General features: G+C 33.2%; 9 protein-coding genes, 1 non-coding gene and 1 pseudogene across 14 annotated transcripts in view; 4 read left to right on the top strand and 7 right to left on the bottom strand.

The window, feature by feature from the left end:
* Positions 1 to 2,316: 2,316 nt before the first annotated feature.
* On the bottom strand, positions 2,317 to 4,641 carry LOC18589858 (uncharacterized). Its single transcript, XM_007015018.3, has 2 exons — positions 3,862 to 4,641; positions 2,317 to 2,757 (listed from the first exon to the last, which is right to left on the bottom strand). The coding sequence occupies exons 1-2, from the start codon at positions 4,510 to 4,512 to the stop codon at positions 2,599 to 2,601; spliced, it is 810 nt and encodes a 269-aa protein (XP_007015080.2). The 5' UTR covers positions 4,513 to 4,641; the 3' UTR covers positions 2,317 to 2,598.
* A 6,459-nt stretch (positions 4,642 to 11,100) lies between these two features.
* Positions 11,101 to 13,376, top strand: LOC18589856 (small ribosomal subunit protein uS5x-like). Its single transcript, XM_007015015.3, has 2 exons — positions 11,101 to 11,884; positions 13,005 to 13,376. The coding sequence occupies exons 1-2, from the start codon at positions 11,237 to 11,239 to the stop codon at positions 13,161 to 13,163; spliced, it is 807 nt and encodes a 268-aa protein (XP_007015077.1). The 5' UTR covers positions 11,101 to 11,236; the 3' UTR covers positions 13,164 to 13,376.
* A 734-nt stretch (positions 13,377 to 14,110) lies between these two features.
* LOC18589855 (Photosystem II 5 kD protein) lies at positions 14,111 to 14,705 on the top strand. The gene has a single exon (XM_018127337.2). The coding sequence runs from the start codon at positions 14,206 to 14,208 to the stop codon at positions 14,527 to 14,529; it is 324 nt and encodes a 107-aa protein (XP_017982826.2). The 5' UTR covers positions 14,111 to 14,205; the 3' UTR covers positions 14,530 to 14,705.
* A 727-nt stretch (positions 14,706 to 15,432) lies between these two features.
* SIR (sulfite reductase) lies at positions 15,433 to 20,337 on the bottom strand. The gene is made up of 8 exons (XM_018127336.2): positions 20,015 to 20,337; positions 18,742 to 19,527; positions 18,348 to 18,644; positions 17,941 to 18,138; positions 16,723 to 16,857; positions 16,303 to 16,419; positions 16,059 to 16,217; positions 15,433 to 15,891 (listed from the first exon to the last, which is right to left on the bottom strand). Exons 1-8 carry the CDS (start codon positions 20,183 to 20,185, stop codon positions 15,685 to 15,687), a joined length of 2,070 nt encoding a protein of 689 aa, XP_017982825.2. The 5' UTR covers positions 20,186 to 20,337; the 3' UTR covers positions 15,433 to 15,684.
* Positions 20,338 to 29,041: 8,704 nt separating this feature from the next.
* On the bottom strand, positions 29,042 to 35,216 carry LOC18589853 (uncharacterized). Of its 3 annotated transcripts, XR_016028222.1 has the most exons (4): positions 34,589 to 35,216; positions 30,234 to 32,279; positions 29,724 to 29,759; positions 29,042 to 29,624 (listed from the first exon to the last, which is right to left on the bottom strand). XR_016028222.1 is itself a non-coding variant. In XM_018126528.2 (3 exons), exon 2 carries the CDS (start codon positions 32,255 to 32,257, stop codon positions 30,266 to 30,268), a length of 1,992 nt encoding a protein of 663 aa, XP_017982017.2. In that variant the 5' UTR covers positions 32,258 to 32,286; positions 34,589 to 35,216; the 3' UTR covers positions 29,042 to 29,624; positions 30,234 to 30,265. The 3 variants fall into 3 exon arrangements, 2 of the variants coding, with proteins under 2 accessions (XP_017982017.2, XP_017982016.2); XM_018126528.2 differs by lacking the exon at positions 29,724 to 29,759 and having other exon boundaries at positions 30,234 to 32,286; XM_018126527.2 differs by lacking the exon at positions 29,724 to 29,759.
* Positions 34,825 to 40,047, top strand: LOC18589851 (uncharacterized; annotated as a pseudogene). Its single transcript, XR_016028333.1, has 3 exons — positions 34,825 to 34,838; positions 36,726 to 38,281; positions 38,369 to 40,047. The product of XR_016028333.1 is annotated as an uncharacterized LOC18589851 (transcript).
* A 3,765-nt stretch (positions 40,048 to 43,812) lies between these two features.
* LOC18589850 (calcium-dependent protein kinase 8) lies at positions 43,813 to 49,008 on the bottom strand. Of its 2 annotated transcripts, none has more exons than XM_088810062.1 (9): positions 48,553 to 49,008; positions 47,615 to 48,180; positions 46,804 to 46,927; positions 46,505 to 46,648; positions 46,126 to 46,278; positions 45,921 to 46,036; positions 45,597 to 45,764; positions 44,936 to 45,166; positions 43,813 to 44,291 (listed from the first exon to the last, which is right to left on the bottom strand). In XM_088810062.1, exons 2-9 carry the CDS (start codon positions 48,128 to 48,130, stop codon positions 44,145 to 44,147), a joined length of 1,599 nt encoding a protein of 532 aa, XP_088666188.1. In that variant the 5' UTR covers positions 48,131 to 48,180; positions 48,553 to 49,008; the 3' UTR covers positions 43,813 to 44,144. The 2 variants fall into 2 exon arrangements, with proteins under 2 accessions (XP_088666188.1, XP_017982809.2); XM_018127320.2 differs by having other exon boundaries at positions 48,557 to 49,008.
* Positions 49,009 to 53,409: 4,401 nt separating this feature from the next.
* On the bottom strand, positions 53,410 to 54,735 carry LOC148760973 (uncharacterized). Its single transcript, XM_007015004.3, is given in 3 exon segments — positions 53,410 to 53,620; positions 53,622 to 53,803; positions 54,394 to 54,735. Coding segments are annotated over 3 exon segments (516 nt in total). The 5' UTR covers positions 54,689 to 54,735; the 3' UTR covers positions 53,410 to 53,581.
* Positions 54,736 to 59,143: 4,408 nt separating this feature from the next.
* LOC18589849 (uncharacterized) lies at positions 59,144 to 60,709 on the bottom strand. Its single transcript, XR_001929436.2, has 3 exons — positions 60,348 to 60,709; positions 60,063 to 60,137; positions 59,144 to 59,368 (listed from the first exon to the last, which is right to left on the bottom strand). It is a non-coding gene; the product is annotated as an uncharacterized LOC18589849 (transcript).
* Positions 60,710 to 62,220: 1,511 nt separating this feature from the next.
* LOC18589848 (translocation protein-like protein) lies at positions 62,221 to 67,244 on the top strand. Its single transcript, XM_007015003.3, has 5 exons — positions 62,221 to 62,489; positions 63,520 to 63,834; positions 64,779 to 64,980; positions 66,277 to 66,505; positions 66,839 to 67,244. The coding sequence occupies exons 1-5, from the start codon at positions 62,391 to 62,393 to the stop codon at positions 67,035 to 67,037; spliced, it is 1,044 nt and encodes a 347-aa protein (XP_007015065.1). The 5' UTR covers positions 62,221 to 62,390; the 3' UTR covers positions 67,038 to 67,244.
* A 38-nt stretch (positions 67,245 to 67,282) lies between these two features.
* The window catches only part of LOC18589847 (nuclear transcription factor Y subunit A-1), a 7,057-nt gene continuing 3,996 nt past the window's right edge, over positions 67,283 to 70,343 (bottom strand). The window contains exons 5-6 of the mRNA XM_007015002.3: positions 68,339 to 68,503; positions 67,283 to 68,065 (exon numbers count right to left, since the gene is read on the bottom strand). Of these exons, the coding sequence (XP_007015064.1) occupies positions 67,739 to 68,065; positions 68,339 to 68,503 (492 nt within the window). The 3' untranslated portion in view covers positions 67,283 to 67,738. The remainder of the gene's footprint in view (positions 68,066 to 68,338; positions 68,504 to 70,343) is intronic.

Genomic DNA, 70,343 nt, shown 5'->3' with positions numbered 1-70,343 from the left:
TATTAGAGGCTGTCGTTGTGGTAATTGAGCCTTCATGATGCTAGGTGAATAATCGTTGTAAATAGTTGTAGTATTCCCATATGATGCTTGCTGTTATCCGCGCACCACCAATTTAGAGGTGTTGTGCTGTTGATGTAATATTCTAATGTTGTGTTTGGTGCATCACCAAACTTGGTGTATGCTAATTTTCTTACACATCAATGAAACTCTTATGCTATTCAAAAGCAAACAAAAAAAAAACCCTTTTAACTATCTATCTATAAAACAGTAATTACTATAACTGTTTTATTTTGTTAAATTAATATAATTTCGCCAAACAATAAAAAAATAGATATAACATTCATCAAACAATAAAAAATTTGACATATCATAATTCCATCACACTAATAAAAAATATAAATTTATATAAATATAATGACATGACAAATCGTATTTTGATTGGTTTGATTTATAACTAAGGTGGTGAAAAGAGTCTATATAATAATTAATCGATTTATAAGATTTCCTGACAAATTACCAAGTTAATAATCTTTATAAAAGTCAATAGTTTCAGTTTTAGTATTTTATAAATAAATATATATAGTAGAATCTTATTAATAAATTGTTGGCATTGAAAAATCAAGTCAATAATTTGAACATTAGATGTTATAAAGTAGATGATAGGAAGGAGAAATATTGTTTCTTCCCTGGATTTCATCTCCTAATGCTAGCTAGCAGGGAGGATTGTCAAACCACTTCTCCTGTCTCCTCCCTAACCCAATCCTTGGAATCTTTCGGGATCACATCTAAAGATGGGGCTTGTGAACTGACTTGGAAACAGACCAGGAAAACAAGAAAGTGGTGATGTGGAGATTGCTGAGAGTCACGTGGATTCTGAGGTATGCAAGAGTCGCAAACTCCAAGGCGCAGAGCTCCAATTGAGGTCACGTATGTAATGGAGTTGCTGTTAAATAAGTTACAAAGCATTATTATTATTGTTATTATTATTATTATTATTGAATTAAAAAAATTAAAATTTTATTTTTTTAATAAAAGTTATATATTAATTAATAAATTAAATATTCGAATGTATTATTATTATAATTTAGAGTGAACTGTGAATTTTACCATGTCCTCTCTTCTCTAGTTAGGCATTCAATGTTGTTGGATTATTCTCATGGGCATGGGGCATGGGTCAGTCTTCCTTTTGCCTTTACTTGTAGCCATTTTTTCTGAACAATCATACCAAGGTACAATCAAACCATGTGAATATTATTCAATCAATTTTAGCCATTTTGATAGTACGTACGTGCTCATATAGTACAGTAATGTGAGCACGATTTTAGAGAGCATATCCAAATTTGAATTTGATTTTTTTTTACTTCAGCGGTTTCAACCTCTCTTATCTCAATTTTAATATTATAACTCTTATATAATCGATAATTGTATTAAAATTTTATTATTAAATTTAATTACGTGACTTTTTTATTGATGACGTAACATATCAATTTGAATTATTTTAATCACTTAGTACACATTATGTAAAAAAAATGTCTAATAAAATATACTAAAAATTATTTTTTTAAAATCTAAAAATTCTTAATTATTATTTAATTAAAATAAAAATATAATTTCTTAAAGTGATTGATATGCTCCACATGGCCATGTTAAATATTGTAAAACTTGAGCACCGTTTTCAATGGTCTTAAATCTAGTTTTAATGAACGTGTAGGACTAATTAGAATAAAAAGATTAAATTGGCATAGTTGAAAGACTAAAATCAAACTACCATTATAAGACTAATTGTGACTAATTACAAAATCAATATACTGACACATAATAAGAGTTAATAAAATATATAATATCAAATTCAAAACATGTAGTAGTAATAGTATGTATGGCTGTCATATAAACTCATGGAATCATAATTAGTGATGTACTTACTTTATTTTTGTGAATTTGAAAAGAAAAATATTAAAGCCTGAATCACCCAAGAATGCCCAATATTGGTGTTGTGAAAAGGAATACCACGACACCCTAACATCTCAAGGCCCACGTTGGCTTTCTTCGTATGGGCCTAATACGGAAATCATATTAACAACATTTTAATGACTGTCTCTGTCTGTAAGTATCATCCTTGCATTGTTCCCTAACATTTCATCATCTTAACTTCGTAATCTTTGATTATTTCATTTCAATCTTTCCCTTACATTATTTTATTCATTCATGTTACATAAATGTACATCAAAAACATTCCCTCTATTTTAACAAAAAACCAAACCAAAATAAAATACAATTTTAAAACGACAAAATCCAAATAAAACAATTAGACCAGAATGAAATCGAAATAGCATAGGTGAAATTATCCCACCATTTAATCATAAATCCAATCCAGCACGCTAGCATAATGCATGAATGCATGAATTCACGAGCTGCACATAAAAGTAAAAGACTTCGAAGAAACTCATGAAACCACAATCTTATAAAGAAAAACAAAACTTCAGAACAAGTACTGAAAAAAGGTGAAGATACCGTCCTCTTACCAACATAAAAAGAACCTCATTTACGACACCCTAAGCATTAAAGTGTCCTCTTAATGATCTCTCTTTCATCTCTCCATCATACATCCACCCTCTCCACATCTTCAAGTACAAGGGGCTTCACTGGCTTTCCCAAAAGATCAGTGTACTCCTGGAATGGAGACCTTGTGAAGCGAGTCTCTTTCCAGAAATCAGGAGTCAAGAATCCGTATGTTTTCAGAAGACACTCAAAGGTAGCCTGCATTTACATTTGCAATAATAAAACAATAATTAGATATCAACACTAACTGAATAACCATCTCTAAAATATCATACAAGCAAATAAACATCTATCAAGTATGAAAGCACGCTAATCTACCAATAATCGATAACAAATATTTTCCGGCATTGGTACGCAACAATATGCAATAATATCATAGGAATAGCACAAAAAAACAATCCACAAATTCAACACCAACTACATAGTTGCCCTGTCACCCAAAGAGTAGAAAATCTATAAGCATATGTTTAGGGGAGTTCTTAACAAACACATAACACAGTTTTCATCAAGCCTAAACACTAAGCAAACATAATAAAAGCATAAATCACAAAACCGTAAAGCATCCCAAGTTTATTAGTGTGGTTGGAAATATTAGCCTAGCATTGTTGTCAAGGATGGAATAATGGCTAAAAAAGAAAAAACCAAAACCATCATCACAGAACATCAATTCTGTCCATGTGGACAAGTAGTGTTATCCACATCCAAACCATACCTTCCCTTGGCGATAATTCATAAACTATATTATTTTTAAACTAAAAATATAAGAATGATATACCACTTAAAGAATTAAAATCATACTAATAACATCTTACCTGCTAACTTAATTTACTACCCTCCAAAATAACCTTTGATAAAACCCAAGAAAAAAGAATCATACAGGATCAATGAGAGGTAAATTGAAGCCAAGAGTAGCACAGTGAAACAATATTTATATGCTTTCATCAAACCAGCACAAAACCAATATCTTGATACTAAAATGTATACATAAAATCAAGAATAAGTAAAATCCAAAACATGAGAAGAACCACAATACATCAGTAACCACCTAATCTAAATCACAATTTCTATCCACTTGATTCCACTTCATACATGTTAATTGCTCAGATCAATAATATATTTCAAACAAATCAACTATGCTACAATAAATCACATCAAACAAGCAAATAGCAAACAATTCTAAAGTTCGGAAACTAAAATATTAACATACTTATTTAACAACCACTTTCCAAATCGATCTAAGCAAATCCGCAACCAATCTTAAATAACAAAACCCAACAAATAATTATAACGAACAGTCAATACCTTGACAAAGTTACCAAGAGTCTTAGTAGAACCCCTAGAGGAAGTAAAAACATCTTCGATACCAGCAAACTGAAGCACCTTCTTGGGCACCCTAGCAGCCACAATGCCCGCACCTCTAGGAGCCGGGACCATCCTAACAGTAACGGACCCACATTTCCCAGTAACCTTACACGGCACCGTATGCGGTTTCCCGATCTTATTCCCCCAATACCCTCTCCTCACAGGAATCACCGACAACTTCGCCAAAATTATTGCCCCTCTTATAGCCGTAGCCACTTCTTTGCTACACTTCACTCCCAATCCCACGTGTCCATTTCCATCGCCAACGACGACGAAGGCCTTGAAGCGCGTGCGCTGGCCGGCCCTTGTTTGTTTCTGGACAGGAGTGATCTTCATGACCTCGTCTTTCAGCGAGGGGCCAACGAGCTGGTCGATGATTTGGTATTCTTTGATGGGGAGAGAGTGGAGGTATATTTGTTCGAGAGATGTAATTTTTCCGGCTTTGACTAAACGACCGAGCTTTGTAACGGGTACCCATTTCTCTTCTTCGTCTTTGCGGCCGCGGCGTCTGCCTCTCGGGCCACGGTCCGATCTGCCGCCGCCGAATCCACGCCTGAAAGCGCCGCGCTCTCCTCCGCCTCTTTCTGCCATATTTTTGGGCGTAAAAGAGAAAGGGGTTTTGGGTTAGAGATGAGAGGAGAAAATGAGAGCGGCGAGGGCTAGGGGTTTTTATGTTTAGGGGGAAGTTTAGGGTTTCTTTTGTGAGGAAGGGTAAAGGATTGGATGTCTCCAGGGCTTTTTAAGTTAAACTCATTGTCTCTTAGTGCCAATTTAACTTGATTTATTTTTAATTTATTTATTATTTAAAAATAGAAATTGAGTCAAATAAGATTTTGTAAAAAATTCTTAAAAAATAACTTTTTTAAAAAAATAAAATCTTAAAAAAATAATTTAAAAAAAAAACTCCAATTAGAGCTTTCTCTTTAAAAAAAAAAAAAACACACCAACTTATTAAGAGAGTTATTTTTTCTCAAAAAAATTCTCTCTCAAAAAATACTCTCTCCCTCTCTTCTTATTGTTCTCTCCCTTTCTGCAAATTAGAGTTTTTTTTATTCTTACAAAAATTAAGAAGAATGAAAACCAAAATATCACAATCGCATTAAAGTATTATTTCTTTTTTGTCTTGTTTATCATTCTTTTTTTTTTTGAAAACTCTCTTTATTATTTGATATTTCTCAATTTATTGTTTGATATGATAATTATGTGATATTTATTTATTTTTAACTTTTTTGTGTATATAATATTTATTGATTATGATTAAAATAAATCAAATAGATCAACAGTTGTTGAAATAAATTAGATGAAAATTGACTTCCAAACCATGGATGATATATTTTTTTCATTCTTTTATGTCACGAAGTTGATATTGTTAGACTTGATTATATAGCTTAATCCAAATTTCTAATCTCTTTCAAATTATTTTATGTTTATTTTTTTTATTTCAGTTTTAAGTTAGGTTTTAGTATTCCATAAAAAATTGCTATAGAATCAATATCCAGGAGATAAATTATTATGATTAAATTGTTTTCAATTATTTTCCATAGTAAAAGATATAAAAAGATGAATTTTAGTATATCAATGATTTAGGTTGAATGTAATTAATATAAAGTTATTTATTAAATATTCTTTATGGTTTATATAAATTGTTTTACCAAATAGCTTATCTACAAAAAAGAGTTTATAAAAAGTAAATTTACCAAACAATTTTAACTTAATTTTAAAAGTTATTATTTTTTATAAAAACTTTATAATAATTTTTAAATTAAAAAAAATTAAACCAAACATGCTCTTAATAATAACCTTACTACTATCATAGGGCTCTTTGCATGAGAACCCAAATTGACTTTGGACCTCATATCACTTCCATTTACCAATTACCAGGGGATCCAAACTAAAACCCAAAACCCTTAAAAATGGACGTTAGTTGCCTTCTTTTACTTTGGCTTCATGGGCCAAGCTGCCCATGACTTAGCTTCTCAAAAAAATATTTCTTTTAAATCAAAAGGTTTCTAAGAAAATATAAAATAATAAAAGGAGCAAAACATTTTATTGTGAAACTCCTCGCTTCTTTTTTTTTTTTTAATTTGTTGTATTCATTATCTTTTTTTTTCTCAAGAACATTATTGACTATTTTCTTTGGTATACTAAAAATCATAAAAGTAAATTAGATAATAATGTAAAGTATTATCTTCTATTGTATAATAAAAAAATTATATGTATAAAAAAAATTTAAAATAAGTAATTATATGAAATTATGACAAAAATATCATTTACACATATATTTTTTTTATTTATTTATATTAAATTAATACATTTGTGGGATATTTAAAATTTTAAATTTAACACTGGAGTATTTGATTTAATAAATTACTATGAATTTGCTGCAAAGACTTACTAGCTTAGACATAAATCCCTTTAATTGCTCAATCTAGGAGTTTTAAGTGGGTGGCAAATATAATACAAAAAACATTTTTTTATAATTTTTTTGTTATTATATTAAAAACGAATGTTAATAAAATTAATTTATTTTGATAGTTATAAAATTGGAAAAAAAACTCATTGTAACTGGAAATTGAATTGTGAAAATCAAGAAAGAAAAAAAAAATTTGTGTTAACAAGAAGGACTTATTTATTTAGTGTAACTACCTTTTATATCTTTTATACTAATTTGTGCTTCAAATATATGTCATTATCTCTTTTCATGCATAAATAATAAGTGTTTACAAATAACAAGTGTACACCAAATATGAATAACAAATGTCTGTTATATAATAAGAAACAAATAAAATGAATTAGACAGCAATGCACTAAGGAGTTTATACGTTTAGAATGAAAGGGGTTTTGGGTTAGAGATGAGAGGAGAAAATGAGAGCGGCGAGGGCTAGGGGTTTATACGTTTACGGGGAAGTTTAGGTTTTCTTTTGTGAGGGAAGGGTCAAGGATTGGATGTCTCCAAATGGGCTTTTTCTGCACGTTTGTGCTATTCCCCTCAATTATCAGTCAATCTCTAAATCTTTGTTTGGTTTAATAGTGAGACGAGGAATAAGAATTTTTCGATAATTTATATTTTTTAAAATGAGAGGGAAGTTTGCTTTAAGTATTTTTTATTTTTTTTATTTTATCTATTTTGTGAATTATAAAATAGCTTTGAAATATTTAATGATTAAAATATTTTTATTAAATTTACAAAATTACAACTTGATCCATATAAAAGAATTTTTTTTCTCTCTCATCCTTCTTTCCCTCTTCTCTCAGTCGCTCTTCCCCTCTTTCTCTTCCCCGCTCTTCCCCTCTCTCTCCGTCGCTCGTCCTTTCTCTCAACTGCTCTTCCCCTCTTTCTCTCAACCGCTCTTCCCCTCTTTCTCTCCGCTGCTCTACCATTCATCTTCGGAGTGAGATATTAAGAGTGTTCTAGTTTCTGTTCTTTTATCGTGAGTGTGGTGGACAGGTTCAGTTTTGTTAACTCAGCTTTCAATCTGATTATGGGTCATGGGTGTTATTGAGTCCTGATTCTCTTGTTTGCGTTTTTTCGTTGATAGATAAATTAATAATTTTTCACATATAAATAGATAGATAAATTAATAGTTATCAACATTAACTTCCACGTTGAACAAATTATTGTAAAATTGAGCATTAACATGTACTCTTGAATTTTGTTCAACTTACTCCATGTACTTCTCAATTATATTCAATATAGTCCCTTTCCTATACAATTTTGTTTAATTTAATCATTATGATAAGGCACAAAAATAAACATCTATACACAAAATTTAATTGCTTATGATAGATAAAATATAATATAATTATATTATATTTTAAAATAATTATTTATTGATAAAAATATGTGAGTAAATTATAATTATTTTTAGCAATTGGGATAAAATATAATTATGATGGATAATTGTCTTTTAGGATAAATATGTATTTAAATTATAATAAGGATAATTAGATTTTTTATGAAAATAAATGTTAATATGGTCAAGGTTATTTTAGCCTTTTTATCACTTATTCTTTTCTTATTCCAATCTTATTTTACTAACCAAACACTGCAATAAGTCATAATAGCAATTTCTGCTCTATTCCATTAACAATACTAATAATAATTATTCTATTATATTCCTACTTTATTCTATTCTCATAGAATAACTATTCTATTTTATTCTTATCTATTTCGCGAACCAAACGTGTCCTTTAAGTTAAACCCATTGCCTCTTAGTATCCGTTTGATCTAGTTTATTTTTAACTTATCTACTATTTAAACATATTTTATATTATTTTATACTTTTGCTTAGCATAATATTTTATATTTTTTCTTTATTTATTAGTATCAATGTTATACTCTTGCTTAGCATATTTTATAAGTCATATTTTTGCTTAGCATATTTTATAAGTCTTGCTTTATTTATTGCCATAGAAACTTCACTATGTAATAAGTCTCTGACATATTTTATATATATATATATATATATATATTTTTTTTTTTTTGTTTTTTACCCTCAAACATTTCCTTTTGCTTTATTTTTTTATGCATTGCTTTATTTTTGTATTGGTATCAATGTAAATTTGCTTTATTTTTCTAAGCATTAGTGTCAATATGAATTTGCCAAGTCCAATCTCATCCTTCAGCATCTGCCTTCAGAAACTTCACTATGTAATAAGTCTCAATTTTTGCCTGGTTGATTATAAAGGACAATTAGCAACAAAAGCAGGCCTATGTGACGGCTTTGATCAAAAGAAAACACCGTCGGAAACTAAGGGCTCCTCCTTTTATAAGTTTGGCAGTATTTGGGTTGGTTTGGCCGCTCCAATTCAATATCCAAGTTATCCCAACTCATATTCCATGCAGTGGAAATGCTTGTCCATTAACATTTTAAGCATAGCCAGTTTGCTGGAGCTCTTGTCTTCTATTCTGGATTAGCCTCTTATGATCATCCACCATATTGTTTGCAATGAATAAGTTTGTTCAAGGGTTTTGAAGGATACATACTCAAGGCTAATTATGGTATGATAATTGGAAACTGTTAAAAAATTGTTTTACTTAAATACATATAAAATTTATACATTTATATATTATATAAAATATATATTTCCAGTTTATTCAAAAAATTATAAAATGAGTATTCTAGAATATTTTTTTAAACTCCTTAGTGCATTGCTGTCTAATTCATTTTATTTGTTTCTTATTATATAACAGACATTTGTTATTCATATTTGGTGTACACTTGTTATTTGTAAACACTTATTATTTATGCATGAAAAGAGATAATGACATATATTTGAAGCACAAATTAGTATAAAAGATATAAAGTTACACTAAATAAATAAGTCCTTCTTGTTAACACAATTATTTTTTTTCTTTCTTAATTTTCACAATTCAATTTCCAGCTACAATGAGTTTTTTTTCCAATTTTATAACTATCAAAATAAATTAATTTTATTAACATTCGTATTTAATATAATAACAAAAAAATTATAAAAAAATGTTTTTTGTATTATATTTGCCACCCACTTAAAACTCCTAGATTGAGCAATTAAAGGGATTTATGTCTAAGCTAGTAAGTCTTTGCAGCAAATTCATAGTAATTTATTAAATCAAATACTCCAGTGTTAAATTTAAAATTTTAAATATCCCACAAATGTATTAATTTAATATAAATAAATAAAAAAATATATGAGTAAATGATATTTTTGTCATAATTTCATATAATTACTTATTTTAAATTTTTTTTATACATATAATTTTTTTATTATACAATAGAAGATAATACTTTACATTATTATCTAATTTACTTTTATGATTTTTAGTATACCAAAGAAAATAGTCAATAATGTTCTTGAGAAAAAAAAAGATAATGAATAAAACAAATTAAAAAAAAAAAAAGAAGCGAGGAGTTTAACAATAAAATGTTTTGCTCCTTTTATTATTTTATATTTTCTTATAAACCTTTTGATTTAAAAAGAATATTATTTTGAGAAACTAAGTCATGGGCAGCTTGGCCCATGAAGCCGAAGTAAAAGAAGGCAGCTAACGTCTTTGGGCTCCCATGCAAAGAGCCTCTATGATAATAGTAAGGTTATTGTTAAGAACATATTTAGCTTGACTTTTTTTTAGTTTAAAAAGTATTATAAAATTTTTATAAAAAATAATAATTTTTAAAATTAAGTTAAAATTATTTAGTAAATTTACTTTTTATAAGCTCTTTTTTATAGATAAACTGTTTGATAAAATAATTTATATAAATTCTAATTTTGATTAAAATTACCATAAAATGTATTTAATAAATAACTTTATATTAATTACATTCAACCTAAATCATTGATATACTAAAATTCATCCTTTTTATATCTTTATGGAAAATAATTGAAAATAATTTAATCATAATAATCTGTCTCCTGGATATTGATTCTGTAGCAATTTTTTATGAAATACTAAAACCTAACTTAAAACTGAAATAAAAAAGAATAAACATAAAATAATTTGAGAGAGATTAGAGATTTGGATTAAGCTATATGATCATGTCTAACAATATCAACTTCGTGACAAAAAAGAATGAAAAAAATATATCATCCAGGGTTTGAAAGTCAATTTTCATCTAATTTATTTCAACAACTCTTGACCTGTTTAACTTATTTCAATCATAATCAATAAATATTATATACACTAAAAAAAGTAAAAAATAAATAAATATCACATAATTATCATATCAAATAATAAATTAAAAAAATCAAATAATAAAGAGAGTTTCCAAAACTAAAAAAAAATGATAAAAAATGAAAAACAAGACAAAAAAAAAAGAAATAATACTTTAATGCGGTTATGATATTTTGGTTTTCATTCCTCTTAATTTTTGTAAGAACACAAAAAACTCTAATTTGCAAAAAGGGAGAGAACAATAGGAAGAGAGGGAGAGAGTATTTTTTGAAAGAGGATTTTTTTGAGAAAAAATAACTCTCCTAATAAGCTAATGTGTTTTTTTTTTAAAAAAAAACATCTAATTGAAGCTTTTTTATTTAAACTTTTTTTTAAGATTTTATTTTTTAAAAAAAATTATTTTTTTAAAATTGTTTTTACAAAATCTTATTTGACTCAATTTCTATTTTTAAATAATAAATAAATTAAAAATAAATTAGGTCAAATCAGTACTAAAAGGTAATGGGTTTAACTTAAAAAGCCCATTCGGAGACATCCTTGACCCTTCCCCACAAAAGAAACCCTAAACTTCCCCGTGAACATATAAACCCCTAGCCGTCGCCGCTATCATTTTCTGCTCTCATCTCTAACCCAAAACCCCATTCTCTTTAACGCCCAAAAAATATGGCAGAAAGAGGCGGAGAACGCGGCGCTTTCAGGCGTGGATTCGGCGGTGGCAGATCCGACCGTGGCCCGAGAGGCAGACGCCGCGGCCGCAAAGACGAAGAAGAGAAATGGGTACCCGTTACAAAGCTCGGCCGTTTAGTCAAAGCCGGAAAAATTACATCTCTCGAACAAATATACCTGCACTCTCTCCCCATCAAAGAGTACCAAATCATCGACCAGCTCGTTGGCCCCTCGCTGAAAGACGAGGTCATGAAGATCACTCCTGTCCAGAAACAAACAAGGGCCGGCCAGCGCACGCGCTTCAAGGCCTTCGTCGTCGTTGGCGATGGAAATGGACACGTGGGATTGGGAGTGAAGTGTAGCAAAGAAGTGGCTACGGCTATAAGAGGGGCAATAATTTTGGCGAAGTTGTCGGTGATTCCTGTGAGGAGAGGGTATTGGGGGAATAAGATCGGGAAACCTCATACAGTGCCGTGTAAGGTTACTGGGAAATGTGGGTCCGTTACTGTTAGGATGGTCCCGGCTCCTAGAGGTGCGGGCATTGTGGCTGCTAGGGTGCCCAAGAAGGTGCTTCAGTTTGCTGGTATTGAAGATGTTTTTACTTCCTCGAGGGGTTCTACTAAGACTCTTGGTAACTTTGTCAAGGTATTGACTGTTCGTTATAATTATTTGTTGGGTTTTGTTATTTACGATTGGTTGCGGATTTGCTTAGATCGATTTGGAAAGTGGTTGTTAAATAAGTATGTTAATATTTTAGTTTCCGAACTTTAGAATTGTTTGCTATTTGCTTGTTTGATGTGATTTATTGTAGCATAGTTGATTTGTTTGAAATATATTATTGATCTGAGCTATTAACATGTATGAAGTGGAATCAAGTGGATAGAAATTATGATTTAGATTAGGTGGTTACTGATGTATTGTGGTTCTTCTCATGTTTTGGATTTTACTTATTCTTGATTTTATGTATACATTTTATTATCAAGATATTGGTTTTGTGCTGGTTTGATGAAAGCATATAAATATTGTTTCACTGTGCTACTCTTGGCTTCAATTTACCTCTCATTGATCCTGTTGGAGTAATTGAACTTATGATTCTTTTTTCTTGGGTTTTATCAAAGGTTATTTTGGAGGGTAGTAAATTAAATTAGTAGGTAAGATGTTATTAGTATGATTTTAATTCTTTAAGTGGTATATCATTCTTGTATTTTTAGTTTAAAAATAATATAGTTTATGAATTATCGCCAGTGGAAGGTATGGTTTGGATGCGGATAACACTACTTGTCCACATGGACAGAATTAATGTTCTGTGATGATGGTTTTGGTTTTTTCTTTTTTAGCCATTATTCCATCCTTGACAACAATGCTAGGCTAATATTTCCAACCACACTAATAAACTTGGGATGCGTTATGGTTTTGTGATTTATGCTTTTATTATGTTTGCTTAGTGTTTAGGCTTGATGAAAACTGTGTTATGTGTTTGTTAAGAACTCCCCTACACATATGCTTATAGATTTTCTACTCTTTGGGTGACAGGGCAACTATGTAGTTGGTGTTGAATTTGTGGATTGTTTTTTTGTGCTATTCCTATGATATTATTGCATATTGTTGCGTACCAATGCCGGAAAATATTTGTTATCGATTATTGGTAGATTAGCGTGCTTTCATACTTGATAGATGTTTATTTGCTTGTATGATATTTTAGAGATGGTTATTCAGTTAGTGTTGATATCTAATTATTGTTTTATTATTGCAAATGTAAATGCAGGCTACCTTTGAGTGTCTTCTGAAAACATATGGATTCTTGACTCCTGATTTCTGGAAAGAGACTCGCTTCACAAGGTCTCCTTTCCAGGAGTACACAGATCTGTTGGGAAAGCCTGTGAAGCCTCTTGTACTTGAAGATGCAGAGAGGGTGGATGTATGATGGTGATATGAGTTATTGATAAGTTATGGCTTTAGTGCCTAGGATAGTAATATGAAGTTCTTTTTGTCCAATATGACAATGGCTTTGATTACTTTTTTGCTTATTTGGTTGTCATCAGAAATTCAGTACTTGTTCAGCAACTTAAGTTTTGTTTTTCTCAATCTGGATTCTGTATAAGCTTATGGTTACATGAGTTTAAAGTTTTTATTCTTATGTGTTGGCTTGTACATTCATGCATTATACTAGCCAGGAATTTGTCATGAGCTTAATTAATCAAGAAATAGAGAAGATTGCTGATCTTAAAGATTAGAACAAAATTGAAAGAAAAGAAGCCCAATCTTGTGGGGCATGCAGATGTTAGACCTGTAGTTGCCTATCTGCATGCCAGTTGCTTATGGTGCTTATGTTCATTGATGCGGGGTTGAGATGTTTAGTAGCTCCCTAAGGAAATTTTGACTTAACAGGGTATCTAAAGAATAAAAGAAATTGACCTATGGGTTTGGTTTAGTTTGATGTCTAAGAGGCTTACCTTGGGTGGAAGACTTTGCTGCTCAATCACCATCTATTTCGCCTGTCACCCTAGTTTGATCCAAGTTTTAGGGTGTCATTTTTAAGTAAATGGCTTATATTCTTGGGTGTATGCGTATTTTGTTTTGTTTAAAGCTACAATTTAACGTTCTTCTCAAAATTTGCTATGAAACCTGTAGAGGGCCTGGAACATTCAATCAAACTCTTACGAGCTTCACAAATTTGTCACTGAGGGCAAGTCAAAATCAACAAAAGTAATAGAGGCTTTGACATCCACTACTATGCAAGAGTTGGCTTAACCACAGCCTTCGGCCAAGATAAACCCACACGTGGCAACGACCCATTTGTCCCAGCATTTCTTCGGATAAGGAAATGGATGATGGGTTACTAACAACAGGCCCTTCTCATGCCATTTCCACGTCTAACTAATAATAATAATAATCAATTCCAGCTTTCTGAATCAGTAGAGAAACAGAAACTTGCAGAAAATAGCAGAGTCCCCCTGACTGCAGACATGGCTTCAATGAGCATGACAGCTTCTCTCCTACCGAGCACCAGCTCAACTTGGACCAGACTTCCTTCGACAACTGCCCGCAGAGGGGTGATTGTGGCCCAGGCCTCGGAAGCTGCTGAAGGAGAGAAGGGGAGCATGGAACTGAAGCAAGGGAGCAACAATGGGAGGAGGGAGCTGGTTTTTGCAGCCGCAGCTGCTGCTGCTTGCTCCATTGCAAACGTTGCCATGGGTGCGGAAGAGCCAAAGGCTGGGACACCAGAAGCTAAGAAAAAGTATACTCCTATTTGTGTGACGATGCCTACAGCTCGTGTGTGTCACAAGTGAGCATCTGATGTTTTTCTAAGATTTAATGTTGATTTTAATTGAGATTCAAGTAAAAGTTTGCGTCTTTTTATTGGAGAATCCTTGTTATGTTTCTCCTCTTCTCCTTGTACCTACGTTCACTAGTTAGTCATGAGTCTAATCTATATAATATATAATATTTCTAGCTTAAACTTCAACTACATTGGGTTGGAATTAATACGTGGAAGGTGGTGAAGAACCATCAATCCAAACCCATGCTTAGAGATTGGGAAGAAACTCTAGTTCCAGGTTAGATTTAATTAGCACTAATTTGCAAAGTCAATGATGTGGAATTCGGAAATGTGGTCAATCACTGCCAAACGAAAATAGAGGCAGCCATACATGTAGGATTGGGACATTTGTTTATGTTATTTGGATTTAGGATAACCTTCATGACTACTCTTAAATCTTAATCACTGCTGTGGACACTCCAATCCAAATATGAGCAACCTACTTCCTCAAAACTACTGTCTGCTTCTTTGTAGGGTTTCTTACTTGAAACAGACTTTAGTTTTGGTAATAACTTACTTTTTTTTTTTTTTATTTATTTATGATGATAATAAGGAGTGAGTTTGTTGGTAAATTTATGAACATGTTATGATGCTTTCACCCCTCGAGTAGGCTATTGTGGTAACCATCACCGTTCAGTCTAACGACGTGACCAACATTGGTCTTTGAATGTAAATTATAAGCAAATCTCGAGGACTTATGTGTAAATTTCAGTCAAATAATTATTAATATTTACAATTCAAGAGACCGACTTCGAAGGCATCTCAATTCTCCAAAAGCAATTGATACAGGTTGCCCAGACAACTCTGATGAATTTGCTATCCATTGGCGAGGTTTAGACCATCAAGTCTACATGACAAATATGAATAACTAGAATACAGGGAATTATAATTTTTATTAAAGAAAATTGGATGAACATTCCCTAACAACTCAACAAAATAGGAGAGAATAGAGAACCCAGATCCTGTATAAAGCTAAGACAATTGCAAAACTTGAAAACAAAATGATTTCAAAAAACCCAAACTCTATCCATGCCATATGTTACCGACTAGTAATAACTCCAAAAGAGACATCTACAATTTGGTCAGTAGGCAATGCAGCAGCAGCAGCAGTATTATCTCAAATGACTCATTCACTTTTCCCATTTTGCTGGGCAGCAACAAAATTGCGAATGACTTCTATTGCCAGCTGATGAGCACTCTTGCTCTGCACCTTTGCAAGCTCGTCCATGGCTTCATATGTCTCTTTATCAGCAAAAAGCTTTAGGTTATACCTTGCTGGTGCTTGCTCTGGACCTTCCCATTTGTCCACCAGCTCTTTAAGTTTCTCAAATCCCTAAAGACAAATCAACATCCTCATCAGTTGCTGGGCCATGAGTTCAATTCATCATAAAAGATTTTTTCAGAGGAATGCAGATAAAAATTTAGATAGTACTAGATTATTTCCCCACTACTGCCCAAAGAGAATAAGAATGGAAACATGCTAGTTGTTCGAGTACTTACCTTGCGGGTTGTAAAGTCGCCAAATGATTCTTTGGGTTGTCTTTTTCGTTTCCAGTAGTAGAACAAAGGTTCAAAAACTTTTTCAAGGTCCTGAACCTTGACTTTATTCATAAAACTTCTTGCTAATTGGGTTTGATTGGGTGTTCCTCCCAGCCAAATCTAATTTTAACACGAAAGCAGAATCACCAGGTTATCCTACTAAATCATTAAGATAAAAAGGCATCAAAGCAAATGACTGAACTACCTGATAGCTGTTGGGACCATCACCAACCAGTCCAAGCTCAGCCATGTATGGTCTAGCACAACCATTGGGGCAGCCAGTTATTCTTACGACCACAGATTCATTGTACTTGAGACCAACCTGAAATTAGGCAGTCCTTATCTGCTTATTAGAGTTCCAAACCCTATTTAAAATGAATTCAGATAATAGATATGTAGGAGAATTTGCACAATTGTCCAGACTACAAAAATTCACACACGTAAGTGACAGTAAAAATTTGAAAATAAAATGAAAGCCGTGCACAGTACATCATCAAAATGATCATGAACAAGTTAAATTTCAACTTGTAAAGGAGGTGAGAATTTTGCTGACTGTCATGCTAATGTAGGTGTTAGGCCAGTCTTGTTGTTGGTGGATAAGAGGTCATATATTTGGTAAACATACCTTCTCAAAGACAGCTCGGACCCGCTTGAGGATGTCAGGTATGCCACGTTCAGCTTCAGTTATTGCCAGTGGGCAAAGTGGGAAAGCTGGGCATGCCATAGCAGTTAAGTTCAGGGGATCCACATATCTAGGATGCTGTTCACAGTAAGAACTAGTCAGCTGTTCATCTAATTTAAAGTAAAATATAACAAAATAAAAGAGAGTTAGGTAAGCAAATTCTGGGATGAAGATTGAGAAGCAAAGGAAACACTTCTTAACTAACCATATAAAATTATTGCAACCCAAGGAAAATATAAAAATAAAAAAGAAAAAACAACCTAAATATTAATTCCAAAGCGCAAACTACATCAATAGCAAGTTCCTGAAAAAGTTATTTACAGACTACAAAGCCATCACTCCATGGTTTAACTGGGTGAATCCCATGTTTTACACAAAAATGAGAATTTCTTGAGCAATTGATATAATTAGGCAACCTGAACAGACATCTTAACTATTAGGATTTTGTGTAATAAATCCAGTCCTGCATTATGGTTTTGTAACTAAAGACTAGAGATAATAATGATTAATGTCTTTTTAGCTTTACTTTTGAGGGTTAAAGTGATCTTACTCTTACATGCACCTATTTGTTTAGCAATGATTTAGCGATAAGCTACTGATCATACAAGAACGTTATCTTTGGGTCAAACAAATATGTTCAACACATTATAACTAACTGATAGCAGGCACTCACAATATGCTTTAATTCCCATATTTACTCAGAAATTTAAGCTGTCAACACACTCTTACCACGGCTATGACTTCTACTCAGCCAGCACCCTACTTGATCCACCTTTTAAGTTTCTTAACTTGAAAGGGAAAAAGAAATTGAAAAATATATAAACTGCAGATTCATAATTTCTGTCCAATCTTTTTGGTGGTATTCTATACAATCCAGTCGCATAACTGGTTCTTGTGATTCCATACAATCCGACCAACTTGTCTAGCTACTAACATGCCACAAAATAATGTAATTTTCAACTACACTACCCATGCCAGTAACTAATTCTTAAAATAATCTGAATTATATGTCATATTGGCAACTACCCTTAACAAAAATAGGTTGAGTAGATATTCTTAACCATTTGATTAAGATGCTCAACTCTAAAACTTTTGCAGACATAGTAGACATCAGATTCAGAAAATCAGATACATAATTACAGCAAGACACAAACATCTTACCAGCAGGCCAGCCTGAGCAAGAACTGTGGTAATTGGACGCCTCCATGCACGACGAATGTCACACAAAATAATGTTTTGGTTTGGGGTTATTCGGACATTTAAATTATACTTCTCTATTACATCCCTCAATGTCTTCTTCATTTTACCTCCAATACGACCATTATCTACATGGAGCCCGCAAAATAAAGCACCATCACCCTGCCAAAATTCTTAACCAGTCAGAAAAGTGACCAAGAAGGTCGAACTGGATTATGAGCTAAGGATCATGTCTGAGTTGAAAACAATCTGATCCAAGCATAAAATCCAAAGATTACAAGAAAATGAGTAATTAGACAATTTGAAAGTTAACAACCATGGGCTCAAACCAAAGACATCATGTATGATATCTCCAAATTAAAAACACAAACCTGCTCATGCCATCCCAAGTGACTCTTAAATTCCCACTCAGGCAACTCAAGGAAAGGCTCAAATTTCTTTCCATAATATTGCTCAACAACACTTCTAAACTTTTCAATCCCCCAGGAGCTGATCAAATATTTCATTCTACTATATTTACGGTCATCTCTTCTGCCATGATCTCGTTGTGTAGCAACAATGGCTTTAATAGCATACAAAATGTCCTCTTTTGGCACATAACCCAGTGGTTCCGCCAATCGTGGGAAAGTGGCCTCCAGCCTATGTGTTCTTCCCATGCCACCACCAACCTGCAACAGCAATTACAATAAATAGATGCTTTTAAGTATAAAAATATGTAAGAAAAAAAGCAAAAGATATATTTCTTCAGTCATGTGGTAGTCTTACATATATGTTGAAACCCTGAGGCTCCCCATTTACATCGGAAACTACCACAACACCAATATCATTTGTGAGAATATCCACCGAGTTATCAGTTGGCACAGTTACAGCGATCTTAAACTTCCTTGGCAAGAACTGAGTTCCATATATTGGCTCAGGTGAATCAGGGAAATTCGTTCCATGAGAATTATCATTCCTGGCCTTCACTACTTCTGGAGGTTCAGATGTCAAGAATCTCTCCCCATCAACCCACACATCATAATAAAAGCCCGACTGAGGAGTTAACAGCGCAGCAATGTTGTCAGCAGTTTCCTGTGCATACAGGTACTCTTTGGTCATGAGAGGGGCAGCAGGAGCAAGCACGTTCCTATTGAGATCCCCACACGCACCAAGAGTCGAACCCATGTTTTTAATAATCGTGCTCATTACGGTCTTGAGGTTCTTCTTCAAAACACCATGGAGCTGAAACGTTTGTCTCGTTGTCAAACGAAGTGTTCCGATACCAAACTGGTCAGCAAGATCATCCATGGTCAAGTAGAGTTGGTTTGGGACTTTCCCACCAGGGTTTTTAGTTCGAAGCATGAACGAATAAGACCTTGTACCGCGCTCATCTCTGTTATACTGTTGATAGCTTCCATGGAACTTAATTAATTGTGTTGCAGCCTCGTTGATATTGGGTGTGTCCGTCAATATCTCCTCATTAAGAGGGTATCTAATGAAATTGCTTTGTTCTTTGAATATTTCAACTTTACTTCGCTTTGGCTCTGTCGTAGTAGTCTCAGGCTTCACTGGCTGCAAAGAGTTTCAACAAGTTAATTAAAAGAAACAATTTAATCTAAAATTTTGGCATTTTAGGTTTGAAAAGACAAAAAATACTAAAATTATTCCAGCATAAATATATACATTAACCGAATCTCATTTCACTGAGGAAAATATGCATAATTTTTTTTCTTTTTTCTTTAAGATGGAAAATAAGATACGCATTCAGATAATTAAAATTTAAAGAGAAAGAAAAAGGAAAAAAAAAAGTCTCAATTGATCATTTGATGCTAGAATCAGGAGAGAGAAAAAAGCAATAAACAATGGAATGTAATTTTTTTTTTTAGATAAAAAGGAATCTTTTTTACTAAGAATAAGCTGAGAGAAAAGAAAGTGAAAATGCGTCCAAGTCACACAAAGTTTAAAAATTTCTGAGACTTTCTTAGCTCCCAAACAACAATAAACATTCAAAATGAAATTGAAAAACTTCCTGAAAAGAGAAGGGAAAAATAAAACTGACCGTGGAGACAGCTCTAATAAGAGAAGGGCTGGAGAATTGAACCGGAAACACGCGAAGATTCCTCGTCAAAGCGAGTGAATGCGGAGACTTCAACCCCGTAAAGCTCTGCACTCGAATCTTCGGATCGTTCGATATCACGGTACTCGTCGCAGTTCCAAACGGCGTCGTCATCGCTTCAAAGGAAAGCCAAAGCCTAACCACTCTTTTTTTCAACTAGGGTTTTTCAACCTCCTCGTCGATCGAAGGACAAAAAGACAGCAGGGGTGGAGCAACAGCGAAGAAGAAAGCAGAGCGTTTGATGGAGAAATGGATTTTATTTGTGTGAAGTGTGATAAACAGCAGAAAATTAAAAAAAGAGAGAAGAGAGTGTGTGCTAACCGGCGCTATGTTGGCTAAGGTGCGCCATCACGTGCCTGACACGGGACCTTTTTTTTTTTCGGGAACCTGGACTTTAATAACAGGCCCACGCGCAATTTTCCACGGGACATGATGTTGAGGATACTTGGCATTGGTTAAATTAAGTTAAAATTAAAATTAAAATTTTTAATATTTCTAAATAATATATAAATTAAAAAATGCTACAAACCATTACTACTATCTTAACCATGAATTAAATATTAACATGATCTTTTTATTAAAAATTTTATTTGGATTTTATAAGAAAATTCAAGTTTAAATCAAACAAATTCTATGTTTTAATTTGAATTAATATTAAAGAGTTGATTTTGACTAGTTGAGTTATATTTTTTTATCCAAATTTGAGTATACGAAATATAGTCTCAATCTTAATGTTGGAGTAGATTAGATTTGATTCGCATGCAAGAAATAGCGCGTAACGGAAATGGCATAGAAAAGCGCGTGAAGAGTAGTGGCCAAAGATACGAAAGTAAATTTGGATTGTTGTTGTACATTGAACTTGGACGGAATACGTTGCACCCATTTCGAAGCAGGTAACAGGGAAGGGCTGCGGAGGGGATTTAACAAAAGGGTAATAAAAGTTGGAGTTCAATGTTGGGGAAAGTAAAGTTGCTTTTATTATGCCAATTGTTTATTGGGTAGCAGAAAGAAAGACAAATACAAAAATTTGCGTTGACTGACCTGACCGCATAAAAACAGCCCACCTCTGACCGTTAAGGGTAAGCAAGGTCATGCCCGGAACTCCCTCGGTCAACCGATTTAGACCCATTTTAGGATGCTCCCGTTCTGCTATAATTCATGCTCTAATTGTTTTAGATTGATATTTTAGGATGGTTTCTACGTCATGGATCACGTCATAAAGAAACAATTTACGTAGGGTTTTTGCATAGAAGTTTTTCTTCGTCTTATTCACATTTTTTTAAATTAAACATATAGGTTCATGACAAATTATATTAGAATCTAACTTAGCTCTTTATTGAAATGCGATTTTTTATACAAAATATCAAGATTGAGATAATTCGATTAAGGTGGGTCCTTCTTATTTACGAGTGAAAGAGCAAATATAATAAAAACGTTTTATCATTGAGTGGAGAAGAATATTATAAATTTTAAATAAAAAAAATGAGATGTGTCTTAAATTTATAAATAAAACTCTTTTTTTACTTATTAAATATATTTTTTTAATTGAAAATATGGGATTTTGACGTGTAATCCTAACCACTTATCCATTTACTTGCATCAAATAATTAAATTGATCAAGTTTTGGATTGATTATAAATTGATGATAATTTGAAAATTATAGAATTGAAACTCATAAAAAGTATTTTTTTTTTAAATGTAAACATTAAGCTAAAGAGCTAGCTTTAAAAAAAAATACAGTCCGTTACTTAAATAGTTTATATCTAATACAAATAATACATCAATAAATAAAGTATCAACGGTACTAAAACAAAATTTTACTTAAAAATAATAAAACATAACAATAATTGAACAAATTAATGATAATAAATTGTAATCAGAAGTGGACACATATGTTATATGTAAAAGTATTGGATTCATGAGCTAAGCTTAAGCTCAACCCCGACCTGCTTATTGAAATTAAATTTATTGCATAGGACATGATAAAATAAATAAGTTTAAAGAGTACAAAATAAATATACTAAATAAATGTAGAAAGAGTTTATACAATACAAAGATTCCTGGCTAATAATCTATGGCCTCCGTTTCATTAAAAATATAAGAAGAATCTGATACTATAAATACTATATGAATATTAAATCTTAATCAATTTTTTAAAGAGATTTCAATATTAAAATAATTAAGTTTATTTGTAATATAATTAACAGCGTCGTAATCTAGAATGATAACAATTTTGTAATATCTGATAAACAAATAAAAAAATAATAAAACAAGTGAAACTAGAAAAAAATCTAAAATGTGATTTTACTGTCTTTAAAAATAATTTTGATTCTTTCGGAATATAAAACTCGATGTAAAAAAACTACAACTGTTATCCTCCAAGATTTAATAGATTCTTCTTAATTAGTTTGCACAAAATAGCAAGGATACTAGGAATAGTAGAAAAATTAATAATAAAAAAGAACCTATCAAATTAAGGAAGTAAAGGAAGTAGAGAAGAGGATGGCAGAAAAGCTAAGAAGAGAAGATGTGAGAATTGAGGTGTGCTGAGAATGAATGTGGAAATTGGTATTTATAGAGAGAAGCAACTGAGAGAATCAAGATAAAATATTTTGTAACATTATAAAAATAAGGTTATAAAATATTTTGGAAGACTAGGTAAAATGAACATTACAAAATATTCTGAAAAACCAGATAAAAGGATTGAGTTTGATTCAATCAAAGACTAATTCTTTCTTGACCACGATAAAAGGATTGTGTGTAAAAAAAAAAAAACTATAAGATACAAAATATCCCTCGAGCTTAGCCCACATGTATACTTGTGAGTAAGGGGGAAATCCACACTTTCTCAAGGCTTGGGCCAATCTCGTGTACACGTGAGCCCAATTTCTTTTTTTGCTTATAAAGAAAAAGAAATATCATTATTTTGTACCTACATAAAGCACTTAACATCTTTTGTACCTAGGCAATGTGAGATTGAAGCCTTATGAAATATCATTATTTTTTTCAACAATCTCCCACATATTTCATTAGGCTTCATGAAAGGAAGTTTTTATTGGGTCTTAATCTCACCCGAGTGTAATGCATCAAGATTGGTGCTTTTTGAGCTATGAAGAAAGAATAAAACATAAATCACAGAATTTTGATAAAGTTTATAACTTATATGAACCAAAAATTATTTACGTGAAATATGATTTTCATCAAACACATTACACTCCCACAATTTTTGTTATTCAATGTAGTTGTGCATGAATAAGCTATATGCATGCTTGGTTATTCATAAGTCCTCTAGAAAATTTACCACAATTCTCATAGAAACGACCTCACTCCACATTTATATAGGATGATTCCATCAAGTGTATATTGTAGTTTAATACATTACTCATGAAGGATATTGAATTCATTAAAAGTTTAACAAAACCTCTCTTGCATTGCAGTCTTACACTATTCACACACTATGAGAGGAATAATAATTTTAATAATGCATTAATTTATCAACAAATAGCTTGTTATTACCCATAGGAACCTAATTCATGGGATCTCCATTCACATAGGTTAAGTTACCATTATTTATTGATTTTCTCAATTGTCTTAAGTCTCATTCCCGTCTATGTATCATTAATTAATTTTTTTCCTAGCGATTTTGTTAGAGAATCGGTCAAATTTAACTTTGACTTCACATAATTAATAGACATAATTTCATTTCTAAGCAGCTGCTTTACTTACATCATGTCTTAAATGAATATGTCTATTCTTGCTATTGAAAGTTTTATTCTTTGCAATGACTATTATCGTTTGACAATCACAATGCATAGACACAAAAAGTGTTGGTTTCATTCCCAATGGAATGTCAGCTAAGAGATTTCTTAACCACTCAGCTTCATTGCTAGCCAACTCTAAAGCAACAAATTCTAATTCTATTGTAGATTTAACGATTATTGTTTGTTTGGTTGATTTTCAAATAATAGCACCCCCACCAAGAGTGAATACATAACTACTTGTGGATTTTATCTCATTTGAATTTGAGATCCTGTTAGCATCACTATACCTTTCTAATACATTGAAAAATTCATTATATAAAATACCATAATTTATGGCAACTCTAAAAAATTTCATTACTCTGCTCAAGGCAGTCTAATGATCTCGATTGGGACTTTGTATTTATCTGCTCAGTCTACACACAACATAAGTTATATTAAGTCAAGTCTAATTTATCAAATGCATCAAACTCCTAATAATCTAAGCATACTCAGGCTAAGCCACGCTATCACCGCTAATTTTCTTTAATTGGGTAGTACTATCATAAGAAGTACTCATAGGTGTAACATTGATAATATCCAAACCTTTAAGTTGCCTTTCAACATAATGCTCATGTGTTAGCATTATGCCACTATCACATCTTATGATCTTAATATCCAAAATAACATTAGCTTTTTCCAAATCTTTCATATCAAAACCAAACGTAAAACAGTATCATACATAACCATAATCCATAAGATATCATATCATATCTAGACGAATATATAAAAGTATATTCAATTTATGGATTACATGACCAGCATTATAATTCCACCATCCAAGATCCACAGATCATTCTTATCTAGCTAGTTTTGTCATTACAATGTTACATCCAATCTTAAGTGACATGGTCACATCTTATTTTCCTTTGACTTCACACATACTCATAACTTTAAAATCAATTAATAATCCATGTTTACAGGGACATCTTTATTCTAATTAATTATACAAAATTTTCAACCAATTTCACTTACATGCCATATTTTGCTGGATACTAGTCGCCATTATCAAACATAACCAAATTATCAATTTCAAGCATGTTCACGATCATATTTCCAGCCATACATCAATATATTTAGCATCACATTTCAATCATAACAACTCACCAAACAAGGCTCATTTTTTTTAAATTGACACTTGTTCCCATGCAATTGCATGCTAGTATAGTAGTTAAGTATATAAATATAATAAGACATAACATTTGAAGCATATTTTTAATCTATACACAATCCACACATAAAGAATTCACATATGGACTAGCATATAACACTCAACAATTGTATATTTTTGAAATCACATTTCATGCATTTACTAAGCATGCAAGTTAAAATCAAAATTTCATGTTAACAACCATAAGAGAAATGTTAGTCCAAAAAATAAAAACTATTTACAAATATCTAATCATTGTTACCCCAACTAGATCCCCATGAATGAAGAAACGCACAAACATGTCTCCATCACATTCCTTAGCTTATACAAGAAACTAAGTGTAAAAGAATTAGAAAATAATTATTGGTATTGAAGGTGAGACATAAAGTCTACCAATGCTCACTGTATAATATGCCATGTCCAGTTGCATGTTTTTTTTTTTGGTATGTGGATAAACCATTCCATCAAGTTAGCAAACTAAATATTCATTCTTTAAAATGGGTTAGTTCACTTTCCCAAGAAACTACACTTAGCGTACATTTGACTCCAATATAGAATAAATGAGGAATAAAATCATTGTTATGTAAAAATAGAATAAGAGAGGAATAGTTATTATATAGTTTAGTTCATAGGAATGGAATAAGATAAGAATTATTATTATGATTTATTCTAATGATTAGTTGGCAGGAATAGGTTTAAGAGTAATTAAGGAATAAGTAGTAAATGATAAAAATACCTTTAATTAAAATTAAAGAATTTTTTCTTTTAAAGATAAAAATATTCTAAGCAATAAAATCAAAATACCTTTTACTATAATTAAATAATATTTTCACCAAAATACAAACATATTTTTATTATAGTTTAATAATATTTTGTATTAGAAGATAATTAAACCTTTTATTATAATTAAATAATATTTAAAATTAAAAGACAAAATATATTCTTCATTAAATTTAAATAATACTGAATAATATTCTTTATTACATTTATTATATTCAAATAATAATATTAAATAATATTTTTTATAGTTAAATAATATTAATATATTAAATAATATTTAAATATTTTCATTGCCTTTTTTTTTGAAAATGAAGTAAAAAATTTTATGTTTTTTGTGCTTTAGAGGAAGGAGTGAGGAAAAGAGAGAGAAAACAAATTAGTTGAGTATTGTTTTATAAGATAATTTTTTAAATTGTAAAAAAGTATATTTATATAAGCAACTTCTTTTTTTATTCTCAATAATTCAAAATAGCCATTACCAAAGGGCTTTGGTAATGACTATTTAAGCCTCTTTTGAAATGACTATTCCTCAAAATAATCATTCTATTGAATCAAATACAACTTTATTGAAGAAATGAGAATAGATGAAGAATGACTATTTCATTCCCCCAACCAAGCACGCATTTATTTCATTCCAATTCTTTTTCATTTTGAGAAACCAAAATGATTGTAACCTCTAAATCACACAAACCACACTTATATAATTTAGAAGATTTACATTAGTAGTATTATACAAAATTTACTTTGGACATGTATAAGGGGTCCAAATTAAGCAAATTATATTTTTCTCTATGATAAAAAGGAAAAAGTTAATATTTTGAAATATTAAAATAGTTTTGTCATTCTTTAACCCAAGAAAAAGTTAATTTTTTTTTTCAATCATCGAAGAAGCGAAATATTCAAATATCTAACTAGTGAAAGGCTTCACCTACCCAAGCTGGAGCTAGGCAACGACATTAGTTTCAACAAGAAAAATACAGTGCGAAGAAAATTAAGAATCTCATATGCATGATGACAAAGATAATGGTAAACTTTATCTTAAATTCAAGGCTTTATTATCACTAAAACTAGAATCAATATGATCACATCATACAAATTTAACACTAAAACTTATAATTTAATACGACTCATGTAAGATTATGAGACGACAAGCATACAATAAGGCCCAGTGCTAAATTTTCACTAAAGTTTTATCTCTAACTTAAACTTGTCAACAAGCTATGGAGTTCAAAATTTATTTTCTACATGTAAAATTCATTGCATTATTGTGACATGTCAAATCAAACATGGGCTTAAAATCAAATAAATTAATTTAAGTCTAGAAAACACAACCTGATTGAGTTTGTGTAGCCTTTTCACCCATGCATTCTCCTTTATGTCTCCATGAAGGCAAAGACCAACCACATCTTCCACCAATTTGAATATTATCCTTAAGATTGTTGTAACAATTGATAAACAAATGAAAAAATAATAAAGCAAGTGAAAGTAAAAAGAAGTTTGAGGTTAAGATTATTGTAACATCTGATCATTTTTGCCCTTTAAAGTGCGAAACTCAATTTCAAAGGAATGTAACGGTTGAATTCACTAGACTCTCTTTGATTAGTTTACACAAACTATCAAGGATATCAAGAACAACAAAAAAAGTAATAACAAAAAAAGAAAAAGCAAGGGAAGTAGAGACGAGATGGCCGGAAAGCTGAGAAGAGAATATGTGAGAATTGAAGTGCGTTGAGAATGAAGGAGGAGGTTAGTATTTATAAAGATGAGAGAGAATCAAGAAAAAATAAAAATAAAATATTCTATCACATTATAAAATATTCTGAAAAATCAGGTAAAATGAATGTTATAGAATATAGGTAAAAGTATTGAATTTAATTCAATCAAAGACTAATTTTTATAACTTTATAAAATATTCTAGAAGATCACACGTTATAGAAGATAGATAAAAGGATAACGTTATAAAATATTTTGAAAAATCAGGTAAAATGAATGTTACAAATATAGGTGAAAGGATTGAATTTGATTCAATCAAAGACTAATTTTTATAATTTTATAAAATATTTTGGAAGATTAGGTAAAATGAACGTTACAGAATATAAGTAAAAAGATAACGTTATAAAATATTAAAAATCAAGTAAAATGAATGTTAGAGAATATACGTAAAAGGATTAAATTTGATTCAATCAAAGATTAATTTTTATAACTTTATAAAATAGTCTGGAAGATTGAATCAAAGACTAATTTTTATAACTTTATAAAATATTCTAAAAGACAAGGTAAAATCAACATTACAAAACATAGGTAAAAATATTGAATCTAATTCAATTAAAGACTAATTCTTTCTTTACCACAATAAAAGGACTGAGTCAAGATAAGATAAAAAAAAACTACTAAAGTATAAAATATCACTCGGGTTAGCTCACGTGTATCTTTACTAATAAGGAAAAATTTCACACTTTCTGAAAACTTGGCTCGATTTTATGTACGCGCGAGCCCAATTTCTTTTTATACTTACAACAAAGCTCATAATGAATTTATTAATATAAAATACTTAACATCTTTTGTAGCTAAATAATGTATTATTGAAGTTTATGAAATATCATTATTTTTTCAATAAATAGGATAGTGGCAACAATATCAAATAATTTTTTGATTTCCACCCATACCCTTTTAAACATATCAGCAGTACCCTACTGAACTAGACAGATTGGGGACCACCGCTTTTATGGAAAAAGGGCGCATGGCCTCTTTTTGCAATGGGCCCTTTGCTCCTTGATTTTTATATTTTGGCTGCGACTAGCAATTATCATTCTCTACTAAAAAAAAAGTGAGCTTACAGGGTGAAATATATATATATATATATATAAAATAAATGCCAAAAGAGTGAGAAATCCCACGAAGAAATATTAAACCACCTGGCATTGTTTCAGATTCCAGATTGACTGAGTGCTGCAATTTGTCATCGCGGAAAATTTCTTGCAAGTTTAAAGGTCAGGTGAGAAAATCCTGGCAATTCATTGAGTTTTGGTTTGGAGTTACCTTTTGTGTACACCAACACAATGCTTTGAATAGGACAGTGCCTCTTCAATGAGTGAAAGGACAAGGAAGATTCTATGGGGCTTTTGGTGGGGCTTGTATCCCACTGGAAAGCAGGAGCCGGTCATAGAAGAGGTACCCCTCGGTTTTGTTGGCTATAAATTAAACTGATAACTGCATTGCTGAAGGTGCAAAGCACATCCTAAATTCCTCAGAAAAATCAATATGATTTTAGCAGGCTAACGGCTGCTGAGAGAATTGCCATTAACCCATCAGATCAAACGTTTCAGCAACATCTATCAATAATTGTTATAACAGCTTTGGAGAGAATAGCCATTCACCCATTACATCTAATTACTCAAAGCCAACTGCAGGTAACAAGATACCAACAGAGGTCATGGGTAATAAGAGAGCTGAAATCATTCAACATATAAACCTCATTCATGAAATAACATAGTTAATATAGAACATGCACCAGGTAATGACTGGTGAAGATAGTATGGTTTCATCTTTTCTCCAACAGACAAAAATGACAATATTTTTTTCCCCAGAAGCTACTCGACTTTGGTATTGTCTTGTTGTTCTACCCATTTCTGTGTCTAACTTCAGAATTGCCATGTTAGCCTACCCGTTTCTTTGTCTCCCTATCAAGTCACCATCTCTATGCACATCTCAGCTAAGCCTCCTATTTCCATGAGAAGTTGCTGGCTTGCCAACATTGCTGAATCTTGATAATCCAGGGTTCATGGCATCCAAAAACTCCTTCATATGTCTGTCAATATATATTTACCTGCAAAAATTAAACAATACAAATTTTCAAAATTCACATTGGATGAAAGGTGTAGGTTGATTTACAAAAATATGTACAAGATAATTGTAGAATAGTGACCTGCGGTCAAGATACTAGGGAAATCATTAGCAATCCCTACCAAAGACAAGAACTCATAAGCATTAATGGTCAATACAAAAATCTTGATTTATTTTACTTCTGCAAAGGAATAATTAGATATTCACATTTTAGTGGCCTGAAGGATTATATTATTTCATCAAAATCTTTATGAATAACATAACATAGATGTTTGCAGAGGAAGAAAAAGGCAGAAAAGATAGAAAGAAATTCTTTTATAACACATTCACATATGTAATTGCATTAACAGCTGATACACAAACCAATTACAAGTGCAAACACAACTTTGTTCTCAGAATCAATTACCATCTGGAGAAAGAGAATCAGTAATGAACAAAAAGTCTTTCCACAGAGTCCAAATAACACAAGTAGAATTTGAAGATGTGCGGTGAACAAAGTAAATGACACATGCTTAAAGAAAACCAATGCCAAGTCAAAGGATATAGACGCCCACCTACTTTAATAACCTTTAGGCTTAAAAAACACACTTACTTTGTTTAAACTGCAGATTGTCCAGGACTACTTCAGCTTGCAGCACCATTATTGCTTTGGCTTTCCTTGCTAGAATAGCTTTCATTTTTCACACTGATGAAGTCCATGCCTTCTTTGGATTCTTTATCAGATTCACTATTCTCCAATTTGACTTTTCCCTGCAAAACATATGGCTTTGGTTCTTCTGGACTTACAACAGGCTGCAGACAGTAAGATGATTCACAGGGCTTCATGCTCTCAGCTTCCAGGATAGATTCTGTCTCACGGTTAGTATTCATGCTGTCAATATGTTCAAATCTTTGAACACTGGTGATCCCAGTTATTAATTCATCTTCACCCTTGTTAATGGAAGCAGCCAATTCCATTTGATGAGCAGCCAGGACCTCCCTCTCATCTTTGACATCATGAGGGTTTAAGAGCAGACCAGGAATGACAGCTTGTTCAGCTGTTCTATTTTCTGTCTTTGTCAGGTTTTCCACCTCATTAGCAGCATTTCTACTGGCATCACCAGATCCTTTAGCAGTTTTGTCCTTTGAAGTGAGATCCAGTGTAGTAAATGAAGCTTCATTTGATGTTTCATCTCCTTCACTTGCTTTCTTTCCAGGTGTTTCACTGCTAATGTTCTGAAGATTAACTTCCATTGCCTCAATGTTGATATCAATATCCATTTCTGTGGTCTTTACTTCATCACACTGAACGTGAGACTTCATATCTGCCTCCAGCTTCTCCTCAACATTGCCAAATTCTCTACTTAAAGCTTTATTGGTCCTCATTCTTTTAGCTCTTGGCATAAGTCTTTTCCTTGAACCCTTTGGCTTTTTTGCTAATTCAGCGATGCTGATCTTTAAGGAGTCATCTTCCACAGCTTTCCCACTTTCTTTAATCCTACTGTTGTCCGATCCCATGCTCCAGAACTCAGAATGAGACTTACCTACAGTTGTTTCTGCTTCAAACTCCTCAGTAGCTTCTTTGACAACTTCTGAAATGAAATTAGATTCATCTTCTTCAGAACTTGCCTGACCAGGTTTTTCCATGTCACTGGCCTTATTAGTTACTAGTTCATCAACTTTCTCTGGGATCACAGCCACATTAGAGACCAAATCCTCCAAAGTAGCTTCAGTGCCCTTCCTGTACGTTTTGCGGCTTGTCCTTTGGCCCTCTTTCTTTGCTTCTTTTTTCTGCTTGGACTCTGAACTCTTTGTCATTGATTTTGCACTAGTAAGATCTGTTGAGTTCTGTTTCATCACAGCTTCTCTAACATTGCCACTATCCAATCCATCAGCTTTTCCAGCAGAATGGGGTTCACTTTTCAACTTGAAACAGTCAGTTGGTATTACCTCAAGTTCAAAACGTTCTTTCCTTAAGTCCAACACCTCTTCATCACCATCTTCATACAGAATCCTATGCAGCCTATTCTTGTTATCAAAAGCAACAATGCGTCCTATGAACCATCTGCGTGAACCTGACCAGTAGACCTTGACTCTTTTACCAACTACCAATTCATTGTCACTCTCCTCCAGATTAACCATGCGGAAAGCAGGTACCTCTTTCCTAGGACGAAGCCTAGACAAACTTTTCTCTGAAGATGAGAAATATGCACGAACTATTTCTCCATCTGCACCCCTCTTCTGCTTCATTGGAGTGACTACGTTCCTGTTGTCCTCTTTCTGGACAGTGTTGTCTACCTCTACCTGTCCATTGCCAATGGGAACCCCTCCACCAGTCTGACTCTCCTCCCGCTTAGAGCACTCTGCCTTGGACTTACCTTTCATAGTTATCATTTCTGTACTTTCTTTTCCCTTAAAATTTTCAATACAATTTTCTGTCAAGCTTTCTTTTGCTCTGTATCTAACACTGTTAGATCTCCCACCAACAAGCTTCATCATCATTTCTTTCGGCAGACTCCCTATAATTAGGTCATCATCCCCTGTTATCTCATTTGGTTTGCCTCTGCCAGTGCTTGCCCTAGAATACACAAGTCCATATATTTTCTTATTGGCCCTTTCTGCTACCTTATCAGCCATCTTGAGAAACAGAATATCAAACCTGAAAACTTACAAAATTGAAGTGTTGTTGACACGTATTCAGAAAGGAAACCAGAAGGAAAATGAAGGGTACAAAATAATGAATTTAGAAGATAGTCCCAACTCAAAGTAACATACAACATGTTTAAACTCTTGATCTCATCCACAGCCATAAATGCTTATTTAAGTTATTTAGCATTGCAAGAACTTCTCCTCAACCCAGACCTCTTGCATGACTTGGAATTCTAGAATATTTGTCAATCAAATTACAAGGGTTTCTAGTTAAATGCAAAATTATTCATTCCCTTAAGACAATTGCCCAGAGTAAGAGTTCTTTCTGAAATGAGCCTTGTATTAGTCATGAGGAACCATCAACCATCCATAACTGACCTGACAGAAATTGAAAATAATTGAACTACACACACGTTTAATTTTTCTCAACCCTATGGCAGTGAAGAAAGGACCCTAGGTATGATGGATTAAGCAAAGTCTTAGAGGCTACAAGTAAAATGGCTGCAGAGAGGACCTAAGTTATAAGGGATGCTCCTTGATCTCAAAAATTTCCAAAAGAAGTTTTTGTAAGTGTTTATATTGAGTTATACATGTTAATAGGAGATATATGCTGTTGCTGATAATCTTACAGGTGTAGCAATGGATGAAATGGAATTGTTTTAGGCCCTATGCAGAACAGCTTCCGGCTAAAGCTTTAATGAAGCATGGAAAATATTTTGCAATGCTCATAATTTAGATGGTTGAGTATTGAAATGCCCACGCATTGAATAGAAATTAAGCAATATGTATTAAACTTGAAATGATTCAAGAAATTCCCTAAAACTCAACACAGAACATTTTATGTGGTATCATCACCTAGTTCATCAAATTCACAACCATCAAACTCCAGGGATTCCATTAGGCTGGACTAATTCTCTGAAGTTTGTTGGATGAGAACACACCAGTTAAGCAGGTAGAAACAGTGAAACAGAAGCAGTCACATCAAGCCTATTAAGAGTAAAGTTCTTAAGATTTCTGAGTTTAAGTCAAGTGGAACTCCTGAACGTCCAATAATCATCACAACATTTTAAATGGTCAGGGAAAAGGTTTGTCAAATTGCATAGTGTGTTGCTAGTCCATTATTCTCTTCAACCTCTCTAAACCCTACTGTAGAAGGCATTGAAGTTTTGGAACTCTTTGCTTGTCAAATTTGCAGGATGCTACTTGGGAGCTTGTGTCTGATGACAGTTAGTAGTTTGAATGTGTAAAATTGCTTGAGCAATAACAATTGAGGTGTAAGAATTCAAGAAGAAAAAGAAGAGACACACAAGATAGCTCAGAGAAGATGACTCTGATTAAAAGCTTGAAACCTTTGCCTTTGTGGTCTGGTAAAAAAGATACTAGTTTTTTTTAAGGGAAAAAGATACCTTTTTATGAACAAAAAGATGAACTTGATCATGACACACAGGTACCTACACTCTACTTATTTATCTATTTTTTCACATTAGAAGCCTTCATCATTAGAATTGAAGACTAAAACTATATAAACATAGAGCTAAGTCATGTACAATCACGAGAATTAAGAAAAAGCTGGGTGAAATTAAAGCAGTCTAAACATGGCATTCGGTGTCAATTTTTTTTTTTTTTGAAACAATAAGAACTTTTAAGAGGAATATAAAAGTGATAAGCAAATAAATCCAAGACTAATGACCAGACGACTGATACTGGAAACCCCAGATTCATCAGTAAAGACCTTGTTATCTTGAATAAAATGAGTTGAAGACATTCAAGAGAGGCTTGAAACCAACATTATCAAAAAGTTGAATCCTTAAGGCAAAAAACCCCAATGGCCAGAAACACATCATAATTAAAGCTTAAAAATGAAAATAAAAACCAAATGTCACATAAAACCCCTTCATAAACGACGAACCTGACTATAGTCAAATGGTGATCAGATAATTTTATAGCAGAAAGAAGGTGAAAACTAGGGTGATTTCAAGGGAATTATTAAGATGGCTTTGTTAAAACTGTTTTTCTTTCAGGAAGTTCGAAGTTTTTGGGTATCAAAATCGCTTGAAAGAGGAATTTTCACAGAAAAGCACATAAAGACTTAACCTTTAGCCAAAAACAAAAAACCCAGAGGCCCAGTTTTGACAAAAGAACCTCCAATCCAAAGAATTGGTACAACTGATGAACTGAAAACCATAACCTTTACCTAGATTAGAAAAATTGAAAATTGAAAACTTTGACATGCAAAAATCAGGAAATGCAGATAGATAAGAAATGTAGCCAATAAAATGTATAAACCAAAGGAAGGGAACAAGAGGCAAGGCAGCTAACCTTGAATTGCAGTCACACAAAAGCTTTGGCTTTGCAAACTATGAACAACCCCAAAAGCTTTCTCAACTGAGACCCTCAAAAACACAAAAGAATCTTTAAGACCCTCTCTTCTTTACACAGTGAGAAACAAAAATACCCAAAAGGCCAAAACTGCTTCTTGGCGAGCAAGAGAGGGAAAATAAAAACAAAAGAAGAAAAGACAGGACAAGCCTGAGTGTCAGTTCAAGTAAGCTACAATGTGCCAGGTGAGGTTTGTTGGTAAGTTACAAGCGCTGTGTCCACTTTGTTGGGCTTTCTATAATGTAAGCATTGGATGGGCACAAACAACACGCTCAAAGCCATGTCAGCTTTGAAATGTGGCGGGAATGTTGTTGGGTTGTGACACGTGGCTAACTGTGCTTGGCTTTCTGTTGCAATTTGCAACTCGCAACTCAGCACTCAGCGGCATTTACTAGTACCCTCTGTCTTTAGTTGTAAAATCCAGCTTCACTTCAATTGCAGTGATTTATGCACATAAGATGCCTTCTTAACGCTCGTTTCTTTTTTCTACATGTTTTCTAGCTTCTACATATTTTTCAAAGGAAAAAGGAAAATAGATAAAAAAAATGAAAGAAACATTTCATCATCAAAATCTGTGTTTTTCTAATGAAAATAACGTTTGTCTTACTACACATCATTAATATGTTAATCTAATTATAATATTTTATTTATGAATTAATTGATTTATTCATGTATCGATAATCCTACCTCTAAATATGTTTTTAGGCACAAACTAATAACAATTTTATATAATAAAATATACCACAAATTAGATTATTACTACTCAAGATGCCAAATAGTTGTAATTCAAAAAGGAAAATATAAAAATAAATAATAATTTGCCTTTAAAAAAATAAATAATATAACTTAGAAACTCATAGATAGTAAACAACAATGTTTTACGCATTTATTTAGGAATTGGGATGCAACACCTTATCATTTTACTTTAAAGGGCACGTTTTCCCTGGCTTAAGTCGTTACTTGTAAGCTGTACAACTCCGCAGTCCACACTCATGGTCATGGGATGGAGGGCTACTGGAGGAGTGCATGACAGTTGACACACAACACAAAACCAATCCACAGCCAGCCACGTGTCATATCCCATTAGATTTCCCGCCCCCTTTTGAAGCCTAACAACTCGGAAGAAATCACAGAACTCTTTCAAGGGTTGTGATTCCTTGAAAAGATTACTTATGTCAGCATTCCAGCCAGGGTTTATGGCTGATTTTCTATGCTTTCCTGCATATGCGGTATCCAATTCCTAAATGCTATCTATGGTTGTTGGGCATGTAGGTAGTTTTCTAAGCTTTGATGCATATGGGTTTCTATTTTTCTTGTTTTAAAGTTTTTGTTATTTGCACTTATGGATTCCTCCTGACATTTTGATTTCTCTTTGCATTTATTTGTTTGGGTCTTTGTTTCTACAGATTTCACCTTTTTTCATCGTTCCGGTTTGTTTGGTAGTTTACAAACTATGAAGAACCTAGGTATCAGCTTTTTCCTGTTTCACTTGTGAGCTTTCTTAAATGCATTAATTATATCATCTGATGTATGAGTTTTCTTCTATACTAGAATATTAGGTCATCTTCTGCAGCCATGTTGCTTGTAAGCACCAAAAACTTCTGGCACCTAGGGTCTTTTCTTCACTGTGATAGGGTTGAGAGATGATATAGTGGTTGTAGTTCAACGTTTTCATTCTTGTCAGTTACTGACAGTCGATGGTTCCTCATCAATCATACAAGGCTCCATTTCATTAAGAATTCTTACTTTGGGCAATTATCTTAAGGAGTTGTAGAATTTTGCATTTAACTAGGAAACCTTGTAATTTCCAGAATTGCAGGTCATGTAAAAGCTCTGGCTTAAGGAGAAATTCTTGCAACACTGACTTAAATAAGTACTTATGGTTTTAGATGAGATCAAGAGTTTGAACATGGTATGTGCTACTATGATTTGGGGCTATTCTTCTAACTGCTCCCTTATTTAGCACTCTTGTTTTTCTTCTGGTTTCCTTTCTGGATATATCTTGACTAAACTTGAATTCCACAAGTATTTAGGTTAGATATTCTGCTTCTCAAGATGGCTGATAAGGTATTAACAGGAAAGCCAATAGAAAGATTTATGGACTTGTGTTGTAGGGAAACTTCTGGCAGACGGCACCAAATGACATAGCCAAGGATACTGACCTGATTATAGGGAGTCTGACAAAAGAAATGATGAGGAAGGTTGTTAAGGGGAGATCTAAGGGAGGTAAATATAGAGGAACAGAAAGCTTGACAGAAAATTGTACTGATAATTTTAAGGGAAAAGAAAGTACTAAACAGATGACTATGAAAGGTAACTCCAAGGCAGAGTGCTCTAGGCAGGAGGAGAGTCAGACTGGTGAAAGGGTTCCCATTGGCAATGGACAGACAGAGGTAGACAACACTGTCCAGAAAGAGGATAACAAGAACATAGACACTCCAATGATGCAAAAGAGGGGTGCAGATGGAGAAACAGTTTGTGCGTATTTCTCATCTTCACAGAAAAGTTAGTCTAGGCTTCATCCTAGGAAAGAGGTTCCTGCTTTCCGCATGGTTAATCTGGAGGAGAATGACAATGAATTTGTAGTTGGTAAAAGAGTCAAGGTCTACTGGTCAGGTTCACGCAGATGGTTCACAGGACGCATTGTTGCTTTTGATAACAAGAATTGCCTACATAGGATTCTGTATGAAGAGGGTGACAAAGAGGTGTTGGACTTAAGGAAAGAACGGTTTGAACTCAAGGTAATGCCAACTGACAGTTTCAAGTTGAAAAGGGAGCTGTGTTCTGAAAGAAAAGTTGGTAGTTTAGATTCTGCCAACGGTAGGAATATGTGATGAAAGAGAACTCAAGAAATGTTAATGGTGCAGCAGTGACAAATGTTAATATCTTTTCAGAAACTGCTAAAAGAGCTACTAAAGAATTTGAAGCAGAAGTTACTGTAGTGAAGTCTCATTCTGACTTCTGGAGCATGGGATCAGACAACTGTGACATTAAAGAAAGAGGGAAAGCTGTGAAAGATGACTTCCTGAAGATTATCAGATGACTTCCTGAAGATTATCATTGCTGAATTAGCAAAAAGACTGAAGAGTTCAAGGAAAAAACTTATGCAAAAAGCTCTAAGAATGAGGACCTCCAAGTCTTCAAGCAGGAACGATAGCAACTGTGGGGTGAAGCAACCTGCAGATATGTAGGCTCACATGCATCATGATGAAGTGAAGACAACCAAACTGGATTTTGATAGCAACAATGAAGATAACCAAGAAGCTAAATTATTAGAGGAAGAGTAGAGAGAATGAAGCTCTTGCTAAGGAAGCAAATGAAATAGAAGGAGTGTCAAATGCAGCTCAAACTACCCAGTTCAATTTCATGGCAAAGAACAGAACTGCTCTAGAAGCATGTAAGATTAGTGGAGATGCGGCTAATGAGGTAGAAAAATCTGATGAAACAGTAACAGATGAAGAAGATTCTATTACTTCTCTCTTTCTCAAATCATCACAATGTGAAAGATGAAAAGAGAAGCTGGCTGCACATGTAGAATTTGCTGTTTAACTTGAAAAAGGTGAAGAGGAGCTATTGAGTGGAAGAAGCAATGTAGTAACTAATGATATCTGTTATGTGGAAGAAGCTGGTGGGGTAAGTTTTTAAAAACGTTATGAGTCTTGTTTTCTTTTTCTTATTTGCAAAAAATACCTAAAGAAGCTACTAAAAATTTTGAAACAGAAGCCATGAGGATGCACTAAAAAGGAGGTGAAATTATAGAAAGGAGCCATTTCTTCAGAAGAAGAAATGAAGATGAGAGATCATGCTGGTGTCTTGATGGGAACAAAAGTCTGATTTGTTACAAACCCAAATGAAGAAAGGTCGGTAAGGCAAAAGCAGCAACAAGAAGCAAAGACAAACTCGTCAAAATGGAATGAACAGTTAAGAAAAGGTGAGTATTTTTTCCATTTCCTCAAGGATGCATGGCTGCTAATAAATTAAATTAAAACATAGTATATTGCTTGCTTGCTTTTTTGAAATGAGGGCATAGTTTGGTTCAGTCTTTTATTATAGTTAATATCACACACAACTTCATCAACTGATGCTGAGAATTCTCTTTGTCTCTCTCTCTTCCTTCCTTAGAGATAACCAACCTCAGAACAAAATGCATTTACAGCCACTTTGCATCTCCTAGGGCCTTTTCTATGTTCCAAATGTATTAATTTAGCTTCTTTTCTGGGTAGCTTACTTGCCAACTTCTTGACTTGGAACCATTTTCTAGCACCAAATTTCAACATAAAAATTGTTATCATTCCATAAAAAGGACTTATGCAAAGGCTAAAAGCAAGATTAAATCATTACAACTGTTGATAGATTATACTTAAAGCCAGATTAAGTGATTCCTTAGGGTTGAGTTGAGATTATACTTGCTAAATTAGAGATGCTTTTATAGAGTATTTTGTGAACCCTAACTTGACTGCTACTGTATCGGCTGCAATTTCTCTGCTGGTGCTATGCAGTTATACCATGCTATTTTGTTTTCTACCACGGAGAGCATGTAGCTAAAAATATAATAAATTAGGGGCTTTCTACAATATGTCGCAGGTTTGACTTAAATGTACATAAATCCTCCTGATAAAAGAAATCATTAGAGCTTTTTACAAAATTAGATTGAAGGCAACATGAAAAGATGAAAAAGTTGAATTCATGCATATGAGATATCAATTCAGCTAAAACAATTAAACTTTAAATAAACTTGAAAATCATTATAAATGAACCATTTGGAACTTACAGGAAGATCTGAATTTGATAGAACAGAGGTGGCAATGTCTAACCTTTTTGTCCTTCACTGCAAAACACTTGATAGAAACCTTTGCTATGTCTGAACCTGCAATCTAGGAATTCTTTTTTTTTTTTTTCTGTTTACTAATGAACAAATCAGTCCAGAGTGGTAGCCTGTCAGTGGCAGATCCTGGTTTCGATTTTATCATAAAATTGATTGTCTTTATTTAACTATGAAATGGTCACCAAGAAGCAATAATATAGTTTACAAGATTACAGAAACACAGAAGACATGTAATTAATTTTGACAATCTGTACCTTGTTTTCTTATGACCACTATATGACTCAACTTTTTTATCATATCAAAGTTTAATTTCAGTCAATATTGAAAATTGCTAGTTATATGCCTGAAATATTAGAAAGTGTCAGTGTGGTGTTTTGGTTATCAAAGTTATAAATCAGAAATCACCATTACGGACCACATAATTTAGAGAACTTGAACCTGCATGTGTGCATCAGTTTTCACACTTTGTGAGTGTACTTTAGTCTGTGGAGACTACTGGTTGACTGGATGAAATGATACAATCACTTTCACGGGACTTTAATTGATCGTCAGAGAAGACCTACAAATGCAAAAAGTAAGTAGAATGAATAGTTGATTGGCTAAAAAAAATAATAATTGACAAAATTGTCCAACAAATGTGAAGAGATTAATTACAATCAATAGCTAGGCAGCTTTCAACTTATTGTATCATGTAAGGAGAAAAGAAATCAAGCAAATCAAATGCTGCAAAAGGAAATTGTAATATATCAGGTGGAGGGTTGATCTAATATAAAGAATTATAAAAATCTCTCAATTAAATAAATAATATTATCCAAAATCAAATCTATCAACTGGAAGGATAATCAAATCCAAAATCAAAAGAATATACTTCCTGGTATTTACTAATCATGATGGAAGAGGAGAAATTCTGATGAAGGTTAATTCTATGGAAACAACAGAAAAAGTGTGACATCTCATCTCCTTAGTAGGAAGGGATGAAAAGATGGGGAGAGGAACTCACCAAGAATGCTAGGCGATACCAAGCTATTCACTAATCATGATGGAAAAGCACTGACAAAGGACTATAAAGAGAAGAGAAATTCTCATAAACGTTAATACTATGGAAACAACAAAAAAAGTGTGGCATCTCATCTCCTTAGTAGAAAGGAAGAAAAGATGGGGAGAGGAACTCACCAAGAATGCTAGGCGATACCAAGTTGTTCTTCTAAATTTAAGAGACTGGTCTAGGAGACCATCTGGGGTAGGTAAAACCATTGAGGTTTCTTCTCTTTATAGTAACAAAGTAAAGATATACATTACATGTAAGTTTTTCTTATTGGTTACATGTGACCTTACGTTACACAATGGGTAGTAAGTACATTGGTGATATAGCAGTCGTATATTTCACGCTCTAAATTCATTGGGTGAGATGAGAGTGGTATATGCAACAGCTAAGTTCATTGGTCGAATATCAGTAACGCATGTCTGGAGCTAAGGTTACCACTGAAATAGAGTGCTATACATGGTGCGCCCACTGTCATTTCATACCACTGTATACAGCTAATGCACCATGTCTTATCCTTTTGTACAGCTAGACTCCTTAAACTTTTTAAGTTTTATCTGAAATTTAATCGTCTGTATAAGGAATCTCAGGTATATAATATACAAAGCTAATGCTCAATGCCGGTATAAACCAATTATTTATGTATGGGATGATGAACCTGGCCTGTGAACTAGCTATGTTCAATGTTCTAAACATTTTCACCCTCACTATGACATACTAGTTGCATGTCTGTTTTCAGAAAGTAACAATTTTCAGGATTCTCAAGTTAAATCCATAGTCCGTTGTGAATGTTTGTGGCTTTGTTTTGAATTGTTATAAGTTGATGGACAAATCTGTTTGATAAGAGTAAGATTTAGCATTATAAAAATAAATCTGTAGACATGAAATCAATGATTTTTATTAATCTCTGTTCTTTTAAATTGCTTTCTGGCGGGGGGTGGTTTGAAAATAAGCAATTCAAATGCAAGATCATAAATTGATTGATGAAATTTCATAACAAAATCAATTTGATTGCAGTTTATGGAAGAAAATTAAATGCTATAAACTGGTGCAGATATATTAGAAGATATTACAATGGCAACAAATTTGATGCTTTACAGTTTACAGAATCTGCATTAAATGATTTTCAGATACCGTGTGAAGATAATTCATAAGAAATTATTTTGTTTGCCTCCTACTGATTGTTGAAGGGCTTTTACCATTATTTATGCAACAATTATTATTTCATTACTGTAGCATAAAGTTTGTGATTAATGGAATAGCTACCATTCACATAAATGCATAGTTAAATAGCCAAAAATGATAAAAATTGAAGGGAAAACCTCTGTGAGATAATCCCTTTTATATGGTAAAGGTTCCATTAATACAAATATAAATCCCTTGTCACTATATAAAACTGATGAAAGACTGAATGCAACCATCTCACTTGTTTTAAAACAAGAGGAAGAAATCAAATTAGCTAACAAAATTCGTTACCTCATAAGAGTTTCAGCAATAGAAGTTAATGCAAATTTGCAATATGTACATCTTTTTGACAGTTACGTTAGGGGTCAGGGGATTTTGAACTTGAAAGCTCACTTTCTAAGGTGAGGTGTGGCTATCATTAATCTATTACAGTTTTAGCTGAACAACATAGATAATTTAGCCTCAGGAGAGAGGGAGAGATTTGTTGTGGTAGGCATTTACTAGGTTGTAGATAGTGAAAAGAATAACTAATTGTGCATATGGTTGCTTATGAATTGAATGTATCAATGGCACATTCCTATTCTCTTTTCCTCAGCAGGTAATGCGGAGCTATAGTGCTGGTGTAGGCTTTCCTTGCTCATATGCTATATATCTTATCTTATTCTATGCTTGCTATTCAGCACAATCTAATACTGGATTGGAAGTTTAGATGCTTCAAAGTCAAGTCTTGATTGAAACTGGAACTCAATGGGTCAAAACGTTGATATGCCAAACTGAAACATACAGCATCAAATTATCTAGTGTGCAAAATATTCATGAAAACATTTCACATTGTAATGTGTAATGTGTTTATAAGCTTAATTTCTGTCAGAATTTGGTGGTTGAAGATGCCAAATATGAGTAGAATCTATGTCTGGTGGGCACACAAGGAATGCAATCTAATCTTTAGAACCTGGCTTATGATCAATTTTTAGTTTTGCAGATTGCTTGCTTTCTGAATGGTGATTAGAGGGGAACAGCTGTGCATGTCTCTAGAGGGTGCTGTCAGCTGACATGGTCTGCATACTGTCATTTGAGTAAAGCATTTGATTAGATGATATGCAGGATTATATCCTCATGCAATGTCTAGTAGTTAGTACTCGAGTCACTCTTGAGTTATAGAAATTATGTACCTGATGACCAGTGTGAGATTTGCACTTACCTGCATGAGTTTTGGCAATTGAGGTTGCAAGCAGACCCGCAGATTTTTTGAACTAGTACTCTTAAGTAATCTAGCGCTGGTTAACAGGACATTTTGAACCGAAGTGTCCCGAGGAGCCTGCTAGAACCGGACTCAACTTTCTTTGAAATCCATCCTACCCTGCTTTAACGTGTCTGGTCAGGTTGGTTTTGGGTTAAAGTGAGCCTGAGGTGCTACCCTGCAGAGCCACATGTTCAATGTAGGAGTTTATTAGTATTTGAGATCAGCAGGGAAGGTAGCACATTGAATTTGTGAAATACTAACATATCAACCAGAAGGCCAACTAATTATAACAGCAAGTTAAAACGTTTCCAGAGGTTGGTTCATTGTTTAAAGTTGTGTCAGGCAGGTGATAAATTCCCTAACCAATGGGAATGGAAAACTTCATTGTCACAGTGCTCGTTGTTTGGGAATTTCATATTAAATTGGCAGACCGCAATGTCAGCTAATGCTAGCGACTGAGAACAAATAAAGTGGCTAGGAATACATTGAGCGTTCTAGGAATAAATCTCATCACTAACTCATTCATAGATGGCAATTGGCTGCTGCCATTGGAGTAAAATGCAGGCAACTGATAACGCAGAAAAGAGGGAGTGAAAAAGGAAGGAAATCCATAATATAAGCCGCCATTTTTGTAGAACTTGCAACTTTCTCTAGACCAAAGGGTCAGGAAACATGAACATTGAGCAATCAATAAATGATTCTGGTTTTTAAGGTATGATTTAGACAATAGTAAAATAAAGCAGAGCAGGCCAAGTTTAAAGTCCTCAAATCACCTAAAAAGCTCAGGGTGGAGTGGTTCTATCTTTTAGGCTTTGGACAGCACATGATGAAAGCAATTGAGACAGACAAATTGAATGCCAGACAAAGACTTTTCTAACCAAAAACACCATTAAAAGCCTGATTGACATATTTACAACCACAAATTGTGGGCTAGAACAACCAACACTTTTTGCCTTTTCCTCTTCCTTCAGCAACTAACTCATCACAAACAAATTTCGAACACAGCTTTTTAAAAGACACTATAACCACACCATTCTAAGCCTACCTATCTCAGGGGTTTCACGTGAAAAATTAAATTGAAAGAAAGAAAGAAATTGACAATAATATTTATCAACCAAACAAAAATCAAGGCAATTCTCTTTTTTTTTTCCGTAGCAACATTAGTTTCTTTTTTGTGATTCCTCTTCATTCCACTTAATACTCAATTGGCTAATTGCAATGAACCATCCCTCATCAACTTCAAGCTTAGACTGTTAAATCTTTCCCGTGAATATTGTCTCGATGCCTTTCTCCAATCGGTACCAGCCTTCATCATTGCAACAAACTCCTCATAACTTATGCGTCCATCCTGCAACATAAAAGTAGAAGCTTTAACTTCCAATTAAACAGCTTGCATCCAAGCGCAAGACATGCAGGATTTGCACATATGTAAAGTAAAAGATGCACATAAGCAGCTATTTATATATCTCAATACAATAATCTATAGCAGAAAGGCAACGGATGAGGCAATGAGGTGCAATACAGAAACTAGCATGATCGCTGAAGAGAAGTGACATTGATAAGATGAATGCATCAAACTCTCCAGGTTGTTACTGAATGCAAAGTGGGGTGGTTGTTTAAGGTTTCGAGTACTAAAAATAAAACAAATGCACACTTATCACATTTTCAGAATTAGGTTTCCACTACTGATAAGACACATAGCTTCCAATTATCTGCCAATGCAAAGAACAAGCAAATAACAGATAAACAATAGTGAATAAAACATTATTCAGTCCTGCAAAGGAAACCAAAATCAGAATCAATAGTGATAGAAAATATATATGGCTTAAATGAGATATTTGAGAAATGACTTTAATTTGCTTTTAGCTACAGTCTATAAGACGAGCCCTTGGCAATGATATTTTGAGGAAATATTGTCAAGATGAAGCTTTTTTAAGTTCAAATAGGAGACACAGTTACTGAACATGAAATTACAGATGTGGCAGTACTCACCTTGTCAGTGTCAACATCATGCATAATGGCATCGATAACTTCCTCACTACTGGTGTCAACTTCATCATTTAAGGCATCTCTCAGATCTTCTATCTCTAAATAACCACTTTTATTTAGATCAAAGAAAGCAAAAGCTTTATGTAAGTGCTCATCATTGGCCATTTTCTTGAGGTGAACTGAAACTGCTACAAACTCTCCATAATTAAGAGTTCCATCACCATCAACATCAGCCTGTTAAAAACAGGTTGCAGTTATTAAATTAATGAAACTGGAAATTCTGAATAGGAAACATTCGTCATAGAAATATGGTCAGACTCTGGAAACTGACTTTCTCCCTCTTCAAGATTTAGGAGTGAAGGATCAGAATATAGACTTTATGCAAGTGTCTCCCAAAAGATGAAGAATTGACTAGGACGATAGAAGTAAAGAATACTGAAGCTTAACTTTTCTTTTTTATACCCCCTCCCCCACCTCAAATTTCATGTTCTTCTATTCGGTTTTTCTTGAGTGAGAAAACATTGTCAAATTAGTTACAGACTTCAAATGTTTAAAGACAATATAAAAGTTAAAATAAGGGGTTGCATTAGTCACATCATTATTTCTTAGATTTGAAGGGATCAAAAATAAAATAAATTTAGGGGTCAGGCACAAATAATCTTACAGCTTCCATTAGGATCTGCAAATCTGCATCAGGAATCTGTTGGCCAAGCTTTTGCAACCCCATCCTAAGCTCGTCAAGGTTTATTTTGCCTTGTTTTCGAGTGTCCATCATTTTGAATGCCTCTTTTATGCCAGCTACTTCCTCCAGTGACAAATGCTCAGCGATCACCTGCCAAATCAAGAAAACTCCAAATTACTGTCAGTACAAAGTAGAAACTAGAAATGTATACAGCCGATAATGAACCAGTTCCTAGGTAGCCCCAAAAAATTGTATCATGTAACTGAAAAGTAGATATACTATAAGAGGAGATATTTGAATTAATACCCTTAGAGCTCTCTTCTTCAGCTTGTTCATCACAGAAAATTGTTTGAGCCTAGCTTTCACAGTCTCACCCAGAGGAACATTGGGAGCTTTCTTGGCATTTTGTAACCATGGATGTTCTGCATACAATAGTTTGGATGATTTTTTATAGAAGGGCAATACATATCAACATACATAAAGCACGCCAGATAAATGTACAGAAGGTTACCAAGCACTTCCTGAGCAGTAAGACGCTGCTTTGGATCAGGGTTAAGCATTTTCCTTACAAGGTCCTTTGCATTATCAGAAACCTTTGGCCATGGGTCCCTCTTAAAGTCAATAACAGAGCGAATAATTGCCTGTGCCACACCCTGCTCGGTCTCTGTATGAAAACATGATACTTGTTATTTATATCGATTATTCTAAATGAAATAAGAGTAGATGGAGAAAATTTTAAACAGTTTAAAAAGAAAACTTTTTCTTGATGTCTCCCTTATCTTTGCCCACAGGCTCTGGAAGCAAATCTCTACCACTATCTTGAACTCTAAACTTCATAGAGTCAAATGAACAAAAGAAAATGGTTAACCCTTGAAAATTGAAAGACCAACCTGCCCAGAATGGCGGGACACCACAAAGTAAAATATAGAGGATAACTCCAGCACTCCAAACATCAACCTCTGGGCCATAATTACGTTTAAGAACCTCTGGAGCCATATAATATGGACTACCAACGATCTCATTAAAACGCTCACCTGTTAAAAAGGGCATTATTGAGGCAAAACTGAGCTGCTTGAGATAGTTTAAAAAAGGAGATAACTAAAGCAGTCTGAACTTAATTGCCATCGAAGATGGAAAAGGGGAAAAACACTTCTAATGCTTAAATAGTCAAATACTTAATACGCAATACCAGGTTTGAAGAAGACTGACAACCCAAAATCAATTGCCTTCAATGGGGCAGTTTCCTTCTTATTTGCAAACAAAAAATTCTCTGGTTTGAGATCACGATGCATGACTCCATGTTTATGACACATCTGCAATACAAAATGCATACAGCTTACAAGGTTATTTATCTTCATGCTAAATGGAAACACCGTCGTCCAGATAAAGAAAAGAGAGAACAATTGCATAGAAGTATATAGACAGTGAAATGTGAAGAGAAACAACATTGAACCCCAAACATTAAAGATTTCAATTTTCTCAAGCAAACTCCAAAGTCCAGGCAGAAACAGGTAAGGTACTTTAAAACATCCTTATTAGCTATCATGAGCTCATGGAGACATAATTATAGTATATAATATGTCTCACAAATAACTTTTAGAAACATAAAGATAAACTATCCACCATGAATGCCTAAAGTTGTCAGACATGTGGATTTTATACCAAATGACAAAATCCAATCTACCAAACTGATTGTTAAGTGCACAGAAAATATCTGAAAAGGTGGGTTATACACCAAACCAACAAAAATTCAACCAAGCAAATGGATTGAGTTTATCATATTGCTTCAAAGTGGTTAAAATCAATAAGAACATCTACTCATTTAACATTAATAAATATTTAAAACAAAACAGCAAGAACAGATGTAGGACTCATGTAATGCTGAAACCAGTTTTTTAGCAAACATATAAGGAATAACTGTGTGGACATCATATATGACCATAAACATGAAACGCAAGACTGTGCCAATTCAACAACAGAAAGATCATTCACAATTCAACCTGAACAACTTCGACAATCGTCCTCATAACCCCTGCAGCTGCCCGTTCAGTGTAGTGTCCCCTTGCAACAATCCTATCAAACAACTCTCCTCCCTCACACAATTCCATCACAATGTGCACAGCATCATCATCCTCATAAGTATCCTTCAAGGAAACAATATTAGGATGCTTAGGCAAATGCTTCATTATCTGTACCTCCCTCCTCACATCCTCGATATCCACTGCAGTCCTAAGTTTCTTCTTGGATATCAATTTACAAGCAAATTTATCACCTGAGCTCACATCAGTACACAAATATGTTACGCCGAATTCACCACGCCCCAGCTCACGGCCTAGATCATATTGAGCTGAAATGTCATGCCCAGTGGGTTCCTTCAAAACCCGTAACTTGAAAGTAGTAGCAGATCCATTAGTGACAGCATAATCATCACCAAAAAATGGATTAGCTTTGTTCTTGTTTTTCCCTTTTTTATTACTCTGAACTGGAGAACCAGGGGTAGCACAGCAATTTCCCATGAATAAAAAACCCTCCAAAACAACCAAAAGCACTCAACTTTCCAAATTTCCTGAAATTTCACGAAAAAGCCCATAAGCAACACAGATAAAGTAAGGAATCAAGCTCAAAAACTTGTGAGGCAACCATACAGTTAATAAGTCAAAATTAAAATCTTAGATCCACAACATCAAATAACGTTCAAGAAAAAAGGGTTTTTTTTGGCAAAATATACACCAAAAGTAGTCCCAAAAAATGAGGAAAAAAAAAAAAGAACAACTTCCTAGAAAGTTGGAAGATTTAAACTTTGAAAGGTATTTTACAGACAGAAACAAACCCCTCCAACAAGAAACAAAAATTACCCAGAAAATCTGTCTAAGCAATGGAGCACCTTAAACTAAGACAACATATGTATTGCAAATTAAGGGAAGAAATTTAAACTAACCAACCTTTTGTTTTCTTTTTGCAATTTGAGCGCTGAGAAAAGAACCTGAGGAAAACCCACAAGGGTTTCGGAAATGAAACTTCTTTCACTACAGAGAAAACGAAAAGTTTTTTTTTTTTATATATATTCTGGGTGAAATGTGGAAGGAAGACAATTCAATGTGTGAGAAAAAATGCTTAAAGAGATGATAAGAGAGAGAGAGAGAGAGAGAGAGAGAGAGAAGTCAAAGCTCTCTTCTTGCAAAGACTTCCTCTCTCTGAAACATCTCTCTCTCTTTTCTTATTTTGTTAAAAGAAAAATAAAATCAAAATTTACTCTTTTCTTTCTTTCTTTTCTCTCTTGATTCAACCATGGAAGACAGACAGATAGAACAAGAACCCTTCTCTCCTTTCTCCCCCTTTTTCCTATAATTATTTTCTTCCAAAAATTACCCAAACAAACCTCAAAATAGAAAAAGGTATAATAAAAATTTTTGTTTCTATTTTTGCTTTTCTTTATTTATTTTATTATTATTTCCAATTCATTAATAAAGCTTTCTAAATGTTTGCTAAAAAAATAGAAATGCAAATAAAAGTACTTGAAAAGGTTTTAGCTGAAAATATTTTGTATTTTTGAAAAAAAAAAAAAGAAAACAAGAAGAAGAAGATAGGTGAAGGGATACACTTACCAAGTTGAAATTTAGAGGGTGATTAGAGCTTAAACCCACTTATAATTAGGGATGATTAGATCATAAATCAAGACACTTTTATAATGCAACATTTAGATTAATCCAAACCCAAGAACATTGGTGAGGTCCAAAGCTGGTCAAAGTTTGACACCTTTCTTTGGACCTTTTTGTGCTCAGGTTCATCTTCATGTTAGGGTTTCATTCTTTAATTATTGTGAACTGTATGTAAAAAAATTGAAGGATAATTGGAGTTGACAATTTTTTTCTTTTTTTAAGAAAATTTTTTTATAAGTTTGAAATTTAATTGATCATCATTCCAATGTCGTTTGCTTGTAACTGACTTCTCCTTTTAAGAGTCAAAAATCATTATTCTTCTTTGAACTTTAATTTTAATTTAGCAATAGTGAAAATATACAAAGAAATTAGAAAAGAACACAACTTTCTCTTATATGAAAGCACCATTTTACCCTTTTGACTATTAATGAGATTAGTCAGCAGTTAACTTTATCTGACCACAGTACCATATCAATCTAACTCTTTTTTTTTTCTCTCTCTCTTTTACAGATAAACTCTTACAGAGTAAGAGAGGGTTTTTTGGAAGAGAAAAAGAGGGGCCTTGGGTTTTTTTTTTTTATTAAAAATTAAAGCATAAAATCAAATAAAAATTAAAATATAAAAAAAGGAGTTTAATATGTAAAAGAAAACAAAAGAAAGAAGTTAGGTTGAATAAAAATTAAGTGATGATTAGATGAAGGTAACTGTTAACTAACCCCATTAACAATGAAGGGTTTGTCTTTATTCTTTCCTAATTCCTTTTTTGAGAGAGGCTTGTGTATTTCAACCGATTTAGTGCAAAAGTTACAAATGCTGTCTCCTCATCTAAAAAGTCTCAAACTCTCTCTCACCCATGATCAAAAAAAGTCAAAGAAGAAACAACAAAAGCCAAAAGTGGCTTGAGAATCATCAAAGGTTATAAAACTCTAGTGGATATCATGACAAGTTTCTCTTGGATTCAATGATATAAATTGGGGAAAAATATGTAGTATGGTACACATACCATGCTTGAAAGAGGTGATTATAATGGAACTCTACACCCACTTTTTTTTCTTTATAAATCCTAATGAATCATATTACAAATCCAAGTCTTAGATTCTCACACTAATAAATTCTTTCGAGATTGGATATAGCATGGAAGATAGTGGATTAGACAAATAGGAAGAAAATGGTATGGAAAAAACATGCTACACAAGTTGTGCCTTCGTGGGTTTCACTATGTGCCCATATAGACAAAAATAAAGAGTAATTGTTATATAAAAAGAAGAAAAAACATAAACATAAGTTATTTTTAATAGACAGTTTTTAGTTACGATTATATTGAAACAGTATTTGAACCCTATTAATTTTACTATCCAAATACTATCTAGAACCATTTAAGAAAAAATCTAAATTGCTTACTATTTAATAGATTGGAATCTACATTTTTAAATAAGATGATTCATGTATTTATTACTTAGTCATTTAAATTTTTTTTCTATTTTAAATATATACTACGTTTCACATTTGGGTTCACTAAACGTGTATAACGTTGATGCTTGGACAATTTGAGTTAACAAGATTAGTAATTTATCATAATTAAAGGAACGGATTGCCTAATTTATAAAGATGTGGTCCTTGCTTTGCCAGATTGTGAATGGTAGAGAGGTAGGACATCTGTTTTACTCCAGAAAAATGCTCTAGAAATCGGACGCTAGCTAATGCTACTGCAGTCCAAATAGGATTAATTTTTTGTTTATAACAAAATAAGATATAAAAGGAATATCATTCTTTTAATTAAAATTTCGGAAAGGATGTTCCAATTCTTGCACTATAAAGTGGTGTGGTGAGATTATGCTCAAATGTTCAAAAGTTACGTTCAAGAATTTCCACTTAATTAAATAGAAGGTGTATGCATGAATCCGAATTTTCCTTTTTCCCAAAAGAATATAGTGTTATTCTTCCAATTTTGGGTTTACACAGGGCAGCCCGAATAGCTAAAAGATCCTAATCCTTTGTTTTTTGACTATGTAAAGATTAGTACACCTCTTCTCCTCCACATATTTTTAAGTAGGCCAACATCTCCCCAACCCAGCCTAAGTTGAAGAATGGCTTCTTTAACCAATTTGCTTGCACTATTTATTATCTAATAGTCAGTCAATCTCAAAACAATGAAACGGATGCGATCAGGTGTACATTCGGAGTTCAGACACATCATTAGCAGTTGTACTTGTATGGTTGCAGGGCGACTAAAGAGGTCTCAGTTGACAACTTATAATGGATATTTTACAGGCATTGTCAAGCCTGCTGCTTCTCCACTCTGATGGGGGCAAAAGAACAGAAATCCCAGCAGAAATATCATGTGCTACATATGACATGGCTTAAAAGATTCAGAATGAGTAACTAAGTTTTACAAATCCAAAAACAGAGGAAAACAAATACACATAATCCAGAAGTTGAAATAGTTGGTAGCGAAGGAGAATGGGCAATAATCGAATACAGCAAAAATAAAATAGTTACTTGAAGACTCATTATCAACTCCCCAGTATGATGCAAGTACTGAAAATGGAAACATGAATCTCTGCTTGTTGGATTAAGCTCAAATTTAACATGGTTTGATGAGTTAATCATCTATATAAAGCATTTTAGGCTTGAAATTGATGTACATATAAGACTTGATATCAAATTGACACAACTACAGAGCTGATAAGGCATGGATTGGCATCAAGTCCAAGACATAGCTATTAGACTCTTAAGAATTCTAAAGCCAAAAGATAGAACCAAATGCAACAGGAATTTAAAAAAAAAAAACCACTTGAGTTCTCATTACATTCTTTTACATTCTCAATAAAAGATTTTTATTTGACATTTATCGAGATTTGTATCATGTATTTTATAATTACATCATGTGTACATCACATCTGTGAAATCGAATAATAAACTTTAAGATATTAATAAAAAAATAAAATAAATAAACAATAATTAAAAAAACGTAAAAATAAAATTAAAGATTAAGGTCTAAATAGAATAAGACATGATTAAATGATATTATTCATGAAACGAGAGTCACGGGTGTTAATCTTTTTTTATACAAAATTATACTTTCAAACTCAATTTTAAAATTCACTGAATAGATTATTATTCTTTAAAAGAACTTAAAATCTCACCGAATAAAATGAATTTAACAACTGATCAATAGCACTTAAATAAAAAAAATTAATAACAACTCTTACTCCATTTCATGTTGAGTGGTCCAGTTTCCGTATACGTATGTAACGACAAGTAGAGGAAGCTGTCTATGAGACCGAGAGAGAGGTTGGTGTTGGTTCTGAGGGAGTGGGAGAGGTCGTGCTTGACTCTTGACGAAAGGTCTTTACTTTTACGAGGCATCAAAATCTGGACCAAATGACCCAACTCTGGCCCATTTTATTTTATCCTTTTTAGCAATTATATTATTTTCATATTTTGTATTGACACAGCGGTTACTCGTGAACTACCGTTGGCCCATCGATTGCCTCGGCGTTTTGGAAACAGAAAGCTGCAACTGTTTTCATAAAAATTAAATTATTTATAAAAATTTAAATCAATTTTTATTTTTTATTTTATTTTATTTAATTAAATTTTTATATTTTTATTTTACATCAAATAAATTTTTATAATTAATAATTGATCAAATTAATAATACTTGTAATTTTATGTAATGTGATGTTGAAATGATAATACATAATGATGTAGTATAATAACATCATCATTTGAGCATTTTCATTAATTACAATTATATATGCCAAATCTTCTTAGTAATAATAAATGCATGCATATTGCAATCCAGGAACCCACACATGTACATGTTCTCTTATAGTGCAGGAATGCCAAGAGTCAAACAAATCAAGACGCTGGGAAATTAAGGATCCAATCAAGGGTGAAGAGGCGTCAATATTTCTTAAAAGATTGTAATCTTAGAAATTGTAAGGTAAATGCTTGAGTCTCACAGGTAAGCAGCAGCTCTGAGTTTTGAAGGAAACTTGGAGGAGTCCTTTGATTAAAGCATTTTCTTATGCTCAATTGTTAACTGCCTGGATTGGCTTATCTTGCACTTCTCTCGTTGATTTTAACTATGGTTTCCCCCTTATTTTCAGCTTTTGTTCTTACAACAAATACGCTTCAAGTTTCACATATTTCTTTCTTTGCATTTTGCTTTCCGGATACATTGGCCAAAATACACTTTGAGTTTCAACTACATGAACAAAAATTTGCTCTTAATATTAAGCTCTAACCAACATCAATTGAATCCGCACTGAAAGCAAACTTGTGGTATATCAATGGTTGCAACTACTGCAAAACTGCTGCACCTCTTGACTCACTTTGGCTGGCTAGGTTGAGGAGCTGACTGATCATCAGGTCCGTCTATGGATGGCTTTATCACCGCGTAAAATAAGACATTGTAAAAGATTGTTAAAATAAGCAGAACAGCAGTTAAATTTGCTAGGAAAGACCCTGAAATTTCTGGGGTATCCTCTACCCCTTTGTCTCTTGCAAGTTTCACATCTGAAGCTGCATTCAGTTAAATAAAAAAAACCAATGTTATTGTCAAGACCCTTTGTTTGTATATATGCTGGTAAATATGTATGTAACTAGTACTGTAGTACATCTTATTTCCAGTATATAGCTCGTAGAAATGAGAATATGACCTAATATTGAATCTTTTAATTATAGCCGATTCAACATGTTGGATCAAACACCAATTAATTAGTACATCCACTAAATGGTCTTAGGAATTTACATTGATATTGGGGCAATTAAACCCCGAACCTGTTCGTTTTGCCTTCACAAACAGTTTAACTGATAACACAGCTTTGCTTCATCCTTAATATAAGATTTTCACAGCTCAAAGTAAGACATCGAAGGCCTATATATAGACATTATGTAGTCAGAATTTCACTACTTGGACGAGTAAGGGAATGTAATTGAAGGAACAAATTGCGAAAGAAGGTAAAGGAACTTATGCCATGGCATCACTTTTTGCATTTTAAATCCAATTTTGCTCACGCTTCTTTTGGATTGTATGAGTTATAGCTAGCACAGCTAAGCTCATTTATTACTTGTAAAAATAAAAAGCAGCAGAGAGGGAGAAAGGAGCATGCCTCTAATCTTAGGAGTGCTAACTTGTTTCTTTGAGAGGGTTTGCAGCTGCTGGTCAAGCTTTTGAAGGGCTTCTTTAGCCTTTTCTGGGTCTACCTCAAACTGCTGTGAATCATTGTCCACCGCAGGAATAATCCAAGAAGATGATAACTTTGTTCTTTTCTTGGCATTGCTATAATTCCCACCATGTTCAATCCATTGAGATGTAGGTGTTGAATGCTTGGGGGTGGAAAGAGAGAGTGGAGGAAATGAGGATGGATGCTTGCTTTGAGGCAAGCAAAAATGGAGAGACAACATTTTTAATGTTGGCGATGGAAGCGGAATTAAACCATAGCCACTTGAATGACTTAATTTCAGGATAAAACTCCCGAAGGGCTATAATTGTCTTTTCCTAATTATCTTTGGATGCCATTGCTTGCTTCGCATTTGGCAACTACAATTCTTTATTTATTTATTTTTGACAAATTAACTGATTCATCATATCTTAATTAATACTTGAATTGCCCTAGTTTTGGTCTTTGCTCATGTATACGGGCGAATGCATATTTTACAAGTCCCAATGTATTTATTATTAATATTGATATACTCAAAGCTAGAAATATAAAAAAAAAAATTGTTTAACTATATATTAAACAGTTTATACTTTAATTAATGAAGTTAGTCAAACAAGTGACTTACTGTAAAAAAATAATCAATAAGAATGTGTTACATCATTTTTATTTTTGACAAATTTTTTATTTTTAAAATAAAAAAATAAAAAAAAAAGAAAAAAAATCAAGGAGAGAAAAAAGAGCAAGTAGGCATCGATCAACGGATAGAAATCCTCTGCTCCCTTTTGTGCCCCCATCCGTGCCTCCTCTCTAAATTTTTGCCATTTGTCCTATCCTTTGATGGGATGTTAAAACGGCAGTGTCAAAAATTTTAACACCAACTGTTAACGTTACTTTAAAAATAAAAAAAAATTCTCATGCTAGGTTTTTTTCCTGTTTGCTGCCGAGTTCACTTTTACTTTGTTTTGGCTGCCTACTCTTCTTTTACTTCACTTTCACCTTTGTTGAGATACTTTTTCTAAGTTTTTTTTATTAATTCTTTATATTTTAATTTTATATTTATTGATTCATTACATGGTGTTTTATTCAATTTTGTGCTTGCAAATAACGTTTTTCATATATTTCTTTTGAAAGGCATTCAATTTTTTTTTTATGTCTTATCCATAATTATTCATGTTCCATTATGTATTTGGTTCTTTCATGAACATATTGATATCAAATTTAATCGTAGGTGGTTCTCTTTTCATTAACTTTTTAATTTATGATTTTTTTATATTTTTTAAACTTTATATATATATATATATATATATATATGTGTGTGTGTGTGTGTGTGTGTGTGTGTATTGTTTAATTCAAAGTTGATGTATTTTTTCATTAATTATGTTTAATTAATAAATGTTTGAGCATATAGAATGAAATAGTAGAAAAAAAAGGTATGATTTTTCTGTTAATTTAAAAGATAACTAAATTTGTTTATTTTTTATTTTTTAGGATATGAATAAAGAAACTACAAATACAATTAATAAAGATCAATTGTATCGAAGATTAAAATTTACTGAAGATGATATTCTCCCATCGATTGAACCAATGGAGGAGCAGAATCTTGAGCAAGATAAGTGTTCAAACATGATTGATTATAATACTAATATTATGATTTAAGCTCATGCAAATATGTCGGAAGAAATTATTTCAAAAGTTGGAATGGAATTTGAAACAGAACAAGATATTTATGATTTTTATAACAGATACACCAAAGAAGTTGGATTTAGTATTCGAAGAAGTAAATGACATAAGGATAAATATGGTAATTGGATAGATAGGGTTTTTTGTTGTTCTTGCCAAGGAACTCGAAGAAATGATAAAAGAGATGATAATGTCAAAAGTCATTGTCCAGAAACAAGATTTGGGTGCTTAGTTGTATTAAAAGTTTCACGATATGATGATAAATTACGTGTTACTAAATTTGTTGCAGAACATACACATGCATTAGCTTTTCTGCGTAAGTGTATGTTTTTAAGATCTCAAAGGGCAATTAATCTCCTTCAAGCTATTGAACTTGAAATTGTTGATTGCTCTAGAATAGCACCAAAGGAGAGTGTTGGGTTTTTGGCAAGAAAAGTTGGTGGACTCGAGAATCTTGGTTTTATTCCTGCAGACTACAATAATTACTTACGTTCTAGGAGAACAGAAGCAATGAAAGTTGGAGATACTGGTGGTGTCTTAAAGTATCTACAAAATATTCAACATGATGACCCTAATTTTTCTTATGCTATCCAAGTTGATCTTGATGATCTCATCACAAATATTTTCTGGACAGATGGTAGGATGAAATTAGATTATGAATCTTTTGGAGATGTGGTATGTTTTGATACAACATATAAAAAAAATAAAGAGGGTAGACCTTTTGCATTATTTGTTGGTGTTAATCATCATAAGCAAAGTATTATATTTGGTGCAGCATTATTATATGATGAAACATGTGATACTTTTATGTGGTTATTTGATTCATTTTTGAAAGCAATGTCAGGGAAAAAACCAATGACGATCCTTACAGATCAAGACTCTGCAATGGAGAAGGCACTTGCTTCACAATGGCCTAAAATATATAATCGTTTATGTGGGTGACATATGTATCAAAATGCAGCGAAACATCTTAGTGATACATTTGAGAGATTTAGCAATTTTGCAAAAGATTTTAGTAGTTGTGTTTATGATTATGATGAAGAGGAAGATTTTCTAAATGCATGGGATCATATGCTTGCAAAATACAATTTAAAAGATAATAGTTGGCTACATAGACAATTTGAATTGAAGGAGAAATGGGCTTTGGTTTATGGACGACAAACGTTTTGTGCTAACGTGTCCACTACTCAAAGAAGTGAGAGTATGAATAACCAAATAAAAAATTACATTGGTTATAACTATGATTTATTACGTTTGTTTCAACACTTACATAGATTACTAGTTGATAGACGCTATGAAGAGTTGAAAGCATACTACAAAGTCAGCCAGAGCAAGCCATCTTTGCTAGTTCCAATAGAGAGATTAAAGCATGCAGCAAATGTGTATACTTTAACAGTTTTTAAAATGTTTTCTAATGAACTTTGACTTACTTGGGATTGTGAATTGTACACAACTAAAATCGTTGGCAATACTACTAGTTACAAAGTCATTCCTTCAAGAAAACCTCGTCATCATACAGTTACCTTTGATTCATCAAATTCGACAGTAAGCTATAGTTGTAAGAAATTTGAATTTTTTGGTATTTTATGTGCTCATGCTTTTAAGGTGCCTTCCTTTTAGAATTTTAAACAAGTTCCAGATCAATATATATTAAAAAGATGGACCAAGGAAGCGAAGATTGGAGTTGTGGTAAATTCTTCTACATCCACTAGATCAAATGATCTTAAAGTAGATGTAAGTACTCGTTACAAAGTTTTGCTTCGATGGTATTCTAATTTAGCAACAAGAGCTGCAATGAGTGAGCAATCATTTAATATGGCTATGAGTGATGGAGAAAAGACATTGAGCAAAGTTGAGACAGCTTTGAAGCAGTTATTAATTGAAGAGTCTCGAAGCTCCGATGATGGAAAATAGGTTTGTCAATTTGACGAAAGTGGGCATAATAAGAAAGAAGGCCAAAAAATCAAGGGAATCAAATGTAAACCTAAAAATAAAGGAGATAGATCATCTCATCGACTGAAAAATGCTTTGGTAAAAGCTAAAAGAAAGAAAAGATGTCAAATTGATAAATTAGTAGAGACTCCACTAGTTCAAGAGGTAAAGATAATAATTTTTTGATATCGTTTTATATTATGTTTTAATTTAATTTTATAATTATAATTTCCTTATAATCTATATAATCATACATCCATTCTAATAATTTCATAGGATTCAAGTCAAATTACTCATACTTTGTACCATAGTGCTACAAGTGGATTCAATCAGTGTACTCAACCATTTCAATTTGTCCAGGTAATTAAAATATTATAATAGTAAAATTAAATTTTATATTTTATGTATCACTTACATATTTGAATATTTGACAGCAAACTCATGTTGACATCCATCAATCTACTATCACAAGCATGGTGGATTTACTACAAGTAATTCCTTTTATATTTAATAAATATTTTTTTTATTTTTGTTTATAATACTTAATTAATTTTTTATTTATATATGTATAGACTCAAATACCACAAGTTCCTATTTCACAAAGAGAAACTTCGGAAGGAGATGAGAAAGATAGATAAAAGATATGACTTCACCAACATGTTTTAAATATTATTGTAATTTACTTGCGAAAGATAAAAGTGATTTATTTTGCTTTTGAGATAAAACTTTGGTTTTTCATATTTGTTAAGTTCTATATAGTTTGAATTATGCCAAATATTGTTTTATTTGATATCAAGAATAAATTTGGAGTCTTCTACTTCTATTGGGTTGGAAAGTTGGGATGCTGAACTCGCTATTCTTTCTAGTGTCTTCATCTAGATCCAGATGATAATACATGATAAAAAAAAGTGTTTGCTTCTTTTTTTTTTTTTCTTATTTACTAATTGAGGTGAGTTTTCTGTCAACATTTTTTGGGGGCTACATGAAATAGGGGTTTTTTTTGGGATGGTTTGCTTTTAGTTGCAGAAGTTGATGATCTTTGAGCATGTCCTTGCAAGTTAATAATGAAAAAAAAAACTATATAGAAAATCAAAAACTAAAAAAGCTACTTGATTAACAGGGATTGAAGAGTTTATTGAACATCACATAACATTTGAAAGGTAAGGGGCACTCCATTCTTGAGGAGCACTTCTAATTATTTGCCCTGCATTATAGCTAGTAAGGGAAGCTTAGCATTGTAAATCTACTTTTGAATCCTGCCGCCATATTCGCTTGTTAGTTTGCCACGTAGTTGATTCTTTTCAGGTAAAACCTATATTTTTGCAACCATAAAAATAATACAGTTAACTACCTAATAAGATAATATCAAAGTAACTTTGGTAAGAAAGTTTAGAATTAATGCCTGCAAATGTGGCAACATTTTCTCTAGTAAGCTTTTCAACATTCATTAACAGAACAGTTTAAAGAATACGCAAGATGACCAAGAATTGAATTTTCAGCAATAGGAATATCATGGAATATTTTTTCAATAATACGCTAAAAAACAGCTAAACAAACAAGAGGTTTTGCTTGGGAATGTTAAATTCAAAACCCCATTAGTTAAAGCTAGAACTTTTTCTAGAATAACAACTCAAACAAAAAGCCAAGGTGTTCAAAGTTCCAGAGTTAAAACATAAACTAGAAGTGTTTATCCGAATTTTTCTTCTTCAGCTGGATGTTCAAGCACAAAGAACAATAAATAAAATCTAGAACAATCATTTTAAGCTAATACTAGTAATAGCCACTAGGTAGTTTGATTGGGTTATGTTTCAAATCCAAAATTCAATTTTTCTTCTTTCTTAAATTTCTCAAGTAGAGAAGAAAAACAAACTTAAAGGAGACACATAATCAATTGGCTTGTCCTTCCAAATAAATAGCAATCAACACGTCAAAAATCAACATAAAATTTCCATATCTAAACTTTGTCTAGTAAGTTAAGCCATCAAAATTCATAGTCAATTGGTTACCTTTGTTACTGGAAACTGTCTTCCAGGCGAGTCATAATCATCCTCCAAAACAGATCACTCCTTGGCTTCACGACGCTATAAAAAATCAAAGGTTGAACTTCTTTACGAGAAATCCCAAAATAAGACTTAACAATTAATAGAACAAACCTCCAAAGAAAAAATGTCGAAAACCTTGAGAATTAAAAAAGAAAAACTTAAAATCAGAATAGAAATAAGAACCCTGTCCCAAGAGTGGAGGGAGGTTTTAGTCATCAATAGATATGAGATAGGTTCCAAATAAATTACTAGGAAAGGTACGGGCTACAGGGTAGAAATGTAGTTTATGTTTCAACTGGATCAGTTCGCCTGCAGGGATGAATGAAGGAACGCTTTTCTTCGGAGAGAGAAATCTTGTTCCCTTCACCGCTCCGTGGGCTTCTGGAGGAGGAGCTAGAGAAAGGGTCCCTTGCTCAATAGTTTCGAGGTCGTCCAAGACTAGACTTTAAAGAATTATTACTATTGGCAGGTAAGCGGTTGGTTGGTGTCTGCATCCATCACCAAGGGAAGAAAGGTAGAACAGAAGAAAGATTACTATCAAATAGAAAATGAATAGCTCGGCAAAGGTGAAAGTGAAGTAAAAGAGGAGTAGGCAGCCAAAGCAAGGTAAAAGTGAAGTTGGCAACAAGCAGGAAAAAAACCTAGTATGAGAATTTTTTTTTATTTTAAAGTAATGTTAACAGTCGACATTAAAATTTTTTATACTTTTATTTTAACATCCCATTAAAGGATAGGACAGATGGCAAAAATTTAGAGATGAGGCGCGGATGGGGGCTTAAAAGGGGGTAGAGGATTTGTATTCGTCGAGGTGCTATTTATTAATAATATTTAATTTAAATATTATTAATTATCTTAAAAATTATATTAATTAATATAAAAAATTAATAATGTATTCAAAGTAATTTTTAATTAAAAATTATTCAAATGTTAATAAATTATTATTTATTAATCATATTTTTTATTAATAAATAAGAAAATTTAAACTTAAAATGATTCAAATTCAAATAATTCAAATGCCGAATTCAAATAATAAAAACCCAAAATATTCAAAACCAAAATAACATACATTTTTTTCTACTCAAAATACCCAACTTGAAAATGACTTAACCCACATAATTGTCACTTTTAAAAAAACAGAATATTTAAATCCACTCATTGAGTAAATTACGAAATTGTCACGAGTCGAAACTTAAACCCAATTTTGTATGGCTTTAAACTTTGAAAATAGAGTTTAAGTAAGTCTATAAATCACGAATTCACGTTTTTAATCCAAAAAAATGCCTAATAGGCTGTGAAAAATCAATGTTTATATATCCAAAACCCAATTGTGCAACAAGGGTGTTGCATGGGCTCTTTACCCATAGAGGAAAGGGACTCTTATACTAATCCGGATTTATCTCAATCTATGTATCTCTCATGGGAGCCTCACACCAATGAAAACTTAAGTCTGTATTGATATCATTTAGCATGAGTCGAAATTTAAGCTCAATGTCATGTGACTTTAAGTTCTAAAAATAAAGTTTAAATAAGTCTATAAATCACATTTTACGTTTTCAATTCAAAAAACATGATTGATAGGTGGTGGAAGATATATATTTATATACCTAAGCATATCTCATCTCTTACTAATGTGAGATTCATAACAAAATACACTTCCTATTAAAGTAAATACTCATTATAAATAATTATTAAAATTTAAGATTATTTCAAATTATAAGACAAAAAATTAAATCGAGATGCACATGCACTTCTCTTTTCTATTTTGGCCAAAAAAGAAAAGGTGTACTCTTCGCTGGATCAAAATTATGTACAACACAATTTTTTTTCCAGGGTGGATATAATTAAATAGGTTTTTATCTTATTTTAAGTTATCATAAGATGAAATTTTAAAATTAGTAAATATATTTGAGCTCCATGAACAATTTTAAAAATATAATTAAAAATAAATTAATAAAATTAATGAGTTGAATTATAGTTCCTACGGATTTTTTAATCACTGCTTCTCTACAAGGAGAACAAAGAAAAAATCCACGTCATCACGATGGTGACATGGCTAAATCCTATTGGCTCTAGGGATTAAACTCAAGTCACCAACCATAATAAAATGAATCGTGGTGCAGTATAATGGGAAATACCGTTCCCTTATTCATGATACGAAACAGAAACGAAAAAATAAAACTGAAAGAAAACTTGGAAAAAAAATTGAAGCGAAAGCGAGAAAACGTTCGTAGAACAACAAAAGCATAGAGGCCAAAAAACCAAAAAAAAAAATATAGGAAAAGGAGAAGGGAAATGAAGAAATCAGGCGGAGCAGAGAAGAAGAAAGCCCGAAGATCTTCGGCCTCCGTACAAAACGGCAGCAGAGATCCCAGCGTCGACACTCCTCCTAGGGTTTGCCCTTCCTTCATTTCTCTGATCTAGGGTTTTTATTTATCGAATTTTTTTATCGACATTTTTAGATTTTTTTTTTTTGCTTTTGATCGGAATTTTTTCTGTCATGAATTTTGTAAGAACCGCAATCATTCTATTTTGAACAAAGAAAATTTTAATTTTATATGAATTACAACTAAAGGGAAAAAAATGAAAGGTAGAAATTGATTCATATTAATTGTTGGGACCGGCTCAATTACTGCAGTACACTCTTTTTTTTTTTTTTTTTTTTTTTGGGGGGGGGGGGGGGGGGGGGGGGGGAAGGGGGGAAGAGTGGGTATGAGGACAAGAAATTTTATGGGATCTTTTTTTTTTTTCAGTTTAAATTTATTTTTTATTTTTTGAATGTTCTGTTTAATTATTTTTAGCAAGGAAAGAAGGGAAGAAAGGATAGATTCTCTGACTCTGCCCGAAATTGGATGTCTGAAATATGCCTAAAAGTTTTTTATTGCATTCGGAGTGGTAATGTTGTCCTAGAATGTTCCAGTTTTAGATGTCCTATGTTTATACTTTTACCAAAAAAATTGAAGGGTTTGAGTGACATAGTATAGATTCTTTTTCCTGAAATGGCTCAACTTAGAGGACGTGATAGAATTAAAGTAGTGATTTCACAATAAAAATTGAGGAAACAATGTTGACTTAGTTATGGATTGGTTGGCCCTACAAACTCAGGAAATGTTGCTTCCACGGCGAAACAAACTTGCATTGTAACTTACTAATGCTTTACAAGTCCATCATAACATATTGTGCTTGACTGTCTATGATGGTATTGTGATTAGTGGTCAATATGACTTTCAGTCATAGTTTACATTATACTGACTAAATGATGGTATTGCCTTTAAGGCTTGATTTTGATCTTTGTGTCATGAATCTTAGGGTCAGTTGTGTTTCAATTTGCATGTAATAGCCAGTTCTTATTGTTGATCATAATTCATGACTTCTTATTTATGTTATTGTTTTCTAATTTCTCTATCATTTCCTTTCTACCCAGAAACAAGCTGCCAAGAAGGATGTGTCTCAGTTGTTTGCTGAGAAGGTGAGGGACCATAAGGATTTGGTGTCTAGATGGGCTGTCTTGCAGGAAACTCGTGTCGAATATTTTAGAGGGAAGGACTTTGTAAGCTTTATGAAAAATCATCCGGAGCTTAAAGAAATGCTGGAGTCAAATAGAAATCTAGAAATTGAAGATATTGCCAATAGTTTGTTACAAAAAAATCTTTTGGTGCGCTGTGACCGTGTGGTGAAAACTGTTCGTCCAGGGAAGAAAAAGTTGTCTACCTGGCCTGCACATTTAGAAATTTTCCCTGTGAGTCTTTTTCTTGTTTAGCATTAAAATATTTGATAAGTTACTTACTGCTTACACTTTTAGGTGGTGTAGCCGCTTGAATTTCTGATACTGTGTGTGTGTGTGTGCACGCGCGCTTGCTTGCGCTGGCGCTTGCGTGCGTGCGTGCATGTGTGTGTGTTTATCTTGTTGATAAAAGCGAAGATTAATTTTTTCACAATTACTACCTGTACAGGTAATTTGCCCTATGATGCACCCGTTCGTTTTTTTTTTTTAAATATCATTATTTTGTTATTTTGTTTTTTTTTATTTGTTTCAGGAGAAGTCTTCAGATTTTACAATTACTAAATGCAAATACCTTAGGCCTAGACTTGTACATAGGGTGTGCCCTAGGATCTCACTTGTTTGAACCTTTCGTTTTATAAATATTATTATTATGGATTATTTTGTTTTTTATGTTTTTGAAGCTAGGGACTTGTTCTATGTTATTGAGTCATTCCTCAAGCCTGAAGTCTCTAACGTGCCGAGGCATAGTATTTTTAACTAGATCCTTTTTTGGTCTAAATTAAGATGACAACTTTTGTTTCATGTAGTCTTTGAAGCTTTTCTGTGACATCCAGTGTTATATTTATAGTCATTCACTATCATTTGCTTTCCTACAAAGTTCATTTTAACAGTCCCTTCCCCACCTCCCTCTCCCTAATTTCAGTGCCTTTGATGCTCTGATGCCTTTTTTCATATGAACTCTTAAAGTAACTTACTTTTATTGGTTGGTTGAACTTGCATTATTCATTTTGTTTCATCATAACTTCTTTTTATTGTTAGAAAAATTAAAATCTATGCCTTTCAGAATGACAACATTGGCATTTCAAACAACCTCTCATTTGTTCTTGCAATTAGCTATGGCTATTTGGCTTATGCTTTCTCTGTCTTTTTATTTACCGATGTTCTGACTTTTTTTGCAGGAACAAGTTTTCTCTGAAACTGATGCCTTTTTTGCATGGACATTTGTAAAACGACGGCCATTATGGCAAACACTTCTCTCATTTTTCTGGCCTGTGTTGACACTTGCAATTTGCTTGTTTCCTGTATATCCACATCGATGCAAATTACTAATACTCTACTCATGCGCGGGAGTTCTTCTACTTATCCTCTCCTTGCTTTTTTGTAAGTTTTTCTGTGATCATTTTTTCTGGATGTTATTTGATAGTTATATCCCTTGGATCCTTTTCTTATATAATTTGATTAGTTCTTTTACTAGATCATAAGCCTTTTAATGCTTTTAAAAACTAAATTTGCTTTGGTTTACCATGTTATAGAACAAATATAATTGGGCAATGCTGACTGAAGAAAGCAATAGTTGTTACTTTATTTTGGGCTTGGTGACTAGTGTTGGGAATTTTTTTGGTACAATTTCAAACCTATTCAGCAAGGTTGCTATTATTGTCGTCATGGCCTTTTTTCTGTCCATTCAAGGCTTTGTTTGCTAAATAAAGATTATTCTATGTTTAACCCCCTGTTTTTAGTCACTGAATCCTGCTTATTCTAAGGTTGTGGTGTTAGACACTTCATATCCTCACAGTTCTGGTTCATGTTAGTGCAATTATATAATCAGGTTTAAATTTTGGCTAATGTTGAGGCGAAACTAAACTTTTGGTCTAATAATGTCCCTTGACTTAAGCAATTATATTGATAGTCACTCTCACACTTACACATACAACACAGACATGCATGTAGGTTCTGCCTTTCTGTTCTAATTGGTGGATTTGTTATGTCTGTCTTGCCAATATAAACATCTATCTTGAACACTGATAATATAAAAACTTAAGAATTGGTAGAGATTGTATCTTCCCGGTTCTCTCTGTCTCTCTCTTCTGCATTTGCATGGGGAGAGGAGGGAGGGAGGTGACATAGGTGTGGTGATGTGATTGATTATTAGGGGAAATGCTTAGTCATATTCCTTGAAAGAATGTCAATTGAAATATCAATAGCATATGATATGGGAAACATACTGAACTATGGTCTTTTGAAAACAATAGTAAAATTCAAACTGGGTATGACTCACTCTACACAGGAAGAGGAAACGTCCTGCTATTGGTTCACTTTCCACTAAGATTCGTATTAAACTATATTACCCATAATGCCATAAGGAAGTAAACTAGCGAGCCAAAGACATATGTTGGACCCAGAACCCACTTCTCGATCAAATGTAGGGGAGAAGTGGAAGTGCATTGCTAAACCCCTAATGTATGCACTTATAGTTGTTGAGTTAGAATGTGTAAGCGATTTGAAATGCCTGACTGTGATCCGAGTTTGTCTTAGGTTATATTCGTGTAATCAATATTAGTTATAGTTTAACTCACCAGTTCTATCTTTCTGTATTTGGTCTGCCTTTACCATTTGTCAATTGCATGTTTTGCCTTTTCCTTCTTACTATTTTCTTGGAAATTTTAAAATTTCCAGTGAGAGCTGCAATATTTGGTGTTATATGGATCATTCTTGGAAAGCGTGTTTGGTTATTCCCTAACATCCTTGCTGAGGAAGCAACATTGCGAGAATTATTCCGTTTGTGGCCCAATAAAGATGAAGAAGAGCGACCAAAATGGACTGCAAGACTATTCTATGCAATAGTGGCTGTGTTGGTCATACTGTTGCTGAGGCACCATGCCCCTGATGAGGCTGCTAGAGCAAGGTCAGTTCCAAATCTGCTCTTCTTCAAATATTTACTTACAAAGGATTTTTTTTTTTTTTTTGCCATAGCAGTTCAATCATCTTATTGCTTTAAAAGGCTGATATGGTTTGTGAAAATCTTGAGTTCATTTGCTTGATAATGTTCTCAGCATAAATTGGGTTATTATCATGTATAGGTATCTATTTTGGTGGTGGAAAACATAAAACATCTTCAATCTCAGTCAAGAATTGCGGCATTTGTAGTCTTCAATTATTATTGTAAATGGTTATAGAATTTTTCTGGGCCAATGTTCTTGGAATCGTTTGTCTGAAGATCGTTATATCACTCTTGCAGGTATCAGAAGCGGATGTCAAACATAATTGATGATGTCCTGGAATGGTCTCCAAGCCTGGCGCTGTCCGGGATGATGGAGAAACAGACTGTGGTTAATGCCACAGAAAATAGCAACAATTTTTCAAATGAAAGCAAGGCAACCACCGAGACGGTGAACTCTGCGGAGGAAACTGATCAACATCAGGATGATACCATGTGATAGATCTTGTCAGGCTTGATAGATGGTTTATAGTGCCTCTTTTGGATTTTGTCAAAAGTATTGAGTGTAATATCAACCGAAAAATAAAGGCTGTTGGTTATGAAATTTGTGCCTTTTTAAATATAGGTTACAACACGCTAATTCTAGGGCTGTTAAGTCAATTCAATTTTACAACTATTATGATATCCATTAAAATATTTATTTTTATTTTAGCTGGCTGAAAATTGTCTGCAATAAGGTGGATATAACCTAAGATGGTCACATTTCCCTGTTTAATCACCAAAGCTCACAAATTCTTAACGTTCAAAAGTGCAACACTCTTAACACCGCTAATCCAAAATCTACAAAGTGCAGCAGGTACCGTACAGACTTGTAAAAGGAAACGTCTGTAACTCAAAAGAAACGGAAAACCTGAAGGGCAATCTGCTTGTTATGGAATCCTTCCCACAAACTACAACTACATTTTGAGTTTATTTAAACAGTATCTGTACAAAAATGCACCTTTTGGGAAAATGATGAAAGCAGTGACACGACAAAAATGATGTCGAGTCCCATACAATCCCTTCTCCCCTTCCATCCACAACCTAAGCACAAGAGGAAAGCCAAGAATGATTTGCCGCCTTGACAATAAATCGCCAAGATGTGACCACGGACAACAGTTTGGAGTTATGCCCTTCAGCTTTTCAGCGGGTGTCCTCCATTCACTGAATAGCAAGAGGCCTATGTGAAGCCTGGTTAGAGGAGATGCTACCACCTCTATTCTGATAATGACCACTGCCATTTACATGATGGGTGTCATGCACTTGGGACCCTCTTGCTTCTTGCTGGCTGAGGGAGGAGTTCCAGGTCTCAGCAGAATCAGCTGGCAATGGCTCAGAGCCAGATGAACTTGCGGATTGAGATGATAGGGCGGGACCTGAACCTGTTCCCTTTCTTGAAGTATCAGCATCTGACTTCTTTGCAAAACGTCCCCCACTACCTCTTGCCCTACGCATAGCATGCTGGTGCCTAGATTCATGAAGGTATGGCTGTAGGATAATGGAGATGAGGCATTATAACAATAAAGGTCAGATGGCATGCATTTCAAACCACAGTAGAACAACACATTAACAATAAAAAGAACAAGTTACTGACTATTCAAACTCTTAAAAGTCAAGCAATTCAACGTGAGATATCAAAAAGGAATAAAATATTTGAAAAAGATCTTTTGTTTAATGTGCAATAATCAATAATGTGGTGTTATCTTTGCTGACAGTAGGGTATAATTGACCAACTAAACAAGTATGCAGTTTTAAGTTTACCTTTCGGACTTTTACAACCTTCTTCTCAAGTTCTGCTTTGGCACGCGCCTGCCTTCGCCTAAGAATCCCCTGGTACTGTTTAGCATTCACATAAACTGGTTCTTGTGCCATCTCAATGGGCAATGCCATTCTTGCATGAGGCATTCCAACAAATGGAGGATAACCCTGGTCATTGCAAGCATTTATTTATTAGAAAGTGTACCGTGTTTTGACTGTCAACATTCAAAAATAAATTCTTAAATGAAAATCTTACTGTAATGCATGGCTTGCTTTAGAAATTCTATCACGTTAAATAAAAAATAAACTAACAGAAGAAGAGCAAGTGGCCTTGGTAACTGAGGCCTGCTAACATAAAGAAAATCATGCTTCAGTCAGATTTTCCCTTTCCCTTGCATCCCATGTCAACTCCCAAAACACCAGGACCACACAAAGAAATGAAGAAAAGCGAGAAAAAAGGGTAAAGCAATGGGTGGAAAGAAACCACCAACTCATCAAGATAAGAAAAGGCAAAACTTTCAAAGCACAATGGAAAAACATGACAGAAATCATGCTTTGGTCAGATTTCCCCTTTCACTTGCATCCCATGTCAATTCCCCAAACATCTAGTCCACAAAAAGAAAGGAAGAATTGCAAGAAAAAAGGGCAGAGCAATAAATGGAAAGAAACCACCAACTCATCAAAGATAAGAAAAGGAAATCCTTCCAAAGTACAACAGAAAAACATGACATTGTTCATTAGGTAGTCATTTTTCAATGTTTCACAAACCACTTTTTCCTTGCTGTAGTTAGGAGGAAATTCAAAAGTTTGTATCATGGACCATTGATTTACTAACCATTAAGAATTGGAAAGGAACTTGAATTTCAAAAGCATGTTACCCTAGTCATCTAATCAGTAAGCATCCCAAAATCACTGTCCTGCAAAACTGTCCATCTAAGTAAAGATCACCGAATTTAGCACCAAATATAGGGTCTCCAAGTGCCTACTTGTGAACTTCAAACATAATACAGTTTTCATTTAGTTTCAGCAATTTGATTCTCTCTCTTCCTTTGCAAAACTGTCCATCTGCGTAAACATCACATAATTTAGCACCAAATATAGGGTCCCCAAGTACCTACTTGTGAACTTCAGACATAATACAGTTTTCATTTAGTTTCAGCAATTTGGTTCTCTCTCTTCCTTTGCAAAACTGTCCAACTACGTAAAGATCACATAATTTAGCACCAAATATAGGGTCTCCAAGTACCTACTTGTGAACTTCAAACATAATACAGTTTTCATTTAGCTTCAGCAATTTGGTTCTCTCTCTTCCTTTTTTTTTCTCTTTTTTTCTTTACTTTCATTTTCTAGCCCCTGCAGTCGAGTTGGTTAGAAGATAACTTCAGAAATTAAGGAAAAGTGTAAATGAAACAACAAATCCTACAATTGAACCATTCAAACCCAGCTACTTAAAGCAATGCTAATAAAAAATATGAGACATTTGGCCAAGCAGAAACTTGTCAAACAAACCATGCAGAGTTTGCTCAGGTATGTTGATTGTGTAAAATACCCCTTCACAAGGTAAAAAAACACAGCATGAGGTAAAATCTTGCTAGAATATTCAACAAGGTTGTTTAGCTCTATTTGTTAAAAAGGAAAAAAAAAAAAAACCTTTGATTTCAAGTTTTTTCAGGCTTTCTTCCAGAATCCAAAACCCCCGAAAATTAACACATCCATCCTTCCCCTAGCCTCAATAGAGCAGTGGCAATTGCCAGATTCATTCCAATTAATTATTTCATAAGTCTTTTTCTGTTGTGTGTCCGTCTGTGTGCAGGTGTATGTATATGTGTTTGTGTTTGTGTCTATGTATGCATCTAAGTGTGTCTGTACGTATGCATAGGTATGTTTGTCTCTTTGTATGCATGCATGTATGTATGTAAATATGTCTCTATGTATATATGAAATTAAGTATCAAATAAATTGTATTTGCTTTATTTAAAGCTGGAAGTGGTATTCAACTTAATATATA

The sequence above is a fragment of the Theobroma cacao genome, chromosome 9, assembly GCF_053813885.1.
Source record: "Theobroma cacao isolate CCN51 chromosome 9, ASM5381388v1, whole genome shotgun sequence".
Lineage (NCBI taxonomy): Eukaryota > Viridiplantae > Streptophyta > Magnoliopsida > Malvales > Malvaceae > Theobroma > Theobroma cacao.
Note: the sequence above shows the minus strand (reverse complement) of the source record. Positions and strands in the feature narration are given on the sequence as shown.

Bases quoted from the DNA above. Each gene is read 5' to 3' on its own strand.
- LOC18589858 (XM_007015018.3), bottom strand. From the start codon at position 4,512: ATGGCAGAAAGAGGCGGAGGAGAGCGCGGCGCTTTCAGGCGTGGATTC. The intron at 2,758-3,861 runs GTATTGACTGTT...ATGTAAATGCAG, and splicing joins CTCTTGGTAACTTTGTCAAG to GCTACCTTTGAGTGTCTTCT.
- LOC18589856 (XM_007015015.3), top strand. From the start codon at position 11,237: ATGGCAGAAAGAGGCGGAGAACGCGGCGCTTTCAGGCGTGGATTCGGC. The intron at 11,885-13,004 runs GTATTGACTGTT...ATGTAAATGCAG, and splicing joins CTCTTGGTAACTTTGTCAAG to GCTACCTTTGAGTGTCTTCT.
- LOC18589855 (XM_018127337.2), top strand. From the start codon at position 14,206: ATGGCTTCAATGAGCATGACAGCTTCTCTCCTACCGAGCACCAGCTCA.
- SIR (XM_018127336.2), bottom strand. From the start codon at position 20,185: ATGACGACGCCGTTTGGAACTGCGACGAGTACCGTGATATCGAACGAT. The intron at 18,645-18,741 runs GTAAGACTACCA...TTGCTGTTGCAG, and splicing joins CTCAGGGTTTCAACATATAT to GTTGGTGGTGGCATGGGAAG. The intron at 18,139-18,347 runs GTTTGTGTTTTT...GAATTTTGGCAG, and splicing joins ACTTGGGATGGCATGAGCAG to GGTGATGGTGCTTTATTTTG.
- LOC18589853 (XM_018126528.2), bottom strand. From the start codon at position 32,257: ATGGCTGATAAGGTAGCAGAAAGGGCCAATAAGAAAATATATGGACTT.
- LOC18589850 (XM_088810062.1), bottom strand. From the start codon at position 48,130: ATGGGAAATTGCTGTGCTACCCCTGGTTCTCCAGTTCAGAGTAATAAA. The intron at 46,279-46,504 runs GTTGGTCTTTCA...GTTTTCATACAG, and splicing joins TGTCCCGCCATTCTGGGCAG to AGACCGAGCAGGGTGTGGCA. The intron at 45,765-45,920 runs GTATTAATTCAA...TTGATTTGGCAG, and splicing joins TGAAGAAGAGAGCTCTAAGG to GTGATCGCTGAGCATTTGTC.
- LOC18589848 (XM_007015003.3), top strand. From the start codon at position 62,391: ATGAAGAAATCAGGCGGAGCAGAGAAGAAGAAAGCCCGAAGATCTTCG. The intron at 62,490-63,519 runs GTTTGCCCTTCC...CTTTCTACCCAG, and splicing joins GCGTCGACACTCCTCCTAGG to AAACAAGCTGCCAAGAAGGA. The intron at 64,981-66,276 runs GTAAGTTTTTCT...TAAAATTTCCAG, and splicing joins TATCCTCTCCTTGCTTTTTT to TGAGAGCTGCAATATTTGGT.